The following is a 71,679-nucleotide window of genomic DNA, read 5'->3' as shown; positions in this document are numbered from 1 at the left end:
GTCCAGCCTGAATGGATTGTCTATTGGAGATTCACTGCCTGACAACATTACGAGTCCCCTGCGAGGTTAGGACTGCTTCCCCGCCACTGAACCTGTCACGCACACCGCCGGCCAGGCCACATGCCCGGCCGAGCGTTCCATCTTTTGAAAAGGAGAATGGCAGGTGGGGTCATGAGCTGGGGGCAACAATGACAATCCATCTTGAAAACTTCCGATCAGTTTCACTCTCCGGACCTCATTCTCCGCGGTCATCCGTTGCACTCGGAAGTCGGAACCCATCGATAAGTTCGTATCTTGCCTGTCACGGTGCCACTGCCACCTAGTCATCCTTTGTGGATCGCCAAGAACCACCGCACCACCACCACCGCCCACCGGCCGTCCAATCGTCCATCCATCCCGTCAGACGACGGACGGTGAGTCGGCGATGCGGTTTTTCTGCGGCGTCGCGTCACGGACTCGCCGTCGGCAGAGCGGCCTGCAACGGCAAGGCACGGAGCTGAACAACAGCGATCGCCAAGGGACTCTAGTGCTCTGCTTAATGAACGTTAAGTTCCGCTGCAATGATTCAGACTTTCAGAGGGGCACGGCAATTAACGGCGACAGCGTCCGCGGCACCAATCATGGGAGCAGCCGAGCAGGGCATTTCGAAATGGAAAGACAGTGAAGTGGTCGCCGAAGGCCCGGGCAGCGCGCATCCCCTCCGCAGGTGCGCGCGGTTGGTGCTGTACTGCTGCGCCCGTCACCACAAACGCTCCGCGAATCCTTTGCCCGTCACCGGAGGGCGGAGGCGCAAGCCTGCCGGGGGTTGCCTTTCTCTGCTCGGGATGCCTTTCGCTGATGCCTTCCACGAATCCTTTGCAGCTTGCCAGGTGCACCAACTTGTGGGGGGCGTGCGTCAATGGTTGATTTTGATTATTTTTTTTCAGTGGCACCTCCTGGCTTGCAAATACCATTCGAGTGAGTAGCCTGTGATTTGTGAAAGGAACGGAACTACGGGAGACAGGTCCTCCGGCCACTGGCCAACCCAGCGCCCTGCGGCCTTCAGGCTTCAGAAATCCGGAACGGCGTCGTGCGTGGTGTGGGCGCGTGGTGGTGTCGAGACTGGATCACTGGAGGAGAGGCGGCCGGTGTGTCCGTGACGTGAGGAGTGGGCTCGCGTGGCACACTCCCACAAAGCAAGAAGGCTGGTAATTGTTGGCAGGCCGCTAAGGGGTCTAGAGCCGAGCTACAGCCTACGACGGGTCATGGGCTCATGGCCGCGTCGCGTGCCGCGGCTGGCAGGCCGCCGGTTGAGCGGGCCATGCAGTACTTGGCCCAAGGATCGGGTATGGCCACGATCTGGTAGTATTCTGGTGCTGCTCACAAGTCCGGAGGCTTTTTTTTATTTTTAACCCTTTTATTTATTTATTTTTAAAAATAACCTCACCCGGACTTTATTTGCGCGGCGTAACCCTTTTGGCCGCGCCAGACCGCCTGGCGCGGCAGGAACACTCTGCCGCGCCGCATGCACTGGCGCGGCGGTCCTTGCCACGCTGGCGCGGCGAGTCGCGGCGCCAGGTGGGCGCTGACGTGGGCGGGCGTTCGCCGCGCCAGCCCGCCTGGCGCGGCAGGGCCAGCACTAATTCCGCGCGCCGGCTCCCTTCCTCCTCCCTCCCTCCTTTCTTCCTCCTCCAAACACCCGAGCCCGAGCTCCTTGCGCCGCCCCCACCGCCCCACCCTTAAATCCACCCAAAATCCGGCGTTTTCGGTGGGGGAAAGTAGTGGAAATCGATCCCTGCTTCGTGTGGAAGGTATTCCCCTACTTATTCTCGTATTTTACCATTGCATTTGGTAGATCGGAGGATGTTTAGGTGACTTAGGGTTAGGTTAGTGATTTGAATTTTGAATGAAATGCAATGGTGTTTTGTGTTAGATGATACGTAGTTCATACGCAATTAAGTCTCTGCCCGCGATATTGACGTGTAGAACTTGTCGATTTAGGTATATATTCATTGAATCGTATAGTGCAATGTATATGTGTATTTTTTATTTGCAATTTGTCCAATATATGTAATGTGTGTAGTTGATATGTCGAATATGTGCAATGTGTAGTGTATATGACATGGTGAAATGTTTGTATTTTGTAGATGGATCGTTTAGTTCGATTTTTTGATGGTGGTGTTGTGAAACAAAATGGGGAGTTAGAGAATATGAATGAGTCAATTGAATTCTTCGATGGTCCTCCAAGTTTTAGTGATTTAGTTGACCGTGTAATGAGGAAGTATGGATGTAGAGTGGACGAGATCAGTTTGAGAGGTCGTTTTGATTGTGGGAAAGCTAGAGCTCATTATGTTCTCATGAAGTTAGCATCCGATGCGAATTGGAAGCACTATAAGGATATTGTGCATGAAGCTAATGTTGCATGTTTGGAGGTTATAGTCGAAATTGTTCATATGCCTGGCCCAAATGTTGTCATGAGGGAGGAAGTGGCGGTAGTGAACCATAATGGTACCTAGGAGTCAGAAATGTTGCATCACGTGTTAGGTGAAACAGAACATGATTTTGACTTGGCTATTGCCAATGATGATTTTCCCAATAACAATTTTGAGAGGGATGAAGCAAATATAGATGTTGATAATGTCTCTATGAGTTTCGAAGATTGTGAATTGGAGGAAGATGGGGTAGTAGGTGTGGAGGTAGAGGAGGAATCACTATTTGAGAGTGGTGGGCATGAATATGAGAACGTTGGGGTAGAAAATGAAGAGGATGGACCGCAATTTGACACCGCAACCGTGCATGATGTAGAAGGCATTCGTCGTATGGACGATTGTTTTTCTTACACCCAGTATGAGTTGCGGTTGTTAAAAGAACGTGATGTCGAACTGCCATCCGTTCCCAATGATAAGGACATAAGTATGGTTCACAAAGCAATATGTGAATCTAGTATGGTGAATGCCGAAGGGACGTCCATTGGTGAGAGTCCAGTGATTAAGAAGGGGATGAAGTTCAATAGTCTTGAGGAGCTGAAGTTTTTCTTGGCTGACTACGCGGTGAGGTTACATAGACCTTTTAGCGTAGTTCACTCTGACAAGAACTTAAGATACAATGTGATGTGCAAGCAAGGATGCCATTGGCGTGTATGGTCTCGGTTAATATCAAGCACCGGACAATGGAGAATTTCAAATGTTGTGCAACCGCATACTTGTCGGTCGTCACAGCCGAAGCGAGAGCATGTATAGTGCACAGCAAAGTACCTTGGACGGTGTATCCTAGGCATTATCCGTAAAGACAGCGAGACATCGGTGCCATCACTCGTGGAGTCCATCTTCATCTTTAGTGGGTACCGTGTGAAGTATTCGAAGGCTTGGCGGGCGAAGCAACACGCTGTTGCCCTGCTTTGGGGCGACTGGAAGGAGTCGTACGGCATGGTTCCTAGGGTACTCTCAGCTATAACCTACTACAATCCCGGAGTTAAATGGTGCATCGACTCATGTGGCATGATGCTTCCTGACAATGGAGTTTTGAAGCATATATTGCAAAGGGTATTTTGGTGCTTCCCTCAATGTAGTGAGGTATTTCAACATTGCCGTCCTGTGATACTTGTGGACGGTACATTCTTGACTAGCAAGTACAAGGGTACATTAATGATGGCAGTTGCTGTAGATCCAGAACAACAGCTTGTGCCTCTTGCTTTTGCCTTGGCCGAGAGTGAGAATAATGAGAGTTTGTCATGGTTTATGAAACTTGTTCGGGTACATGTTCTTGGACCTTCACGGATAGTGTGTATGATATCAGATAGGCATCATGGGCTCCTAAATTGTGCGAAGGACCACATTGATGGTTTTCCACCGCTTGTGCATAGGTGGTGCACGAGGCACTTTGCTGCCAATATGTCGCGTCGGCAGAAGAGCAATCGTGTGATTGGAAAATTGAAATTATTATGCAAGGTTCATACAGAGAGAGAATTTTGTGAGAAGTTAGAAGATCTAGTGAAGGACTTGAACGACGACGCAAAAGAATGGTTGAAGGGTGAAATGGAGGACAAGGATAAATGGGCGCAGGCTTTCGATGAGGGAGGGATGCGTTGGGGTATTATGACCACGAACTACTCGGAATCACTCAACGGAGTTTTCAAAGGCATCCGAAGTAGGTCCGTCGCTGGAATTATTGAATACACATTCGAAAAATGCAACGCCTACTTTGTGAACCGATGGCGAAAGGCACGTGAAATGTTGGATCAAGGCTATAGAATTGGGCAAGTTGCAGATGATTATTTATCAGAGGCTAAGCTTAGATCCGTGCACCACTTAGGAGAACCGTACGGGCCAGAAATGATGGTGTATTCTATAAGAAGTTACGGTACGACTAACATTGGGGTGAGAGTCATGGAGGCCGACACTACAGAGTGGATCTGAACGAAGTTTCTTGCACCTGCAATGTTCCTCAATTGTTGCACCTTCCATGTTCACACTTCATTACAGCTTGCAAGGCAAGAGGTCTTAACTATGAAAGCCCCTTGTACATGTCACCGTTGTACTCTAGGGAGCACACCATCAAAATATGGGAATCAAGCTTTCAACCTTAACTTGATCCGTCACAATGGCCGACATATGAAGGGGTAGGGTACGTGCCTAACCCCAGTTTAATGAGAAATAAAGTAGGAAGGAGGCAGAAGAAGCGTTTCACAGGCGACATGGACGTGTCGGAAGGGAGGCTTTCTGCAGATTATGATACTGGTGATTTTGATATTGATAAGTCGGAAAATCGTTGCTCCAAGTGCCACAAGATCATTAGGAATTGCACGTGCCGCAGTAGAAAATCTAAAGGCACTAAATCTGGAGCGAGCAGTAATAGGCCGCGTACTTCGAACAATTGGGTATGCGCGTTGCTTGTATTTTGCATGGCTATTATTTTATCTTTTTTATAGTAGTACATTATCATAGTTACCGTACTTATCATATAATGAAGCTTTTTACTAATGATCTTTTTTGTTGTTTCTTTAGGATGGCGGCGCCGGGGTACCCTCTTCTTGAGGCTGCTTACGACTTGCAGCACCGTGCCCACTACCTCGTGGACCTAAATGAGGTATAACATGTTGGGTTACGAGGTAGGCTACACTAGCGCAAATCAAAATTTCTACCGCGTAAAACCAGGAAGAACTGCCGTATAAGGATCACAGGATTACCACTCGACGCACTACTGGTGCGGAAGATGTAGATATGCGTCGATGCAGTGAAGACAAACACGTAGTCGTACGTAGTCGATCAACGTAGTCGTACGTAGTCGATCACGTCAACGTCCAGCAGCTCCTCAGCAGCTCGTCCACGTGCAGCAAGACCGCCTCCCGTGCCGCGGCTCGTCGGCGGCTCGTCGGCGGCTCGTCGGCGCCTCGTCCAAGTGCTGCAGGCGCAACACCTCCAAGGTATCCACACGTGCAAGGTTCCTAACGGGCCTCTGGGTCCGAGGCCCATTAGTACTTCTAAACCTAATTCAACTCGGATCAGATCCGAATTGGGCTTCCAGCCCCTTAAGTGTGTGACCCTATAGGTTCGGATACGTATAGACATGGCCCGAGTACTCCTACTCGGCCCAATAGTCGGTAGCGGCCTCTAGCAAGACGTGCCAACTCCTATACGCACACGAAGATCATATCAGACGAACCATCACAACATAATATACATGCTATTCCCTTTGCCTCACGATATTTGGTCTAGCTTCAAGCCGACCGCTCTTTCTCGATCCTGTGATTCGGAATCCCTTTGTAGGTAAACTCTTAACCGTACGTAGCATGGCCATGCATTTTCGGATCCGATCACTCGAGGGGCCCAGAGATATCACTCTCAATCAGAGAGGGGCAAATCCCATCTTGATTGACCATGTCTCATAGCATGCTTCTTGACAAACCCGAAAGCTACCTTTATAACTACCCTGTTACGGCGTAGCGTTTGATAGCCCCTAAGTAGGTCGATCCACATCTTGAATACATGCGACAATCTCAGGTCTAAGGACAAAGTGTATATGTTGTTTAAAGAGAGAACTACTTCTTGTGTTGGGTCAGTCCTAGCACATGTCTCCACATGTGTTTACACTATTAGTTCAACATCTCCATGTCCATGACTTGTGAAACATAGTCATCAACTAATACATGTGCTAGTCTAATATTCATGTGTGTCCTCACATGAACTCCGACTAGGGACAATTTTAGAATAACCATACAAGTAAAGAGTTTCACATACAATTCACATAATTGCAAATCAATTCAAGTAGCCTTTAATGGATATTCAATGAACACAATATACAAATTATGGATACAAATGGAATATCATCATCTCTATGATTGCCTCTAGGGCATACAGTATCGTGATGGTTCTCCCCATTTTAGGTCAGGTTTGGGAAAACATAGTCGTTTACAGTTGGGGCTCAACGGCTCTTGCCTGGCTGTACAGACAGCTATGTGAGGCTTGCAGGCGCACAGCGAGGGATTCCAATGTTGGAGGGTGCACTTATATGCTCCAGATTTGGATTTGGGAGCGAATGCCCGTGGGTCGACCTTCCCGCCTCCGTGTCGATGTAAGTTACAACGGCTAATTCCTTTTTCTACTTTAATGTTCGAAAAACTATTGTATCATGTGACCAATTGGACTTGCAATTTCAGCCATGGCATCGAGACGATGCTCGTCCCACGTTCTATCATGTGTGGAAGCATGTGTGGCCCGTTCGTGGCAATCCGGATAGGCGCTACAGGGCCTACACCAATGAGTTTGATGTTCTCACGCAGCACTAGGTAATTTGCTCACCATAGTTTTTTAAGCTAACTTCCGTATAATGATAGATGAAATAAGTATTGCGTGAAAATTTTTGAAGGTGGAATGGAAACCATACGACCGTGAGCAGCTTAGCCATATCGTATTTTCACCGACGTGCTACAGAGACAGAGAGCTGTGGAGGTGCACGACCCCACTGATATTGTACTACGTGGTAGAGTTTCATATGCCGCATAGGGTGATGCGGCAGTTTGGGAGGATGCAACCGTGCCCTCCTTTGGAATTATCGACTTCACAGCAGCTGCACAGGTACGCAGGAATAAATAACTATTGGAGGCTATTCAATTAATGCACTTAACATGTTATACTAATACTTCACTAATTTCTGATGCAGAATCGACCGCAGAAAGCGGTACAAGGAGAATGATTGGAGGTTGAAGCATGCTCAGTACCTCCTCCTGTGGCAGAACAAGCAAGGATGCAATCCTGAAGGTGGACCGTACTGGCGACCAAACAATGAGTACATACGATGGTACTGTACTTCGACGAGAACTAAAGTGAAACCATCTTGGACTAATGTGCCCATTGAGGATGCACCGTCTGAGGATGACGCTGACATAGCTGACGCGTACGACACGGTTACACGCTATGGGACACAGCCTGAGCGTGCACCTCTCCACGACTACATGGTAAGATTTTGGTTTGTAATTATAGTATCGTAACATTGATCACTCATGGAATGAAAACTCCTGCGTACAGGGACAGCAGCTTGCAAGGCTCTCAAACGAGGCGGGCGTGATTATGGAGCACGCCGTCGGGGAAGGTGATGGTCTGCTTCGTCAGTTTGCAGAGGTAGAAGCCCAAACTAATTTCCACTTATACTCGTACTACCTTTGTAACCATCAATAACATAGTCGTGAATATATGCTGCTTACATGTGGCAGAGGGTTCGGAAAAGCTGCAGGCGAATGGCCATGAGGATGAACTGCATGACGTCCTCAGATGTGCACCACGGGGGCAATGGCCAGGGTACTTCTTCGGGATCACGTCGGATTCCATTGGCAACTACCCCCAGGGCTGCAACACCGTCCACTGCTGCAGGTCCTAGCAGGAGATCATGAGGCAAGGAACCCGCATCCCCTCAGGAAAGCGAGGACTCTGAAGGTGAGCAGTTTGAGGATGACGACCCTACATATGGTGAGGAACTGGAGATTTCTCACGATGCTCCACCTGTGACTCAGACGCAGGGAGAGTCCAGCCAGGTATATTCACAAGTTTCTCCAAATTCAATTATAGATTTTAATGTTCACTCCCGAAGTGTCATACAAATTTTATGCTTTGTGCCCAATTATTCCATAGGAACCTGCACCTCGTACCCGGTTGTCACGCCGGCGTCGTCGTTCCCGGGACCACATCGACGTTGGCAGCGCCAATGTGCTGCCCACGCATCCAAGGAGGGAGCGTCGCCCAAGAGATCCTTTTAGCCCTCCGGATGAGCGGCGGTCACGACACTGAACCTAGCATGTCTCAAGACATTTGGAACCGTCACGTGTGTAAAAGACTAAGTTGGTTGTTAGGTTTATTCATGTCACGTTTGTAAAAGACTAAGTTGGTTGTTAGGTTTTTTTCTATCCGTACAATGTTATATGTTTGCTCCATGATATACTTGTGTTTCGTGTATTTTTTCGTAAATGTTCAGAACAAAAATACGTTTCGGATTGTGCAGCGCGCTCCTGACGCCCCAACCCCCTAGGCCGAAACCTACTGAAAGTTTACTAAAATTGGCGTGGCAGCGCACCGCGCCTGGCGCGGCAAGGCCCTCCCCCGGCCGGAACCTACTGAAAACGTGTCGCGGTTGGCGCGGTAGCTCAGTCCTGCCGCGCCAGGCAGCCTGGCGCGGCAAGGCCTTCACCTCACCCGGGCCGGAAACCTACTGAAAACTTATTGCCGTTGGCGCGGCAGCTAACTCCTGCCGCGCCAGGCCGCCTGGCGCGGCAAGGCCACCCACCGGCCGGAAGCTACTGAAAGTGTATTGCAGTTGGCGCGGCAGAGCTCTCCTGACGCGCCAGGAGGAGTGGCGCGCCAAGGGCCACCCTAAAAATTTGTCTTGATTTGCGCGGCAAACCGTGTCCATCTAGAGTCTACCAGCGCCGTCCCATCACCCGCTCTACCAGCGCTATGCCTTCCTCCTCCTCCACCGCCCACTCCTCCTCGTCCTCCATCCAAATCATCAATCCCATCGAAGCTACTACTATTTCTTTCACACTCTAGCGCTGACTACTAGCTCGGAGAGGAAACTTTGATGCGTTTGGACATAGTTTTCTCATAAAAGAACATAGTTTTCACAGCTACAGAGAAACATGATCCAGCTACATCAACACGTTCATCTAGTCCGAGTCACCTTCATATAGTAACTCGTCATCATCATCATCATCATCATCATCATCATCATCATCTCCGGCAACAACAACTCCCTTGCCTTTCTTATCGACATTAACCTTACCAACAGGTAAATCGACAACAAGAGCCTTCATCGTCTCCATCTGTGCCTCTTCCGCTTTTTATTGTAACTCTTCCATTTCAATCCTTCTCTTTCTTGCCCTAACTTGCTGCAAATATTCTTCCCATGAACCCTTAGGGTATTTCACATTCGGATCAACCACATAACCTAAGCGATCTCTTTCCTCCCTCAACCTTTGTTTCTCCAACTCCCTCTCCTCCTGCAACTTCCTCCTATTTTCTCTCTTCTCATTTTCAGCTAGAGGTCGTGGATACTTGGATCTATTTTGCCTCCAATACTTAATAATAGTTTCCCTTGCATAAAGTCCTTCAGGTTCCACTCCAGTCTCATGCACCATATCTTGATATATTTTCCCCCAAAGCAAGTCGTCGTCAGGAATAGGCACATCATACTCCTTCCTAATCTTTTCTTTAATTTCTTGTTGTTTCCTTGACTTCCATGGTTCCGATGTATTTCCCAACTTTAATAACAAATCATATCGACCACAAAAATCTTCCCAATCACATGTCCTTTCCTCCTGCAACAACAATTCAATATTCTTACAAATTTGAAACAACTTCCAACCTTCATAACACATAAGAGACGAGTAGTTACTAACCCAATAATCGCCATGTGCATTTCCACAGAACGAACCATATCCAAGTTCAGAAGGCACCACACCTTCTGTTGTCAATATACCACACTTGCATCTATCACTAGGAGAGGACACACATGGCCACGGTGCCTTTCCACTTTCAAACTCCCGCACTTGCTCCTCTGTTGGCCACATTGCCATTGGACCGTATATATACTCATTGAAATCACACAACGGCCACCCATCCTGCAAAAAAACCGTGACGTGAACTACTCATATGTAAAGTAACTACAAAACGCTGCTCCAACTTCCAAGCAATAACATCAAGTAAAAGTATGAATAATATACTGCAAAATTATAACTGCTAGCTAAACGACATACTAATATTCTCGTAATATACTTACATGAGTCTTTAGGGAGCATCGAAAGAATGGAGTAAACTTAGGTGGATCCCCTAAGTTAGGACGCATAAGCTTAGCAGGAACACCACACTTGCACATGGGAGGATCCCTCACACGCCTACAAGCAGCCTCCTGCTTCTCCTCCTCGGTCATCCTAGGTGGGTTTGGTGGAGGAGGAACCCAACGCCTAAACTGCTGGTATGGTTTAAGCTCTGTGCTATGATATGGGAATAGGCGGATCCTAGGATCATATTTGTCGGGTCCATCGATCCACTGAAAGAAATCACAAGGTGCAGCAGGCATTGGATCAAAAGTCCATTTGCATACATAGAAGGCTCTTCCGGCTGTCTTTGGATGCCTTGATTGTTTCACCTCTGCTTGCGCGCCACATCTACAAAGAGGTACCGGAAGGGCAGGAGGTACGGGACCAGCACCATTGGACTCGCCCACATAACGCACATACCACCTACGCCGTTTGTATTCACAACCAAACGACGTCATCTCACCTGGACATCAAGTGCAACAAATTTAATACACAAATAAACTTTACACACGTAATCCATACGAGCTATATACATCATTTTGATAAAATGTAAACACTTGATCTACAAAATACAAACACTGAAACATATCAACTATAGCAACTATATTAAGGAACAAAAATATGAGACTAATTAATTGAAGATATAAAAAAAATACATGTCATGTAAACCACACAATTGGATGAATATATACCTAAATCGAAGCATTCAACAAGTTCTACACGTCAATATCGCGGGCAGAGACTTAATTGCGTATGAACTACGTATCATCTAACACAAAACACCATTGCATTTCATTCAAAATTCAAATCACTAACCTAACCCTAAGTCACCTAAACATCCTCCGATCTACCAAATGCAACGGTAAAACACGAGAAAAAGTAGGGGAATACCTTCCATACGAAGCAGGGATCAATTTTCACTACTTTTCCCCACCCAAATCGTCGGATTTTGGGTGGATTTGGGGGTGGGGCGGTGGGGGCCGGTGCTACAAGGTGATGGTGTGTCTGGAGGAGGAAGAAAGGAGGGAGGGAGGAGGAAGGGAGCCGGCGCGCGGAATTAGTGCTGGCCCTGCCGCGCCAGGCGGGCTGGCGCGGCGAACGCCCGCCCACGTCTGCGGCCATCTGGCGCCGCGACTCGCCGCGCCAGCGTGGCAGGGGCCGTCGCGCCAGTGCATGCGGCGCGGCAGAGTGTTCCTGCCGCGCCAGGCGGTCTGGCGCGGCCAAAAGGTTTACGCCGCGCAAATAAAGCCCGGGTGAGGTTATTTTTAAAAATAAATAAAAAAGGGGTTAAAAATAAAAAAAAAAGGCCACAAGTCCGCCAGTGTGTTGCCGTAAACAACTAAAAACATCAGTAAAACTTCGACGATGAGTTCATTTCATCTCAAGGGGGACCTACTGAGCTGCTGTGGACCTGCGGCGGCGACTGGATGCTTGATACTTCCAAGGTTTGCACTTCAGCTTGGCTTGGTCGAGTGCAATGTCATCCGATTGCTACGGACACCCAACATCGCGCCTCCCTCAGGCCATGCCCATCCCAAACCTCCTTGTCTCTTCGGTGACCTGATGGAGCCATCCAATCCAACTGCAGTAAACATTCGACGGCGCCGAACATCTGTGCCGGCTGTCCATGTACAGAAACAGGGAGACGGGCAACAACAACTCAACAAGCACTGGAGCTCAAAGAAGTATGCTGCTTCCTACATAGAACGATGATCTTAGCTGGAAATTTCACGTTCCGGAACAGAGCATTGCCACTTCAACGACGTGGCTGAGGATCGCGGATACACAATTCGTGACCGGCGATAATAGAGCACATGCATGTCAATCACAATCCACGAACGAGCAGACCCGACACTAGAAGTCTAGAACGGCATTGACAGAGTGTTTGTGTCCCGGGACTAGATACCTAATTTCCCGGATCATTACCTACACGCCCTCTCATCTCAATGATCTTATCACGCCTGTTGCAAACAAGTTGCCCGCTCACAACTTTCCGGCGGTTTTGTTTCGAAAATATATGGCCCAAGTATGACGGTTACCTCCAAACTGTCGAGGAGGTATGGCAATGCTCATGGCCAGAAGCTGATGCTTTTCGCATCCTGGACTACAAACTCCGTAACACCGCGGTGGCGCTCAAATGCTGGAGCGCCAAGAACGTAGGATCCATTCGTCTCCAGCAAGCCATTGCGCAGGAGATAGTTTACAAACTGGATCACGCGGAGGATCACGACCCCTGGTGCCACATGAACAAAACCTGTGCAACAAGATGAAGATGAAATGCCTTGGACTTGCATCTATGTTGAGAACGGTCCTGAGGCAGCGGTCGCGGGTTACCTACCTTGCAGAAGGTGATGCAAACACAAAATTTTTCCATATGCTGGCATGCAACAGAAGCAAAAAGAACTTCATTCACGCGCTATCTGTTGATGATTTGGAGGTGATTCATGAGGAAACCAAAGCAAATATGATCTTCCAGCATTACAATGCTCTACTCGGGACCCGTCCTCACCATTGATCACTTTGGACTTCTAGAGGCTGAACCTCCTGACAGTGGACATGAATTTGACTGATTATTGTTTCACTGAAGAAGAAGTGTGGGAAGCAATACAGGAACTTCCAATAGACAAGGTGCCGGGTCCTGATGGCTTCACTGGCTTGTTTTATAAAACGGCCTGGTCTATCATCAAACATGATGTTATGCGTGGATTTCAGGCTTTATGGTCTTTGGATGGTCGCAGCTTGCATCATATTAACCAGGCATACATGGTTCTTTTACATAAGAAGCCAGACGCTCAGCACATTGCGGACTACCGGCCAATAAGTCTCATACACAGTTTCTCAAAACTTTTCACAAAGGTCTTAGCTAACAGGTTGGTGCTCAAATTGAAGGAACTGGTGAGGCAGAATCAAAGTGCATTTATCAAAGGTTGTCTTTTACATGACAACTTTCGGTAGAGCTTCAGGTCTCCAAACTAACATGGACAAATGTGCTATATCCCCAATCCAATGTGACCTACAGGAAACAATCACCTTGCTCACTTGCTTCCCTGGTCGCCTGCAGGCCTTCCCTTGCAAATACTTGGGGATCCCAGTACCCATAGGTAAACTGACAAGGAATGACCTACTGCCTTTGGTTGACAAGATTAATAAGGGCTTGCCAACATGGAAAGCTGGATTCCTAAGCAAAGCCGGTCGAGCTGTCCTGGTGAAAGTAAAGATGTCTGCAATTCCTATTCACACAGCAATTGCAACATCGATATCACCGTGGGTCATTAAAAACATAGATAAACGCAGACATGCGTTCCTCTAGAGAGATACGGGGATGGTGTCAGGTGGACATTGTCTGTTGGCATGGCCCAAGGTATGTAGACGGCTTTGGTTGAAACGAACAGGTACATCACACCCATGGTTCTCGTTACCTGAAAAAGTTGAATCACCAATAGCACAACTCTTCTATTACTCAACGTCAATCCAGATTGGTGATGGCAAGCAAACGCTGTTTTGGACAGACAGGTGGATCCAGGGATGTTCTATAGCAGAGATCAAATGCTCGCATGTGATCCGCCCTGATTGCAAAATGACAAGGTACGCATAGTACCCTCGTGCGTCCTCTCGGATACACTCGCAATAATGAAGGCACAAAGGACAAACGCACAGTACTCTTGTGCGTCCTCTTGGGTATGTTTGCAATAATGTAGAGAAAAAGGATGACTATTTCCTCTATGAGGCTATGAGAAGTAAGCTCCCACAAACTACTCATAAGCCAAGATCACAAGTCAAGTCAACGATAAAATGCTCAACAAAGTACTAATAACCATCGTGGCTGCAACAGTCGGAAACTACAGTACAATATTTTAGTTCCTCAAAAACAGCATTGTTCAAAGATACAAAGTTTCAGGAACAGTTACAACTATTATGAACCCAGAGAACTACTGCATATTGATAAATTTGGCTACTTCCATGGCTATGGGATCCAAATCCTCCAAGTATTGCTGATAAGTTTCGTCCAAGCAATCCGCAGCAACACCCTCCGCCACTGGAGATAGGTTAGCCTTTGCATAGAAAGACTTCACGAATCCCAGCAGCTGCTTGGACACCAACTTGGCCATACCCTGGACTAGACTATTAATCTTTGCTGGCGCATCCCTAACCCTATCCAGCAGGGGACGAGGCTCTACCCATTCCTTGGGGGGATCCACCATGTCAGCCAGAAGTCGTGCCGCTTGAGACCACTCCTGGAGAGTAGTCATGGCCCCAACTAGGCCAACATCACCGTCTCGGTGCATTTTGGATTCCTTCTCCAGATCGCGCTCTGTTTTCTCCAGCCGAGTTTTGAGCTCTTCATGCTCCTCTATCGGCCTAGAGAAGGCATTCTGCCAGTCAATGATTGTGTTCTTCAACACAATCTCCTGACTTTTCAACTCTACAAAACAAGTAATAGATAGTTAGAGGACAGACCACATACAACAGACAACTCAAAGACTGCATGCACTAGTACTCACCTTCAATTTCAATTTTATGATGTAAGGACTTGTTGCGCGCAACGATGCGGTTCTTCTCACCTTCAAACTCCCACCACTCTACCTGGAATGATGCAACGACTTTATCATATTGCTCCAAAAACTGAGCAATCCACCGACGCTCCTCGCTAATTTCCTTCTCCAGAAGCCCAATACGACGTGCAGCCTCGCTTTGCTCCCATAGAAGTTGGACATTTTGGCGAGACTTCTCAAACAGATCCTGAGCATAGAAACATCAGTACTCCTAATGGAAAACTAGTCACTCAAATCAAGCAAGAAGGTTACAAGAGCTGAACTCACCTTAGTATACGCCGCAACACGCTAGTTCATCTCCAAGATGGAGGATATGGCCTGCGGCTCCAACAGGGGGCTCTCAAAAGCCTTGGTCTCCCTCCACGGCAACGTATGCTCAGCCGCCGATCTAGTCTTTGCGCTGGGTACCAAGCCTAGTTCCCGACTAAACGACGGCCCCGCCTCCGAAGATATCCCTCTGCCGCAACAGATCCAAGGGCGCACGCAGGGTCAAGCTCGGGGGCTTCAGTATCCGCCGAGTTGAGAGGAACGACACCCAAGACATCCGTCGCAAATGGTTCTTCAACTAATATGGCCTCAGGCAGCAGTCCGGGGGTAGTAGACTGGGGAGCTGCTGGCGCTGTGTCCTGGAGACAACCAATCACGTCCCGTACCAACGTGGCCGTCAATGACGTAGCGTCTTCTTCGACCACCGGAGCTAAGATCTCCTCCGATACGATGACAGGCGTGGGGGTTGGGTTCGCAGTTGAGTGGTCTGCATCACCAATTGCTGGGCCTGTGCGTGTTGCACCAAGATCAACACTAGAAGATGACCTAAACACAAACAAAGCATCAGAAACAGAGAGCAACTAATCGATACAAATTCAATGCTCAATTTACAGTGACATGGTACTCACCTAGTTGACCGACGAGGCACCAGAGGAGTTGTATTCACCAAGCGCATTGGCAAGGTACAAGGAATTGGCACACTCGGAGCTCTAGGGTTGTCACCAATACCCGCAGCAATTACTTGGGCAGCGACAGCCATGCAATTGCCACTGGCGCCCACGCATTCTCCACCGCCGGAAACTTCAGACAGAGCAGCATCAGACACAGCCTCCGACGTTTTGACTACTCCACTCATATCCGTCTCCATCGAACCAGCTACACCGCCGGCATTCACTGTTGCCTCCAAAGTCACGCTTGGAGTAGTTAACTCCGGAGCCATGGTCATATCACCGGAGACCGTGCCCGCCGCATCAGTCCACTTGACGACAGCTGTTTCTACAACTTTGCCGGCATCGTTGGTAGCCACCTCTGTGGCATCAACATCATCATCATCAGCTGCCCCTATGGTCTCAACTACTTCACTAGTAGTTTGCAGAAGAAAGAACTCAAAGAGAAGTGGTCAAAACTACAATAAAACAAGTATAACAGTACTCACACCTCAAGGCCTTGCCCGTCTGCAAAAGTTATTACCGGTGGGGGGCATCATGAATGCAAAGATCGCGTCTAGTGCACCTCTTGGGCACAACAGTTCACTGCTTCTTTGGCGATGGCGCCAAATCAACATTTACATCGTCACCGGAATGGCGTCTCGGCGCAACAGAAGTTGACTTGTCCTGTTTCGAGACGCATGGCTGTAGTAAAAAGAAACTCTCACTGTCAGAATCAGAGCTGTCAACAGGATCGGTCTCTTCATCCTCCCCCTCCTCCCCTTCCTCTTCTGAGGAAACCCAAGGCAATTGCAGCGAATACATTGGCATTGCGTTCTTTGCGACATCCGCACCGGGAGGAGGAGGAGGCAAATAATACATGAGTACATCTGCCTGCACAAGAAGAAACAAGTCAGAAAACAACAAGATCAAAACAATACAAGTACTCGAAGCAGAACACTAACAAACACTTACTTCATTTGGCTTGTTCCTACTGTCAAACTCTTCAACCGCCCCAGGTTCGCCCTCAAGTTCTTTGAACATCCAGCGCAGTCGGGCTCCGACCTCCTTATCAGAGATATCATCAGGCGACATCCGCGAGGGATCATCAAGCCCAGAGTACCTGTATGCAGGAGTCTGTTGAAACTGCAATGGCTGTAGTCATCTTTTCAGAAAGCTAGCAGCTATGACTACCCCTGTCAAACCCTGCTTCTTCAATTCAGCAATCTTGTTCAACAGATCAGGTATTTGAATACTTTTAGCAGTGGTTTGTTCATCAAGCCATCGACTGTTGTACTTTGGACGATGTCCAGTAATCTTTGGCAGAGGGGGCCTATGATTTTCAATATAAAACTATTTCTCCTTCCAACTACCATGAGATTTCACAAGCTCATACTCCAAATACAGATCCAAGTACTGCTCACGGATCTGGAAGCCAGCACCTCCAATAACCTGCATATTCTCCCGACTGGGCTCCGGCTTCGGACGAAAGATCTTGCAGAAAAGACCAAAATGATTCACACACGTAAACAAAGATGGAGATATGCAAGATGCTATTGGGATTGAGATGGATGAGTTGCAATGAATAGTACTCCAAGACGCCCCGGAAGAAGTTAGAAGTCGGAATAGCAAGCCCACGCTCCACAAACCGAGCAAATATTACCGTCTCATTGGGATGCACTTCAAACATCCAAGCATTGCCATAAGAGGACCTCCAGCCCACGACCACCTGCTCCTGTAGCAGCTTTGCATCCACCAGCTCTTGGATCTTCGCATCCTTCATGATGGATCGCTTCCATGCCATCGCCTGATTGGGCGGCGCAGTCTGGTTGGTCTCTCCACACTTCGATGCCGATAGTTTGGGTTCATTCCCTTTCCTGGAAGTTCCCCTCTGGGAACGCTCCTTGGGTGCCTTCTTGGCATCCTCCTTGGACCCCTTCTTCGAACCTTCAAGCTTCCTCCCCATCCTGATTGTTGCCTTGGACTTCACTCGCATGCATTCGGGGGCTTAGAGGAGGCGTCGCAAATGACTAAGCGGATCAAGATAGGATCGCGGTGGTGCTGGGAGCTAGGGTTTCTCAACCAAATGACAGGTGCAAATGGCAGAGTAAAAGGCAGGGGTAACTCCCCAGTAACTTTTATAACCGCGACGGAGTCTCCGGGGTAACGACTCGATATTTTCGCTAATCAGCGGCAATTACGGCCTTATCCATGCAAGACAGGTATTTTCCAAAATAGCAGAAGATGAAAGGTCACAGTAACATATCAGAGGACCCTAATACCTCCCAAAATCAATCAGGTAACGGTTCAGAGGCTGCGTGCACCGTGCTCGTCGGATAAAATTTCTTTTCTTTCAAAGATCAAGACAAAGATGGAACAAAGCTAGATTGACCCTCAGACTGATTCTTCGATTCAACCTGAGGCTCAGGGGCTACTCCATATGGAGTGCAATTTTCATTGCACTTCCAGATAAGGATTTCAAGACAAACTACTCAAAACTACGTTGGATGAGGCTAGAGTACCTTCTAGCCACATGGCAGCGCTCAAGTACTTGAAGAACTCAGCTCCGACAGAAGCACTCAAAAAATACCAAGAACTAGTTGAGCAACATCTATGAGTACTCAGGGCTGTTGCATTTGACTACAAAGTACTCGGAGGCTTGTTGGCCATATACCTATGGGCCCACTAGAAGACTTGTATGGACCCACATCAGGAGACGTACACCGAATCGTATCAAGACATGGAGATTGCGGTACAGGGTGACATAGTCTACATGGACTCCAAGGGACTAGTCGAAGATATGGAAACTACTCCTTCGAGTTAGAGTGACTCTCTAGTCGAATCCGATTAGTACTCCCGTATGACAACTACCCTGTAACCCTGTTCCCCCAGTATATAAGGGTGGGCAGGGACCCCCTCAAGACAAGTTCAATCGAATACAAGCAAACAACAAATAGGACGTAGGGTATTACACGATCTAGCGGCCCGAACCTGTCTAAATCGTGTGCCTACGTACACCATCGAGCTCCTGATTTTGGCGACACCCACCAACCAAAAACTCTACCTCGGGTACTCCCTAGGTAGGTTTCCGGGTTAAAACACCGACAGGTAGGGACCCCCTCAGACAAGTTCAATCCAATATTAGCAAAACGACATACAGGACGTAGGGTATTACGTGATCTAGCAGCCTGAACCTGTCTAAGTCGCGTGCCCACGTACATCATCGAGCTCCTGATTTCGGCGACACCCACCAACCAAAACTCTACCTCGGGTACTCCCTTGGTAGGTTGCCGGGTATAAAACACCGACACTAACCATTCTCATACAAGGCTCGAAGCAGCCTGGCATCGATATAGATGTTTTCCTTGAGCCATTGATGGAAGATATGCAGAAGCTTTGGGAAGATGGGGTTCGGATGTGGGATGAGTACAAACACGAGCACTTCACACTAAGGGTCATTATCTTTGTTATCATCAATGATTATCCCACCCTATTTGCCCTGACCTAAAAGGTAAGATAGCATGCGTAGCTTGCCTGGATGGAACATCATATGTGTACCTTAAAGGGATCTACGAAGACAATGTTCATGCGGCATAGGCGCTTCTTATTGAAGACGCACAAATACCGCAGGATGAAGGACTTTTTTGATGGCACCAATGAGAATGACTTTGCTTCAAAAACCGGCTACTGGTAAAATAGTATTTGAAATGTACGAGAAGGTCAAGTTTAAACTCGGTAAGAAGTCATTAGGTGGTGCTGATAATTCGAAAAGGGGAAGGAAGCAAACTGAAACTACAGACGTCGCAGACCGGCAGACGTGCCGTTTAAGAAGATGTCTATTTTCTTTAAGTATTTGCCATACTAGCGAGAGCTGACGGTGCGTCATGCCATTGTTCAAAATTAAGAAAGTGACGTCTCCAGATTTAAAACGCACAAGTGGAGAAAAATCAGACGGGTGGCAAAAAAAAATGAAACTAATGGAAGTGTTGATGCAGAAACACGCCAAACATCGAGCACGCAATGTAGAAAACAGATCAGTGTGGTTTGCTGCAATGCTGCAAATATTAACCAATGAGACTTCTTAGTTGGATGGTTTGGTCTTTTCTATATTGTAGCATCCGATCCGTGATTGTGCCTGGTGTCATTGACTTTGCAACCCATGATTTGGTGTGATGACTACTTACTTTTTTGTAATTGATCAAGGTTAAGCTGGGTCTACGTACTCTGCATTACAAAAAATGAAACGTCAGCATAGCAACATTATCATAGATCAGCATCTATTCTTGGTTGGACAACTGATGATTTTTTTTACACCTTTTCACATGGCCACGTCAGCATCACAAAACTATCCCAAGCATGGACGTTCCGATATTCGAGCTGCTTTTACTGAAGTCTGAACAGGCTGTTTAGTTGGCACAGGCTGTCCACCTGCTTGCCTAGTCCAAAAGTATGAAATGAACAGGCTGGCTGTTCGAATTAATTAGGAACGATGACCTTGCGCTCGCTGTTGTTCAAGATCTAATATCGTTCTCAGAATAAATAAACTGAGGCGAGCATGCCTCAGCCTCGCTATACAGCATATAAGCGAGGTTTGCTAAGTTGCGGTCTGCCTCATCAGCTCTTGACGGGAACAAAGCAAAGGTTTGCTAGGTTTGCTAAGTTTAGGCCGCGTTCTCTTCTCCTCGAGCACACCAAAGCAAGCATGGGGGATGTGGTGCTGCGGGGGGCGTTGCTGGTGGTTGCCGCGCGAGCGGTTCTGAAAGAATCCCTCCGGCTGCCCGGCGCCCGCATGGTCAGGCGGCAAGCGAGCTGGACCAAGGACGCAAACAAGGAAGACATACCGGAGCTGGTGCTGAACCGCTTGCTGGCGGCGGAGGTTTTCCTGCAGATGCTCGCGTCGGGGTTGGGGACGGTCGCTCTCGTCTGGGCTACAGTGGTGCTGCTCGGCGGATTCTCCACCATGCTCGTGAGATTGGATTTCTGGCTCACCACAGCTATCGTCGTTGTAGAAACCGCCAGGTAACGTGCTCGCACATATGCCATGCTATTCTCTTTTTTTTTTCCTTCCCTGGACCTAGTGTTTTTCTTGATTTTGGAACAAATTTTCTTTTGGAGGATTTCGATCGGATATTGCGCATGACTTTATGCCTGCCATATTACGCTCGTTTTTAGTGAACATCTATACATTATATTCTGCGAAACCAGATTACAAGATTTAAGGAGAAAATCCCTTGCACATAAAAACTACAGAAGATGTTCTTGGTGAACTTTTTACTTTTCCCCACAAAACAAATTTTCCAAATTAAATGAACTAGTCCATCAACCCTTGTTCTCACACAGGCTAATATTTTTAAAAAACTATTATATTTGAAAATTATTTAGAAATTAGACCCTATCTAATAATAAAAACTATTTACCTTACTACTCTCTCATTTATTTAATACTCTAACACAATACTCATATAGATGTGTACTTATTTTTATCCAGTTGTGATTGATTTTTAATTAGTAATTACTCTATACATTTTTCCAACCACATTTACATTTTTTTCATTGTGTATCGCACCTTCATACATTGTGTTTAACATAAAATTAATATTTTCCATCGCTTCCTCACATACATGTAAAAAATTATCTACATGGTGACACCATCATGTGTATATACATTAACTTAGTATTTCTATATTAAAAATAACATAAATAGGAAATTTAGAATTATATAGTTGTTTACTTTTTAGGAAATTTCTGTATGATGAACATGATGATAATTAGATTATGGTTTACGTGTTTACTTTAACTTATTTTTAATAACGATATACGTGAGTAACTTAGATACAAATCCAGAATGGTATTTAAGTTAACTTTTGTAATGATATGCATGGGTAAATTAGATAATTATGGGGTTACTTTATATTACTTTTTATAATTGCATAGTTAGGTTATTTTCATAATGATAGTGCCGGGTAACATTGTAGAAAACATAACAGATCAATGACTATGATTATTAGAGTTTACATGATTGGTATTCCATGCTTCTGATTATTTTAAAAAAAAATAGGATTTATCTTTTTTCTAGCATGTATCGTGAGAATTAATGCGGCCACGTTGCTAAAAAAAATGTTACAGTTACCTCTTATTTATTAATATTATAACACAATACTTATATATACATATATTTCATCCTATTGTAATATATTTTAGTTAGTAATTACTCTATGATGTTTTCATTCACATTTATAATCTTTAACTTTTCACTTTTCCATCGCAGTATGTGCTTGAATATATTTAATGAACCCTAAGTTTGAGCTATAATTTTAACGTAAAAATCTATATTTTCATCACGTCCTCTGTGTATTTATAAATGGTAACACATATCATACGTAGATAGCTTAATTATTATATTATATACTACTCCCTCTGTTCTTTTTTATATGCCACATTAGGTTTGCCCCAAGTCAAACTTTTCCATTTTTGGCCAAATTTATAGAAAATTATAACAACATATATAATATTAAATTTCTTTCATTGAATCCACTATGTAATATATTTTGATAGTGCATATATTTGGAAGTATAGATGTTTTATGTTTTTATATAAACTTGGTTAAATTTGGAAAAATTTGACTTAGGACAAACCTAATGTGACATGTAAAAAAGACGCAAGGGAGTAATATTGTAAGAAATAGATAATTTAGAATCATATGTTGATGCAGATTGATGCATGTTTTTAATGAAGATGACTTGGATTTAAATTTAAAGTTACCTTATCTTATTTTTAATAATGGAATATGTGGGTAATATAGATGCAAATTTAAGGGGTTGCTTTAAGTTATTTTTTAAATATTAGTGGCGGACAATTTAGTTACAAATTTTGGGGGGTTATTTGAAATTATTTTTTATAATGACATAAGTGGGTAATTTAGATAAAGATTAGGGTGTTTTTGTAGTTTAATTTATATAATGGCATAGGTGGGTAATTTAGATATAGATTTTGGAGGTTACTTTAGGCTACTTTCATAATGGCATAGGTAGATAATTTTTTAAAAACATAATAGATCCAATGACCATAATGATTTGAGTCTACCGATTGATGATCAATTGTTTTGCTTTTTTGAGAATTTCTAGAATTTCTTTTTTTTTCTAGAGTAGATAGTTTCACCTGGAAGCTTCAAAATAAGCCTCCAATTAGTAATAGTAAGATTCTCTAGAGTGTCCACCTAGGAGATCCTAATCCCATGCATGGTTCATTAAATACCAATGCAACCATGCACAAAACACGAGCTTAACTAAAGGTCCGTTGGCAGAATCGTCGGCTACAACTCGGCGCCCGAGGCCAAATTCTTCGTCGATGTTCTGGCGGCAGCTTTCTCTGGAAGGAACATTTTGCAGATCGGAAGTGCGACTGGTCTTGTAGGACTAATCACTATGGGGCCAGCACTGATTGCTCTTGCTCCAATTTTCACAGCATCTGCCTGCATGACGCTGTCAATTTGGCGTCTGTTAAGCATCGGTAGGCATGGTTACGGTGGCTCCAGTACTGAATCCAGCAATGCCAATCTAAAGCCAGCGCTCATCTTGTTCTACGCCCTGGTGCTCAGTCAAGGTGTGTTGTTCCTGATGTGGTTCGTAGTTGCTATGAGTCGTTCAGCACAAGCTAAAAAATTGCGTCAGTACTTCAAGAACGAAGAGACGATAACTAACAGATTTATTGCTAGCACACTCGACACCTGCGTCGAGAAGGGCGTAGTTAACACCTTGAATAGGACTGTAATCACTTTTGCGGAAGAATTGCTGCAATCTGAACAAAGTGGTGACCACGGTGTTGCAGTCTCAGTGCTACACGTTGTTGTGATCGAAAGGAAAGAACGCAGAGCTGGAGCAATTGAGCAGATTTGTTCTTCTGAACAGTTGGTAGGCATGCTGTTTCGGTTGCTAAGCTCGAAAAGCTCCCTCGATCTCGATACCAGGACACTTGCAGCAAAAATCGTAAAGAAGCTATCAAACAAACTGTATCTAGCTAACATACCTGGAGCAGCCAACGTGTTATCATCTATGCTTGATGCGTGCTTCATGGAAACAAGAGCGCAGACAAGCCACACAACTGGACAAACTCTAGTCAGCATCAAAAGTGATAATGGAGAAATTATTGTTCATGGCCTTCAGATTCTTTGCAAGCTTGCTGATGACCCAGGGAACTGCACAGAGATAAATAACACCAAGGATCTTGTGTCCAAGATAATAGCGTCACTCACTCATGGGCTGCATAAAGCCATTGCCAGTGAATCTGCAACAGTTGAGGTTGTGATAGCATCCTTAGGTTTGTTAGTCAAGCTTACCAGCAGGACAGGTGAAAGCAGTACAGAATTACGCCGTACAATATTGGATGATAGCAGAACAGTCGGCAACATTCTTTGGATCTTGAGCAACAGTAGCCACACAGACGTGAAGATACTAGCAGTGAAAATTCTCACGACGCTTACTTTGGGTCGATTGTCGATAAAGAGAAAAAGGCTTATCTTGGGTCAGGTAGGGAGCCCAGACCTTCAGCAGCTGGTCACAATGTTGAGTGATGATGGAAACTCCAAGGAGAACAGAGCTGTGACAGCACAATTGTTAGCACAACTGTGTGCAAATTCCAGAACAGATCATGACAGGAACCGCCTCAGACCAATCTCCAGTGCATTGTCCACGGTAAGTACATAGTACCATTTTAATTTCTTGATAGATTTTTTGCACTTCAGTACCTGGGTTCAATATGAAAGATTCAGATTCACCTTTCCCATATTCCCATGTGGTATTTCTTTTATTGTTAATATCTGTAATCGAGAAATGTTAATCACTGGATTAGTCCCAACATGTTGCCCCAGTACAGTATTCAGTTTAACCTTCTGTTTTCCAGTTTAGTCCAGAGCAGAATCAACCTGACCAGAGGTAACAACATTCACGTCTCATGCTCACTGAGACAAGGCTGAATAAATTGAAATGTCTATTTTGTGAGAAATATAGATGCATGCGAATGAAATGATCTGAAACATAGCATGTATCTGTATCATAATTTTCAGTAGTATTTCATAACGTAGTTGCTTTGATAAGTCGAAACATTTTTCTGTTACCCAGTATTTATAAAAGTTATTAATTCTTTCTTTGTTGTTGGTGTATAGGTTCTGAAAACTATAAGCAATACTCCATGTACAAGATATGATGTCGACACTTGGAGATATGATGTCGACACTTGGAGTTATGATGTCGACACTTGGAGATTTCTTGGGTGCTTCTTAGGCCTCACCATGCAGATTTGTGTCAATCTTGGCGTTGGTGCAGATGCTTTTGCTACTGCGGTCAAGGGGATTCCAGACCTTGTCTTGGTAAATAGGCTGAAGGACATCGTTGATACTTGTATGGAAAGATTGTCTAGAAATAGTTGTATGGACGGCGAGAATGACATTGCCTTAATGATCATGAAGGCCGCTGCCAAGTTGGCTACGTGGATGATGAAGATGAACCACCATTACATCACGCATTTTTGCCAGGTGAACATTCTTGAGAAACTGGAGGACGCCACGAACGCCATGGCAAAACTGGACGAGTACATGATCTTAACCGGAGGTTGTCCTGACGGGTCTGGACGCCACGAGAAGCTGTCATCACTTGTGAAAGGCGTCAAGGATTTAGTCTCGCAGCAGCAGGCTTGTGCGCATATACGTCAGATTGTCTGAAGGCCGGGCTATTGAATGTACTCTGTTTGCCATGCATGTTCTGTTATCCCTGTATTTTGGTTCGAAAGGAAACCAGATAAAGAACTAGTTTACTGTGCGGCATCTGAGATTGAGAACCAGGCGCAGACACGGCCGGCGGTACGAGGAGCAGCGGAGGCCGGAGGCTGCGCGAGAGGTGGAGGCGGTGGACCAGCGGCCGCGGCGAACGGGCAAAGAAGGGGGTAATCCAGGAAATAGCACCGGTCTCCGACGGTGTTCACGAAACAACAATCTTTCTCATTTTCTCTCTGATTACCAAAGAATTGATGTTTGTTACAGGGAGGCTAGGAGGCCAAGAGTATTTACTTACCTAGAATTTAGGAGTGGCATCATAACTTTATGTAATTCTTTCCTTTTTGTTGTTTCTGTAAAACTTATTTTCTATTTATAATATATAACTAGTAAGAGCAACTTCAAGTGTTCCTAAAATGAGGTATTAGAAGATATGCTAAAAAATTTCCCAAAAAATATATCAGGCCACAGCAGAACGCAAAAAACTATTCCCCAATATTTGCTACGTCATCGTAATTGGACCTACCTCCAGAACAGAGCCCCCTCTACCTCCAGAACAGAGCTCCATCGCTCCTTCAAGCAGAGCTCGCCGCCGGCCAAATCCCTCCCGCCTCTATTCGATTCCTCGCACCATCAGCTTCCTAAGGCAGGCGTGGTAGGTCCCAAGCTCCATTGCTCCTTCAAGCACCAGCTCGCCGCTGGTCGCTCCATCACTCCTTTAAGATGCTAGGCGGGTGCGGTCGGTCCCAAGCTCCTCGGACCGCAAATTTGGCTCCTCGGCGTCATCAGTGGCAGCCTCTGGCTCCCCAGATGTGCAGCGTCCGTCATTGTCCAGCGCTGGCCGGTCACGAACCATGGGCTCATCCATCCATGGCAGCAGGCACAGCTATTCCCTGGGGGACTGACGACATGCGCGAGGGGCGAGCGGCGGTAGGCGCGGGGCGAGTGCCGCGGGGTGACCGGCGCGGCTGGAGCGGGGTGAGCAGGTGGCGGGGTGAGCGGCGCGGGGCAAGTGGCGTGGGGTGACTGGCGGGAGGCACGGGGCGGCCGGCGCAGGGCGAGCGGTGGTGGCCGGCGCGCTGCGGGCGGTGCGTGCGCGCAGCAAAAAAAACGAGCGCGGGACGCGCGCGAGAACGGAGCTCGAGGGGATTGGGGAAGATCGCGCATCGCGAAAATATGCGGGGCGGAGGGTATCTTTTCACGTCACCAATCTTTTAGGGGAGTTTTGGGTAAACTGTTGGAGTTCATTTTTTCTCTTTTTTTCCCTAAAGAAGGTATTGAGGGTAAGATTAGCAGCCTTTTGGAATTGCTTTAAGGGGTCACCCCCTCCTGTTTAATAAAAAACAAATAGAAAAACAAGACCAAATAATCTTCAAAAATCATGAAAATTTGAACGATAGCTTCCAATCGTGTCAGCTTGAGCAACATCTAAGAATAATTAATGAAAAGTCAATCAAATAGCCTCCAAGATTCATTAAATTTTAACTATAGTTTTTTTTTCTAATCATGACGAGTGTTTTCCCAAAAGTTCTCCTAAAGAATAACAAGACTTTCACCACAAATTTCAAGAATTTGGTAAACAACCCAAGAGAAGGGTGATTTGGGCAAAATTCAAATTCTAAAGTGCTTGTGCATGGATTGTTTTTAGGACACATGTCCTAGCATTAAGTTGCCCCAGGAATCTCATCCAAAAACACAGCCAAACTCGAGATAAAAAGTCACTCAAAAATATATAGGTTCGAAATCTCCCTCCCCCGTAAAAAAAGAATTGAAACTTTTCAAATATAGAGAGGAGCACGACACTTGAGCATGAAATTGATCGTTGTATCACTTGAAGATGTATTTATTACAATTTACAAGTCACAACTAAGCTAATCAAAGCACTGAATGGAAAAATTCAAATACAATAGTCTCTCATCTTTCCTTGTATTTAACCCTAAGAAAGCCATCTCTACCACACAAATGAAAGTCAGACCCTTAACGCAACAGGTGCCCCAAAGGACATTGCACGCATGTATATAGGTGTTTGATCAAAGACGTAAACGTCCTTACACAAATCACTCAACCCGACCACCCCCTTGGGTTAAAAGCATAAAACCATTAAACAATTTTGTTACTTTGGGGGCGCCTGGTTGCTGGCCACAGCCCGCCACGCTACAACCTGTGACAGTCTGAATAGGTGCCACAGCTTGTGGCACGGCCAGCTGTGGCTGCCGACCAAACAGGTCCTTTATCCGATGGACACCACCTTTTCACGATATTGCTTCGTCTGAACGCAAGTTTTATGAGAACACAACATGTTGACAGACTCGTCGTTGCCCGGTTTTGAAGCTCAAACCAACAAACCCAGTGATGGCCAATTTGGAGATTCCAAAATGACAAACCCGTACCCGCCGAGTCCCAATTTTGAGGTCTCAGGTGCAAACCCTCCGACGAGTCATTTTGAGGTTTAAGTGCAAACCGCTGGCAGCCATACCGAATCCATAGTTCTGCACATCATAAGCCAAGAGATATTTTCTCCAGCACCTTCTGATTAGCCAAAGCATAATCATACATACACACATATGCAACATGTTATGCACCACGGAAATTAAAAGCTCCAAACACCTCAACACAATTGCTAATCATGTAGCATACATGGAGTTGACCAAAGTACAACAACAAATTACGAGAACTTAGACTACTGCATCCCTCATACGGGAAGCCTGCGCACCCATGTTTTGTGGGTGCGCGGTGACGTGGACGTGATGTATGTAACTAGAAATGGATAAGTAGACGACATAGATAACGTACGGTTTGTATATGGCAACCACAAATTACCAGAACTTGGACTAGTGCATCCCTCAGACGGGAAGCCTTGCGGCCTCCTCCTCCTGGTCCAGCGCAATGACGTCGTAGAGGAGGTAAGCCGCCGCCGCAGTCCCGAGCCAGACGGCGACGGCGGTCCACCAAGACAAGCCGGCGGTGAAGTTGTAGAAGAAGGAGGAGGAGAGGAAGGCGGCCAGCGCGACGGCCGCGTTCCTGAGGCGGCGGCGGAGCCCCGGGCGCAGCGCGTGGAGCCTGTGGAAGTAGAGCGCGGCGTAGAAGAGCGCGGCCGCGAGGTACATGGCCATCCACAGGGCATCGAGCCGGCCATCGTGGAGGATGACCATGGCGAACAACAGGTGGACGAACGCCACTGCTACTGCTGACAGCGACATGGTCGAATCCATCACAGAGGTTGAGGCAGCTACTCGAACGAGATTGATCGACTTCGACTACTCAAATCACAGAGGTAGCTAGAGTCAGTTCGGGTCCTTTTTGGAAAGTGCCGCGCTCGTTTTATAGGCCGTTAAGGCAGGGCTCGCGAACGATTTTGGGCAACAGGTGCCCAAAACTTGTGGATACAGTTTGGATGTAGGTGTCATTTTCCCCCCCGATCGGATGTCCCTTTTCTCGTTCCGCGGATTGGGAGTAGGTGGGAGGGGTGCAAAAATAGCTCTGGTTGACTCTAGGATTGAATTTGTGCCCAAAAATTAAACACTGATGTAGACAACTGTTGGAGCAATATTTTTTTTATACTAGTACCTAAAATCGAATTTTAGGAATATATTTTGGGTACTTTTGGAGACGCTCTGATGACTTTAATAGAACAATGAGGCAACTGATGGATGGAAAAAGTAGACGGGACAGTTTGGATATATCAACAAGTGCGCACGCATTTTTCATCAGCGCCATTGCCCATCCATGGTGTCTCGAGGTAGCTGATGGATGGGCTGACGGGGGGCCGGAAGGTGGCCGGGGATGGCTAGTCATCATCGTTACAATCGAGGGGACACTATCAACAACCTTGCTCTCGGGAGTGTCGATGATCCCACGACAGTAAAAGAATAGCAAGGTGATGCAAATCTAATATCTTACGGGGGGAAAATACACAGCACCAACTTAATTTTGATTACTTGAAGATCTCCACGCACATATATATTATATATAGAACACCAAAAAGTAGAGGAGGTCAAACACAAACGGACAAAGGATAGGCAGCAAAGACACAAACTGCACTCGATGCGGGGCAGGGTGGGTGACGTCACGACAGTCGGAACGATGGAGGGATGTTTGGATATTAGGTGCTAAACTTTAGCATGTTCGGATGCTAATTAGTAGGACTAAATATGAGCTAATTATGAAACTAATTGCAGAACCCTATGCTAATTCGCGAGACGAATCTATTAAGCCTAATTAATCCATCATTAGCAAATGGTTATTGTAGCACCACATTGTCAAATCTAATTAGGCTTAATAGATTCGTCTCGCGAATTAGACTCCATCTGTGCAATTAATTTTGTAATTAGTCTATGTTTAATACTCCTAATTAGCATCTAAACATCCAATGTGACATGTGCTAAACTTTAGCAGGGAGTATCCAAACAGGACCTGAGTTTGCACTTCACCACGGGACGGCCGACGGGAATGGGAGCCTTTAAAGCATTCTTCCCAACAACAAGACCAAGTCCCAAAATCAACCCACACATCTTTCTTCTAGAATTGTCAGATCCACAAAGCCAAGGGAGATGTTATTGGACCTAGGAACAACACTAGAAAGCTCTTGATACCTAGCGGAAGCAAACACGGAGAGAGTAAAAGAAGAACCACAAGCTTTAGAGAAAAACCGGAACCACTGGAGCTAAAACTGTAGCTTCCTCTTTTCATCAGACAGCCTACAGGAGCTCCAAGGAAAATAGCAAAACTCGATCAAATGAAATTCAAAAATTACGATATTTGAAACCTTGACTTTCCAAGACCATCAAGAGCCTATTCCCAAGAGATCTTCCCAAAATAAGAAAGTTGCAAAAACCAAAACTTCTTATTTTCCCTACGCAGGTCAAGATCCAAAGAAAAGGTAAACTCGATTAAATGATGTCCAAACTTCACGAAATTTTAGCCAGAGGTTTGCCCAGAAGCGGTGAGTCTTCCTCCAAAAGGTCTCCTCGAAAAGATCAAGACTTCATCTTGGATTTTATGATTTCGGTCAAAAGGGGAATTTCAGGGAAATCCAAATCCATACCAACTTAGTGAGGGATTTGAGGGAGAATCAGGTTGCTCACAAGGATCCCAGCAACAAAAATCCCCAACAGATCTCACGGGATTTGAAGCCAAACGCGAAGAACAAGAAATCCCCAAAAATACCTCCAAAAATACCAAAAAAGATAAATTTCAGATTCAAAGAGGATAGAATAAGTGAGCACGAAATTGATCTTTGGATTGCACTCCTACCCTACTCAAGCTTTGGATGGCAAAAAGATCAAATCAAAAATCCTCTCATCTCTCTCCCTCTCTCTCACCCAAAGGCTCTCACCAACAAAATGAGAAGCCCACTACCAAAGAGCCCAAAAGATGTGTAGCTGCCCCAACAGCCCTCTTCACATATATATAGGCATCTGAAAATGACCAGAATACCCTTACATGAAGCATACATCTCAAATACCCCACAGGGTAAAACTGTCCAACTTTTTATTGGTACATCGGATGGACCCGGCGCCTTCACGACATCGCTTCGCCTCGACGCAAGCTTCGCGATGGTGCCACGCATCCTCTGACTCAACGTCGTCTGACCGTACCGAAGTCGCCCCCCTCTCATATGCCCCACAAGGCGTGACTCACCGATGTCGACGCGTGTCCAGCCTCCGCCAAGCCTTCGACACCTCCAAGTCTTTCGCTCTCGATCCTAGGCCGCCTACTCGACTCGCCTTCGTCCCGCTTGACTCGACTAACGCCGTTTCCATCCCGTTCATGTACTCTTGCTCTTCCGTGCACCATGTGGATCGCTCATGACTCTGCCCGAACTCCTCGGGTCCCTCGGTCCAAGCCTACTCGTGTCCACCCTTTACAGCCTTATTTTATCGACATGAACCTTTCGCTTGACCTGACTTCATGCCGCCGACCGCCATGTTACATCCTACACCTGCACATCACAAGTCAAGGGACACAACACACAAGATATATTTTACACACACCATAACACAACACAACACACACAGCACAACACCTCCGATTAGCCGTTAGCATAATCAAGCACATACGACATATAGACTCAACCGATAAAAGTCTCAAATCATCCGATCAATCACTCATCATAAATAGACCAAGATATATGTTAAAAAATAGAGGAGGTCAAACACAAACGGACAAAGGATAGGCAGCAAAGATACAAACTGCACTCGACGCGGAGCAAGATGGAGTGACGTCACGGTCAAACACAAACGGACAAAGGATATGCAGCAAAGAATTAGATTATTCAGTTTTTTAAGTACGTTACTATTTTGAAAGCCGTTTGGTATGCACACGGGATTCATTCGCCGCCACCTTTTACCACAAGACGAAGTGTTTAACCTAAAAAACAGCTGGGTACTGGCGCATGCAGGAAGTTTGCTGGAAAGCGGTAACCAAGCAAGTCAGCTCCACTCGATCTTTTGCGTTTCCTAATGGCCCCATCAGGGATCGATCAGGTCATTTCTGCCCATCAGGACAGCTACTAATTAGCGCATAATACTTTTTCTTGTTAGCAAAACCCGCGTTCCTGTCCTGTCACGTAGAACGAAACAACTTTTCCTAGACCCGGTCAGTGCGTGTACCAGCCGTCAAATAGAAGCAAGTTGTTGATAGAGTATTATACTATTAGATACTATTTACTTACTCCGTCCTAGATCGTTTTGGATTTTCTAGGCGTATAATTTTTGCTATGCACCTAAATATAGTGTATGTCTAGATGTATAATAATAATAATAATAATAATAATATCTATGAACGACGTACAGTTTGAAAAGGAGGAAGTACCATTTAATATTAAAGAGTCTTCCACGGGTTAATTTAAAAGGAAAGTATCTTTTATGCAAGTCGATGTGTTGTGTAGGTGAAATGTATAAAAGTTACGTGCAAGGTGAGAAGTACGGTATTTGAATCGTACGTACCGTATATATTTCACATGAAAATTTGAGTGACTTTGTAACTTGCGTGTGTGCAGAGCCTTCCCTGAATTTAAAATAATTTATTTTGACGAGTTGGTACATTGATGGGGTTTTGGAAAGCGATTTCCAGTAGTAATAACCTCTTGCGGCTTTAATTTGTGATCGAACAGCACCCTCTCAGGAAGAAGATGACGATGTTCCAGTTTCCGACTCGTCCGGGGATCGGAATCTTGGACCCAAACCAAGTGAAGACGGCACTGTTCCAGCGTCATCAGGCGAGCCCTCAGTATGGGTGCGTGATGCTGGAGGAGGAGGAGGCCATGGCAGCAATGGAAAGGTAATTGCATGCTGTGGGTCTCATCTATATGATTCTGGAAAGCATGCATGCATGTGCAAGAATTGACTAACACGGATGTAAAACAAAGAGACGACAATGTAAGCTCTAACTTTTATCTCTTGGCTTTAATTCCTCAACTCTGGGTGTACATGTGCTGTAGTGCAGTATAATGTTCAAACTGCGTGCAGAAAGTAATTAATCAATAAGCACGCTAAGAACCAAGAAACCTTATTACTCCCATCCTCCGTCCTAAATTACTATTCGTTTTGGCACATATTATTGGCACATAATTTTTAATATGTCTAGATACATGGTAAAAAATATGTATATATAAAAGTTAAAACGAATTGTAATTTGGGACGGAGAGAGCAGCAGCTAGTGTGCTTAAAAAACAAATATATGAGAATTCGATTCACAACCAGAAATGATGAGGCCATAATACAACTTGGGCGGCGGCAGCGGTCGTCAGATTGGAAGCCTCACTTGGAGCTGCACCTGCACGTCGGCCGCCAGCTCCTCCCCGTCGTCGAAGTCGAACATGACGACGTCGTAGAACAAGGACGCCGCTCCCGCGAGGCCGATCGAGCCAGACGGCGGCGGCGGTCCACCACGACATGCCGGCGGCGAAGTTGTAAAGGCCGAGAGGAACGCGGAGGTCGCGGAGGCGGAGGGTGGCGTAGAAGAGCAGGAGGGCGACGTACAGGAGCCATCCACCGGGGCTGGGGCCCGCTGTGGAGTAGGAGCGTGGCAAACAGCAGGTGGATGAACAGCACCGACAGCAGCATTGTCGATCGAGTAATCCATATATGGCATGAAGGGGGGAGCGAGGAGGATGCTGATGGCTTGAAGAAGAACGAAGTTGCTGTTGTTATGGGTGTCGGTGCTACGATGGAGAGGGCAGTGGGTGCTTTTATAGAGCTCCGGAGTGGAGCTACGTACGTGAACCGACGATGACACACAGTATATGTGTAGTAGTTTGTAAAACTGTACATTATTCACACGGCGGTTGTGTTGGGCACTGCACGTACGTCTAGAATATATGCTCGCCCGTCACGAGGTCAGAGATCGATGGTGATCGTCGACGACGCTCGTTTGCTTGAATGCGAGAGGGGTCGTCAAAGATCGATGCAGGCATAAGCATGGAGCCAGTTCTGCACATGCATGGTGCCTCCTGCACAAGCAAGAGTGTTGAGAACAAGACTTTGCTCTGGTCATCAGTAGGATCGTGACATTCTTGTATGCAAGACTTAGGTTTGTGATATGCTCCTGTTAGTTTGCAGGTGAATGCCAACGGCCAAGCTTGGAAGAGAGGAGGGGAAAATGTTCAAGCGTTCGGCTGTTGGGCCTGCACTTTCGGCCCATGGAACAGATTTTTTTCGCTTAAAGAGGAGAAAAATCTGTGATGTAGTAGCCCGCGTTCCCCTCGCCGAAAATACTACTGCTTGTCCTGAAGCTGCTCAATAAAGCTGGTAGAATTGCACGACGTACTGTGTTGTCATGTTCTTTTTTGTGTGTGTGTGTTGTGACGTAGCTAGTCTGGTTAAAATCTTGTGTGCTGTTAATGTATACTCAAACTCAGTTGCAAAGGTGAATTTAATTGCACGAGCAGAAGCTCTTCTGCTCATGTTATGTTCATCGTATTTCCAATTCCACCTGCTTGTATGACAAACAACAGGTGTAGAGTGGAGTTGCCTCCTACGAGACCACACTTGGTATTATCCACTATATTTTATAAAACTTTAAGACCTTGAGCACGTTATGCACCTTTCACTCAGGCCTACTTTTTGGATAGGGGACTAGAGGTACAATTCTTGGAAATTTGGAGCAAACTTGTACTAAACCTTACACATACCTTCCTTCTCTAAACACCTGAAGTAATAATTCCATCTATAATTTTAATATTTACATTACTCCGACTGAGGAGCACACGTATGGTCGTGCATCACAATTTTATACACGTACATTTTAACAAGAAATTGACATATGAATTGAATTCTTCAAACCCTTGCCTGCAATGGCTTTATAATAGCTCAAACAGGGACTTGCTCCAGTCAGGGTCCTTGAGGTTCTGCGGAAAGCAGTTGAGCACATAGCTCAAGATAGGCTTCGACAATGTCTCTTTCCTTCACTCCTTAGGCCACAAAACCTGAAGAAGATGATGACCCGTATATCTCGTTCGCCTGAACCACAGGGACGTACACAACGTCCGTCAATGAGCTGTGGCTGCGACCGTAGAAGATGTACACGAACACCCCCATCACCAGCCACACCCCCACTCGCATCCATGTGCCGCCACTGAAGTAAGGCAAGGGTGAATCAACAAGTTCAGACATGTGAAACCATGTATCGATTCTGAACATGTAGTTGACAAGTTGGAAAGGATCAGACACTCACCCAAGGTTGATCAACAAGTATGTGTTTATCAGAATACACATCACTGGCAGCAACGGAACGAATGGGCAGATGAATCCTGCAGCAGCAGCAGCAGCAAGATATGTAAAGGCCAAGTAAATTTACAAATATGATCTCTAGCCAGAGAGTGGCCAAGTGTGCTGTGACAAAGTACCTCCAGAATGGCCAAAGGAGTGTCTCCCATCATCTTGGTCGATCCAGCAGAGCACGCCCAGACCAGTTAGGAGGAGTAGGCCACCAAAAGCGCAAACGAAGCATCTCACCAGGCTGACATGGGCATATGTTAGATTGTTGAGTGTTTTGCTTGTATGCAGGATAGTTTACTGTGGGAGTTAGCATAATAAGCTGAGTAGTTGGTACTTACAAGGGCAAGAATGTAGCCGAGGCTGAAGTTGTGAGGACCAGAACTCCTATGCAGACAGCTGCAATGCTGCAAGCAGCGATCTTGCGCCGCTTTGTCTCATCCAGCTTGCCTAAAAATCACCAGGCAGGTTTATTAGCTACCTTAACTGAAATAGAAATTTAGAGCATATTAAGTCAGACATGCAGTTTCCCATACATACTTGCGTACAGCTGCTTCTCAATAAGGGGGTCCTTAACTGATTCTACTACAACAACATCGCTAATTTCAGATGCCTCTTGTTCATGATCCTCATCTCCAAGAGTATCCCTCAGCTTTTCCTCATCATTTCCTTGGCTCAAACGGAATGATGAATGCAGGGAAGATGGCAGAGGTACCTCATCTGGAGGAACATACCTGAGAATCAAGATGGACACAGCAACTATAGTGAATGCGAGGAGCGTGCCTACACTGACCTGCAACCAAAAACAAACCCTTTTAGCTTCAAGCTACATTCTTTACTAATGCCTACACAGGCACATGCATACATTACTATGATCTCTGCCATGTTCTCCCCATTCTCTGGGGCGAAGGTTCATTCACTAAATTAACCTCAGATGAAGTACATATATAAGCCCGAATAACATGTTTTAGTGATTTGTAAATCCATACCATTCCAGCCAGTTGAGAGACATCCATGAAGAAAGCGAGAGAAGCTGCACAGATGCCAGTCACAATTGTGCTTTTGACTGGAACTTGTGTCGTCTTGTGGACATCAGAGAAGAATGATGGTAACAGGCCATCTCGTGCCATGGCCATCAATATTCTTGGCTGTGAGGGAAGTAACATGTGGAAGTATAAATATCCATAGCAGCATAAAACGAAGTTGTCATACATATGCTGGTTGAGAGAACAAATAAAGCAGAACTGATAATCTATATCCAGATCATATGCCAATATTCTTCAGATGTTGTCTAGAAAGGGTGCAGATTGCAGAATACGAAGGTAATATACAGTTAATCATTTAAAGCAGGTCTTATACAGTTGGCTCATTTTCCATTGACCAGAATTGCAGAAAAAAAAATGAATGATTCATTGACTAAGATATGTCAGTACCTGTGGCAATATAGATCCCATCAAGGTTGAACAGAGGGCAAGAACGGCACCAGTTGTTACAAGGTACCTATAACAATACAAGCACAGGAACAGTCTCAGTGGGATGCACAGTTGCACACCAGATCATCCATGGTGAAAAAGGAAGCAGTCCTTACATTGCCCAGTGCATTCCATGTCTCTCGAAGGCTGATGAGATAGGGGTATCTGGGTCCATAGCAAAGTATGGTACCAGACCAACAATAACAACTGAAACCAGCATGTACAAGGAACAGCAAATCGACAATGCTGTTCCGATTCCCAGTGGCAGATCTCTTTGCGGATTTTTCACCTGTCAGAAATTAACATAAGGTAATTAGATTTTTTCATTTTTTTTTGGATGAAAGAATTAGATTATTCATTGTTACAGTATATATGTCATGTATGCGTGTGTATGTTGGGCCTGAGCCCAGGCATTTAGCGCTGGCCTGCCCGGGTTGGTTGGAGGGATATGAGGAGATCTTGATTGGTCCTGTTTCTATAAACCTCAAGATCTCCTCCCCCCTATATATATGTACACCTATCCCTCTATCAATCCAATCTACTATTCCACGCAATCTCATTGCTTTCATTCATTTGATGCCAATGATCCAGTAAATAAGAAGTGCCAAATCAATCAGGGAAACATGACGTCTCCTAACCTCCTCAGCAGTGCTGGCAACTGAATCGAAGCCTATGTAGGCAAAGAAGACAGTTGCTGACCCAGCAAGCATTCCATTCGCTCCATAAGGGAAAAATCTGAAATCAATGTAGTATAACTGTGTAAGTGCCCTACCTGCGGGCTTGAGAAAAAAAAAGAAACCAAAGTATCAGGATTTTTAGCATTACCCGCCAGCAACCTTGTAGCCAACCCATCCTGTTTGAAAGCCGATGTAACTACCGGCTATAATAACAAATAGCATCACAAAGCAATTCAGGACTGTCACAACTCCTTGCACAAATGAACTCTGGATAAAAAAACCACAGAGGAAAGATCAGAGATCATATTGTTGGAGACGGAGTTGATAGCTATTGCTGAATCAGAGAATGTAGCAACCTCTTTGATCCCCACGCATAGCAGACCAGTTACAAGGAATACCAGGAATGCAGCACAAGGATCAACAACAACATCAAGCCATGGGATCTCATGGCGTGCTAAGATCCATGGCAGACTATCAGATCCTCCGAAAAATAGGGCCTGAAAACAAGGGTTAATACTTTTACTGTTTGTAAAGATAGATATGGAAATTCAACCATTGATCAATGTGCCATGTGAACAAGTCAGATGCAGGGGAAGTCCCACTTACTAAATTGGGAGATATGCCACGGGCAACAGCTGATCCACCAATTGTATATTCCAGTATCAGAGCCCAACCAATCAACCATGCAACTCTGGGTAATGAAAAATTGAAGAATGTGAGCACAGAACAGCAACTCAACAGCACAAGACATGCTCGAAATGAACAATGTTAACTCCATCATATCAGTAAATTACCCTTCGCCAACGCAGATGTATGAATAATGGTAGGCACTTCCTGCAGACGGGCAACGGCTAGCAAGCTCTGCATAACAGAACGCTGAAAGTGCAGCGGCTATTCCAGCTATCAGAAATGAAAGAGTCAATGCTGGCCCAGAATGCTCCCGAGCAACTGTCCCAACAAGAACATACACCCCAGCTCCAATCGTTGAACCGACACCTGAGGCATAACAGGATAACACAGGCACCATGATCAACACTTCCATTAATGAGATACTACAATTAGTAATAAAGACAGATGATCTTTTTGGCCTAAAATAGTTAGTCCAGCAAACGAGCCATCCCCGCATAGGTCTACAAAATTGCGGAAAACACTTAGCGGATATCAAAATCATGTTAACATTTCTACAACTTGCGGCTTGCGCTGCTTTATGAGCTAGATGATTTACATGATTAGCATAAGTGATGCACCATGGGCATTTACATAATCGGGATAAAAATGTCAGGAACAGTAAGAGCCCAAGAGGCCAAATGGGAAACCACCCACCACTGACCCAACAACTACCAAGTCGAACAGGTACACCAAGAACTAGAAAAAGCAGTATCCATTTCAGAATTCAGATTCCTTTCAACCCTTGCTCATGAGTAAGAATCAATGAAACATGAACTGAAAACTTTCTAAGTGTAATCTCAGAGTAACATAAATCTAGCTCTAGTTCAGTACGAACAGCTCTCGAATTCAGCAACTCATAGCTATATAACCTGCGTCGTTCACTCTGATTAAAAAAAACTAATTCACAAAAACACAACAGGTTCTAATGCAGAGAAGCACCAGGATCCAAGCACAAAAGACGCAGCAGAGCAAAGCTCGCGTCTTTCCAGATTCCGACAAAATCCCAGCAAAGATCCACTAAAAATAAACCAAACAAAGCTCAAAGGAAGAACTGAAGAAGCAAGAGCTCGAAGAGAGGCCTCTACCGATGGTGACGAGCTGGATAACGGAGAGCTCCTTGCGGAGCTGGTGGCTGCTGCCGCCGGGGCGCGCCCGCTCGGAGTCCACCTGCTTCCGGCGCATCAGCGCCCGGACCCCGCCGCCCATCCCGCCGGCCGCCCCCTCGAACCCCGTCGGCCCGCGCGCGGCCCCGCGAGGCACCAGCGACAAAGGCGCGCCTTTTACCGCGCCGTTCGCCGGCGGGAGCTCGGGGGGGATGGAGCTAGCTGCTCCTCGCGCGGGCTGCAGGCCTCTGCAGCTCCCCGCCGGCCGCCGCCTCTCCTCTCTCCCCTTGCTTGTTGAGCTCGAGCAGAGGAGATTCTTTGGACAGGATTGGGGGAAGACGGAAGAGTCCTCGCTGCTGCTGTTCTTGGATGGCGTGCCGATGGTGCTTGTGTCTTTATACGGTGCGCGGAGGATCAAGCCGGACTAGTAAATTCCAAAGCTTTGATTGGCAAGCAACGCGTACACTGCGAAGGATGGAAGGAGAATCTACGGCAGCTTGTGTACATGGTTAGGATGGTAATCAGGTCTCTTAATCAACTCTTAGCTCTGACTAGTGTCTCTATAAAATATAAATGCGAGTACGATGGCAGCTGATCGTCAATTTGTATTTCTGATTAGTGGAGTAAGCCAAGTTCATGAGCGTTGTCGATTTGAATTTTTTAGTATAAGGTATACTTATAGTAGTATATATTTGTGATTCTCAAATTTTTTGTAATTGTTTTTGTCACTACGAGTCTACTACGACATCCAGGTCCCAGCACGTTTGGTTTGATTCTGCCTAGCTAGCTGGGAGGCTCCAAGGTAAATGATTTCACCATGGCACTCTATGTAAAAAAGAAAGGAAAAACGAATGATGTCATGTGAAACAATTTTGTAGAGTTTGACAAGTCATTGCATTACAAATTTGCAACTGCAAAGTACACGTGTGCTGGTAGTGACGTGGCCAGAATCTACGCTGATAACCCAATACGCTTTCTTTCTCTGCCTGCTTTCTCCTTGCATTGACCTTTTTAAGACACACACCCCCGATAGAAATGCCGTGTTGGCATCTTATCTTTACCCCAAAAAAAAAAATACAGTCTATGAAAGGTTTCCAAGTACGGCAAGAAAAGATATTTCAGGGAGAGGTTGGTTGGAGCCCATAAACAGATTTTTCCAGTAAATGAATAGTGCCAAAAAAAAACGTCCAGTTTGGTCGCCCAACTGGGGTTCGTGTGGCACGTGGAAGTTGCCGACAGGGACCCGTGCAAGTTCGTACCCAAAATTTTTTCATATAAAAACTGTGTAAAGTGCGCGCGTACGGAGAGGTATACATGTACGTACGCATTTTACATCCTGAATTTGTAAGAGCAGATTTTATTTTACCTGTTCAAATGTTCAGGATTTTTGAAATCGTCGGTTCAATGGTTATATACAAAGCACGAATTAAATTTTCCATTTGGGTGGCGTGCAATGCAACCAACTGGATCGTGAGTAGCTGTTACAAGAAATTTAGCCAGGCCAGCATGTTATTTTTCTATCCTTTCATGATCACAGCTCATTGGCCATGGTTCAGCCTAACTATATAATTGGCCTGAAAAGATACAAATTCACTTGAAATTTAAGCAAGGGGGACGAGCCATCAAGATCAAATGTACCGTGGCCAAATGATTCATTCTTATCCAATAGGAGTCTGCTGCATGCAAAACTCTAGAATTAATCATGACATCTACAGCTGATTGCTGATTAACTCATGTCCCTGTCCTCCCCTACTATGCCATAGTTGCTCCAGCTGTTCCCACTTCAGAAAATATTGATTACTCGTATTCGCAATTATTTCCCATACGAACTAACCAATTTCTGCAATGCACACGTCTTCAATTTCCATGGAAAAAAAAAGTCAATCGTTGCAAATAAATTTTGCAGGAATATTTTTCTGAAAACATTTCATGTGGTCAGAAATCAAAATGGACACCTATTATGCGTGTGAGGCTAGCTAGAGCTGACCGAAATTCTCTGCAGTTCCTGAAAAGTGTGCAGTATGCAAACACTTGCCATTTTAAAAATGGCAATAAAACGCGTAATACGGTCAAAGAACGCAAGGAGAGGTAGAGCCGTAGAAGCTTTATCTTATTTACATAACCTTATGGGTCAGACACAATATTATACTAACCATTAGATTGCTTAGCAGCTATGTCAGCAGCTGTGCATCTCACATGGCATGTACCAACAAGATCTCCAAAGAATTGGTGCACAAGGTTAGTTCATCTGTTCAATCAATTATACCCTGTGCCTTGTCTAGCAGTTTATTTGCTCTTTTACATTTTCCTAGCCCTGTTGTTTGTGTAGAGAATAAGAAAAACTCTTCTTCTTATTTTTGGTAAATAAGAAAAACTCTTAGGCAGCTCATTCTTTTCTAAAAAATCAAAATAAAAATACAGCTCAATCTCAAAACTAAGTAATAGCAATCAAATGATAATCTCAAAACTCTTAATAGCATATACAAGGAAGCAACATTTTTAGCTGTTGGCAAACCAAATTTCTCTTCTTCCGACAGCTGCATTCCGGAATCAAAAGGAAATGCAGTTATGCAAGCAATGAAAGAGGAATAATTAACGGTGATTGTATAATATATAATACATTTTCATTAAAAATGATAGTATAAATATATCTGCCTTTATTACTGTGTAGGCAGGCAATCAGCAGAGAGGGACCTTATAAAAAAAAATCAGCAGAGAGGGAAGACGAAAACGACGCCTTGCGTTGAAAAGCAGGGATAGACGTCGACAAGTGTAGCCAAAAGAACATGGAAAGCGAGACATGGACGTACAGCGACCTGGCCGTCCAGAACATGTGAGTTTGAGATCTAGCTTGTTCTTTTGCTTGGGAAAAAAAATGATTGGATTGGAAACAGAAAAGATAACCATGGAAACTTTCTACACCTCAATTAGCAACCATTATCCGTACTCAAATATTTACTGTAGTCACTTATGTCCAGATTTTTATCGGTCTGCTTTGGTTCAGTTTCGTATATGATGATTTAGTTTTCTTTAATTTCGGAACTAGTGTTTGTTGCGCCCCCTGCGCTCGTAGTGTTGCACAATTTGTTCTTTGTTGTATGCGAGACGGTAGAAATGGACAAAAGATCAATGAGAACTTATTAGATAGACATGTTCACGTAATAATATTGTTCAAGATAAGTTACATGACGAGGGTCCCATAGTAGTTTAGTCCGAAGAAGCACATATAGTTTACAACATATAGCTACGGACAGATACAAATATTCTTTTTTTAACGTAACTAAGTGGCAGTCTTCTATGGTTGAAAAGGATAGATTTGATAGCATGGATGGAAACAGTCTTTGAGTGCTATTACAACATACAGACTTGACATGATATAGGAGCTCCAGGGGGCTCTCAGACAGGTATTGACTAGCTTACCGAAAAGCCAACCATAGCCTGAGATCCTGCAGAGAAGAAGAAATTTTTGTAAATAATTCAAGCTGGAAGCAACAGCAGAATCATCAATCTTGTGGCTAAAAATCTTGGCCTTTTTTTTTTGCTCTTCATTTTACTTAGGTTTAGAAATGACTGGGAAAAAGGCAGATATGATTGGACACTACCCTTCATTGGAGATATCTTGGTCTCTAATACCTTCATTAAGGGCAGGCATCCCAAAATTTCTACGGAAAAGAAATGAAGTTCTCAAAATGATATATACTCACAGAAATATACAACCAGCAGATTGATGCGAGTTCCTATCATAGTTTAAGTGAAGAGAAAGAAAACTTAACAACACGAATTGGCAGTTTTAGCATAGTTTGCTTTCAGGGGATAAAATAGCCAATCCTTGGAAAATATGGTCCACTACACAAGTAAATCAAAAGCAATAGCAAACCTGCATATGTAATGCACCGAGGATAAGCATGACAATATAGTACTGGACCAACATTACAATTCAATTTGCTATGGGAAAATATGAAAACGGTCAGTTTTGCTTCAGTTAGGGTGCCTAACCTGAGAGATGGCGTCTCAAATTTGTAACTTTTCATCCCAAATAAAATAATCAAGCATCAAGGTTTTTGTCACATATATCGAATATCTAAAAACTTCCAGAATCTCTTCAAGTATATGCAGCCATTTTTAATAAACTTGAAAATAAATATGCCAAGCACAACTGTTAACATGAAATGGCATTTAAAAGTAAAATGTTCATAAATCAACAAAAAATGTTTGCCTAAGGAAAAGAAAGGTATTCTTGGCTGGATTTTTCATTGTTAAAGCTCATTTTCAGAGGTATTCTTCCAGCACCCAAGTCATAAAGGGACAAGAAGACGCCCTCAACCAAAGGAAGACGATCATATACTTTTGCATTATATTTTCAGTCCACAGAGATTTACTTCTATAATAACATCTTAAAGGCCTAACTAATGTAAAACTATATATTTCAACTTCTAAAAATAGATATCAAATAGAAAATCTTGTATCAAAATTAAATTCAAAAGTCAAGCTGTACCTTAATGGATACTTGGACTTCTTCAATGCCTCCAAAGTTCATTGTAACAAATTCGGTGTTAGAATCTGCAAAGAATGCCACTCCCAACTTGTTAGGAGGGAAACGCGACATGAATTAGGCATCTTACTCCAATTCTGAAAAAGTGAAACCCCAAGCCAAAAGAATAAGAAGGATATGGAGATCGAGGTGCAAACCAATGAAATTCAGTAATAACATTGGCAGTGGACTTTTAGAAAGGTAATCTGTCAACATCATGCTTGCGATGATCTTTGGTAGTGTTGTGATGGCATGAATATAACCAGGTACCCTAAGATCCCAACAGCTAGGTAAAACAGAGTGAGGTTCATAGTCAAATATTGCAAACCACAACAGTAAAGTAACCAATCTTGTAGGCTGTAGCTACACAAAAGACCCTGACTTTTATGTTCTTCCTTTTAGATTAGCTTTAGGAATGACTGAAAACAGCTAGATATTATGACAATATGATGGAACATCACCTTTCTTTTGAGCTAAAATTCTGTTCTTTAGTACCTTAAGATGTTGGTCAGTTAATCCAAAAATTTCTAGGGAAAAAAAAAAGATATGAGAAGAAAATTTATTTGCAGGAAAAATACACTGTAGTTCTTTTCAGTTGCAATTAAGATGTGCTCTTCCTTACCTTGAGGTTTAAATCCCAGACACCGTTTCTGTATATAAAAGCTCACAGCAATACCTCGAGCCACACATTATATACACAACTAATTTACAAGTAAACAAGGAACTGAAGAGATTCGAACACCAAAAAAAGACAGTTTACCCTTTCTTGTTGCTACAGATTTAGTTCCTGCAATGAAGCAAGGAACAGTAGTGATATTGATGAGTAAATGTTGGCAGAAGTAAACCTATGAAATATATGATTTACAGAAGTTAACCATAAAAATAAACCCGAAACCAAACAATTTATGACATTGTCAAATTAAGAACTAATCCCTATCTATGAGGTAGAATATTGGCACTTTCTATCGTCACTGAATTGCTGGTTTTTCTTTCCCCAGTAACACTCTGCACTGAGATTAACTGCACTTAAAGCCAGAGCCCTGCTATGAGACACTAAAAAAACTGCATATGGGATAACCAGCATTTTTATTTTGCCAAGCAGTAAAAACTGGTTAACAAGGCACAAGCACATTCTAAATTACTAAGTATCATCATCCTCTGTTCTTTCATTCAAGTAAATCGAACAAACATATGATTCCAAACCCATCAGTTTCTAAACAGAATTCTATAACAAAGGGATGCTCACTTTTGGATCGAAGATGCATACCTTGCCGAGCACATACTATCCAGAATAGAAAATAGACGTGCTGATGCTCCTGTAGTAGAAAGCAATGTATCAAAGCAAACTAAAAGGAAATCAAATTATGGATCACAATTCATAAATATTGATATCATGGCATAACTTTTATTGCTTTGCTGATGAAAACAGTGATGTCTTGGTATTATCCACTGATAAAGCAGAATAATGCAAAGCCATCTATTTAGAATATATACTGTACAATGATGAGGACCAAACATTGTAAACTAAATAGAGCACATCCCGTACAGTGATAATCTACGTAGAGCAAAGGTAGAATGTAGCAATGGAAATATATATCTGCAAATCCTAACCTCACAAAGTTATAGGATTATGGCATAGAACACAACAATGAGCACTAAATAAGAGCCAAGGCAGCTAATAATATAATCTCACCAAGATGCCGTAACCAAATATTCGTAGTGACTCCGAATATTGAGAGCGGAGCAAAAATCACAGGTAAACCAAACCAGCTAACCAATATTGTGTATAATTAGACAAGGGGTGACAAAAAGCAATGTGGAACATGGAGATGCAGTAGCAGGTCAAAATGAACAGATGATGGAACGCAGTGCTACTCACCAATGATGAAATCTCTGTGAATACCACCAGGACCTCTCCTGCGAACATGTCACTGCAATGCAAAGATTCAAATGAAACAAATCGGTTAGTGAAGAATAACAGAAGGAAGAGTGGATTGCATCAATAAATCCTGGCAGCCAAAATCTCCAAACCAGAATAGAAGAAGAAAGCCCAAATCTTGCCAATAAGACCAGAATAGAAGAAGAAGAAATCAATTGTGAGGGAAAAAGGGCCCTAAATCAATTCACCTTGGTGGTGACGAAATTGGCAGGAGAGAAAATCTCCAAACCAGTGGGGGGAAACAATCGCCAATACCAAAACCCTAACCACCATTGAGTGGAGGGCGCTACAAATTCAACAAGGTGCCTCAAGATCGATCTGTTCAGATGGGAAAGAGAACATCACCGGAAACGTGGAATCACAAACTGGAGGGGTAGAAAATCAGGGCCGAAACTCGAGCGGCGCGAGATGGCAGGGGACCTGCGTGTGGACAACAGCCACGGAGATGAGACGTACTTGGGCAATGGCCGTGCAGAGGAGGGGCGATTTTTTTTTTCCTTCGGGAAGGAGGCGGAGGCGTCGGCGCTCAGCGCTGCTGGAGGCTGGAGCCTCGATGTTTGACGAGGGGCGATGGGAGGAGGCGGAGAGGCCGCACTGCGGGCGCGGTTTCTCGGTTGCTTCCCCGTGATAGGTTCTGCAAAATCTGCGTGCAGGCATCCCACGAGTATTCAAATTCGAAATTAAAAAGCTATAAATCTTAAACTAATTATTTAAATTAAATTTTGATTGGATCGTTAAATTTTGATTGCATCGTTACATTTTTTATAACAAGATGTTTAAAATAAGATCCTACTTGACTATGTTTAAAGAATTTTAAAAAATACTTTTTAGATACGGATTAATTAGTTATAACTACTGCGAACAAATGTTTGAACACCACAAATAAATAACTATTTTCTGTGAACAAAAAACTTAAACATGACGAACAAAAAATGTATAATGCGAAAAAAGATTGAGCATCACGAACATTGGATCAATAAGCTGTTATACACATGCAACAGTGTCAGCTCACGAGAGAGAATTGCTTCCATGTGATTGATGATATCATCCCACATGCAAAGAAAGATTTCACACTAAAAAAAACTATAAATCTTAAACGAAACATCCAAATTAAATTCCGATTGCACCATCAGATTTTTGAAAATAAAACCTCCAAAACAAGACCCCACTTAATTATATTTGAACGAATTTTATTTATCACTGTTTTTAATCATTTTCAAAAAAATCTGAGGCATGAACAAATTATACGAATTCAAAGAACAATCTAAAGACATTGAATTTATCTTCTGAATAATTTCATCATGGGAAAAGTCGACCATATGTTTATTAATATAAATACAAAAGATTGATTATATGAATTATGAAATAAACCATCTAAAGAAAGAATATATACATAAGAATTAGATCAATCGAAAAGAAAGGGAAAAGAAAATAATCTAGAAAAATAATTAAAAGGGAAAACATTAAACAGAAAGAAATAGAAAAATGAACAAACACAAAGAAAGAAAAGGCCAACTCAGCCTTAGCAAGTAGCCTTAGTCAAGGAAATAAAGGAAATAAAGATATGCGAGAGAATTAGAAGGAATTAATGAAAAGGAAAGAAAAAGAAAAATAGAAGATCAAATAACTAAGATATAAAGAATAAAGTATATGCATACGAATTAAAATAGAATATATATATATATAAAAGGTTCAGAAATAAAAAATCAAAACAAATGAACGTGGAAAGAAAAAAACTAACCCTAGCATGCATGCGTTGCAGGTGAGGACACAGGGCTACCAAATCTGTATTGAGCCGCCTGACCCTCTTGATGGCCCATATAAATGCTTTAGGTCATAAGATATTTTTCATCGCATATGTGATATATAGTCCCCACCCGCGCTGCTGCTGGTTGTAGTTTCCCGAGATCGTGACGGGGTAGGAGCGGAAGCTAAAGAATGTACACCGTAGAAATCCAACGGTGAAAAAAATTTGGGAAGTGCTAGCCGGGGTGGAAGGGCGCGACGCCGTCGAGGTGGGGAGGAGGACGCCGGCGTGGGGCGCGGGTGGGGGACGAGGCCGCCGGAGTGGAGGAGGAGGATACCGGGGTGGAAGGTTGAACAAGAAAGAAAAGGGATGGGGAAGAAAAAGAACCGTGAAAATGGATAGGAAGCGGAGGGGAGCGGAACGACGTCCGACGCGTCCGGACGCTCGGACGGTAGCGTAACCTATCGATCAAGACGTCTTCTAGTATTATAGGTCTTCATAGTGCATCCATCCCCTTCATCAAGGAGTAGAAACTGATTATTTGAATGATAGGAACTGCTGCCATCAAATAGTAGAAACTGACACACCTTATTGCTGTTTAAAATGGCAGTTTCAATCACATTGAAGCGCCATTAGGCTCAGCAGTTAAGCAGCAAATAAATCATCAGGCGATGTAATATTCTGACGGTTATGGTTACTGATTGAAACAAAAGTAAATGCACTGCTTGTTAGCAATAGCAAGACATAGAATAGCTTTACATGTAACCAAACAAGGAAAGAATAGCCAACATGTATTGGATTTTTAGTGCAGAATAACCAAAATAAGGGTGTTGTTACTGCAGAAATATTGGAATTTTCATCAATGGCGAAGCAAATTTGTACAAATCTGAAATATTGGAATGGATGGTTATCCTCTCTGCGTGGCCTGGCTGAGCAGCAGGAGGCAGCGAGCTGCCGGCGGCCCGGTACCGGCGCACGGACGCAGTGAACGCCGCGACGACCGTGGCACGCGCCGCGTCGGCGGTGGCAGCCTGCCTCTCCAGCGCGGCGACGAGCTCCTCCTCGCCGGGCCTCGCCGCGAACTCCGCCGCGCCGCGCCGGAGCCCGCCGGCGAGCGCGGCCATGCTCTCCTCCATCCGCACGGCGTCGTCCTCAACCTGTTGTGCCAGGGCCAGAACGTCGGCATCCGGGGCCTCGCCGCGCGCCAGCGACGCGTCCGTCTCGCCGGCGATGTAGCCCAGGAACGCCGCCATGGCGGGGTCCACGGCGTGCTCCGCCGCCGCCACCCTCCGCAACTCCTTCTCCCTTATCCGGCGCGTGGTGGCGGCGAACCCCTCGGCGTCGGCGCGCTGCGCGGCCGTGGTCACGGCCTGCCGCCGCAGCGCCGCGACGAAGGCCTCGTCCTCCGGCCCCGGACGCCGCGAGAGCAGCGACAGGGCTCGCTGGATGTCCGCCGCTTCCCTCGCCAGCATCTCCGCCGCCTGCAGGGCCATGGGCTCGGCGCTCTCGACCCAGTCCCAGGACTCGGGGTTGAGGTACTCGGCGTCCTCCAGCAGCGCCGCCTTGGACCGTAGGGCCCTGAAATCGTCCGACAGGCCTTGGTTGTCGTCGTTCTCCACCAGATCCCTCAGATTCGCGAGCATCTCCTCCTCGTCGTAGAGGCACTGCGCCGCCGGGATCTCCGCCATGGGATCTCCTATCTGCCGCTGGTTGCGTTCTCTTGGCGATCAATTCAATATATAGACGTGAGGGTGTCGATCTAATCTAATCGGAGTCGGTTGCGTTCGCGTATCGCGCTGACGACGACCCTGCTGCCCTCGGAACCGCGTGGGGAGTCACGGCCCAATAAATTTCTGATAGCCCACCAACGCTAGCAGGCCCACTATAGGGTAATGATCGTGCGTTTTTTACTCGTCGTGGGGCAGGTGTTTGGAAGTTCGTGTCACATAAAATATTCGGAGACTAATTAGGAGGATTAAATATAAGTTAATTATAAAATTAATTGCATATATGGAGGCTAAAAGGCAAGACGAATCTATTAAGCCTAATTAATTCATAAGTAGCGTTACTGTAGCAGTACACCATCAAATCATGAAATAATTAGGTTTAAGATTCGTCTCGCCGATTAGCCCTCATCTGTGTAATGAGTTTTGTAAATAGTCTATATTTAATACTCCTAATTAGTATCCAAATATTTCATGTGATAGGGATTAAAATTTAGACACGGATCCAAACACCCCTCGTACGTTTTTTTTTCTTCCGTGTATTTTTTTACCGCTTGCTTGGTTCTTTTTTTATCGTCCTTTTTCATAATATTTTGTTCCGTGAGTTTGCATAATATTTTCCAGGTGCACATGTCTTGTAGAAAATATATCAACTCAATAAAAATTAAAAATTGTTAATAAAAAATTATCTGAATATAGTCAAGTGAGATCTTGTTTTGAAGGTTTTATTGTAACAAACTCATTTGTGTAATTGAAATATAATTTTGATGTTCGGTGTGAGATTTATGATTTTTTAAATTCCAAACTCTTTTGCATGTGAGATGACATCATCAGTACATAGCTATTATTAGTAGTCTAAAATATATATAGTTGCAGTCTATTATTAGCACGTCGATGCGCACTTGGACCATTAGCGCAAGGAGGTCACAAAATTTTTCTATTTTTTAAAAAATATTTGAACTTAATAAAAATATATATATTTAAAAATATATATATTACCCCAAAGGTTGTCCTTGACCAACAAATCCGCACCTTCAAATCCGGTGCACGCCGAACTCAAAGGTTGACGAGGCGCAACAGCAAGAGATTCAGCGCAATGAGTGGGAAGGCGAGCGTGTAACAGCGTAACCTATCAACCAGGACGTCTTCTAGTATTATAGGTCTTCATAGTGCATCCATCCCCTTCATCAAGCAGTAGAAACTGATCATTTGAATGACAGAAAATTAAATAGTAGAAACTGACGCACCTTATTGCTGTTTAAAATGGCAGTTTCAATCACATTGAAGCGCCGTTAGGCTCAGCAGTTAAGCAGCAAATAAATCATCAGGCGATGTAATATTCTGACGGTTATGGTTACTGATTGAAACAAAAGTAAATGCACTGCTTGTTAGCAATTGCAAGACATAGAATAGCTTTACATGTAACCAAACAAGGAAAGAATAGCCAACATGTATTGGATTTTTAGTGCAGAATAACCAAAATAAGGGTGTTGTTACTGCAGAAATATTGGAATTTTCATCAATGGCGAAGCAAATTTGTACAAATCTGAAATATTGGAATGGATGGTTATCCTCTCTGCGTGGCCTGGCTGAGCAGCAGGAGGCAGCGAGCTGCCGGCGGCCCGGTACCGGCGCACGGACGCAGTGAACGCCGCGACGACCGTGGCACGCGCCGCGTCGGCGGTGGCAGCCTGCCTCTCCAGCGCGGCGACGAGCTCCTCCTCGCCGGGCCTCGCCGCGAACTCCGCCGCGCCGCGCCGGAGCCCGCCGGCGAGCGCGGCCATGCTCTCCTCCATACACACGGCGTCGTCCTCAACCTGTTGTGCCAGGGCCAGCACGTCGGCATCCGGGGCCTCGCCGCGCGCCAGCGACGCGTCCGTCTCGCCGGCGATGTAGCCCAGGAACGCCGCTATGGCGGGGCCCACGGCGTGCTCCGCCGCCGCCAGCCTCCGCAGCTCCTTCTCCCTTATCCGGCGCGTGGTGGCGGCGAACCCCTCGGCGTCGGCGCGCTGCGCGGCCGTGGTCACGGCCTGCCGCCGCAGCGCCGCGACGAAGGCCTCGTCCTCCGGCCCCGGACGCCGCGAGAGCAGCGACAGGGCTCGCTGGATGTCCGCCGCTTCCCTCGCCAGCATCTCCGCCGCCTGCAGGGCCATGGGCTCGGCGCTCTCGACCCAGTCCCAGGACTCGGGGTTGAGGTAGCCGGGGTCCTCCAGCAGCGCCGCCTTGGACCGTAGGGCCCTGAAATCGTCCGACAGGCCTTGGTTGTCGTCGTTCTCCACCAGATCCCTCAGATCCGCGAGCATCTCCTCCTCGTCGTAGAGGCACTGCGCCGCCGGGATCTCCGCCATGGTATCTCCTATCTGCCGCTGGTTGCGTTCTCTTGGCGATCAATTCAATATATAGACGTGAGGGTGTCGATCTAATAAAAGTGCAGTTGTATTGGATCAATTGAAGATGTGTGAATTGTTCACCGCCGCCACACCCGCTTTGGAAGATGTTTTGCTGGCGCGCACTCCATGAGCGACACCGAAGAAGAATTCCAGAGGAGAGAGGATCACAGGTTTTCGCCAAGACTAGGGTCAAATTCCAAGTGCTCGTGAAACACACACACACACACATGCACATGCATATCCATTATTCTAAACCATGTCATAATACACTATTTTCTTAAAAAAATCTATACAAATGTCATAATTTCCATTCTAGCACTCCGGGGCCCAGGGGCTCTCTTCCAAGGTTGTGACTACATAGGATAGGGGTGATTTCAATGGGTGGCAGGACATGCTTCCTTTGCGACATTGGGCCTTGGGTACGCCCCTGCCGGGGCCCTAGCTATGAATCAAGCGGCTCTCAATGAATTGTTTAATTCAGTCTAGTACTCTAGTGTGTGGAATGCTTTGACACCTAAATCGAATTACATAAACTAGATATGATTATCTAAAGTGTTAGTTGGCTTTGCAATTGCTGGTGGTTGCTACACGGCTGCATGCAAAGCTCTGAAACACTGCCTCCTCCTGACCGAGAAGTTGCAGCCAAGCAGTCAAGCACCATGGCCGAAGGCAAGCTAGGCAGGTTCCAGCAGCACTGGGCTACAGACTACGGAGAGGCATGCAGGTGCTCATATTCACTGCTTTAATTTTCTGGCCTTCGCAGCTGGCAATCAAGAAGATGAGTACAGCATCAAGATGGCAAACACGCATGTATGATGTATATCAGTGTACTCTCTCCGTCACGAAAAGAATACAATTCTGACTATGTATTTAGACAAGTATTTGTTTAGGTACGTAACTAGAATTGCATTCTTTTTGCAAAAAGAGAAAGTATGTGATATCATAGCAAAATCTTTAGCTCATTCAGAATAGAGGATGAAATGAACAACAAAAACTTGTCTTCCTCACAAAATTTAGAAACATATATAAAAATAAAAAACTGCAAATACCTTATTACCTGACCAACCATTTGGAGATATGTTCAAGAGAAATCAGTAATATACAAAACAGAAACCTCGAACAATGGAAGCGACATATAGCACTACTGGAGAACCGACCTTTAGTACCGGTCAGTAACCCCTCTTACTACCGGGCGCCTGACCGGTATCGCTTAATACCAGCCAAAATGTCCGGTACTAAAGGGGGTTTTAGTACCGGTCGGTATTACCGACGTATACTAAACGTCTTTATGTCCAAAAAATAAAGAAAAAAATCGACGAACAACCAGGACGCCCCCGCACACGCGCATCATCACAAGTCACGCGAATTTCACGCATAATATGTGCATGCGCGGTCCGTGGGATTCAAACCTACACAACACATGTGATGGAGTTAGATATGCTTTCCTTTTCAAGTAACCTATGGAGAGACCTTTAGTATCGGGCAATAACACCGTCCGATACTAAATGTCACCATTTAGTACTGAGCGGTGTTATTGCCTGGTCCTAAATGGTACCCCACGAGGTACTAATGTTATTACCCGGCAATAAAACGTCTCCATGAGCCGAAAATTTCTACCCGGTACTAATTTCTCACGTTAGTATCGGACGAAAAGCCGTCCGGTACTAACGTTAAGGACGAATGCTCATATTTCTAGTAGCGTAGAACAATAGCACGGAAGGTCAGGGTTAATCTTCAGTCACAAGCTTTTATTACCTCCACAAGAATGGAGTCACCCTCAACCTTACCGGGTTCATCTGACATCGAGCTCCCTTCAATCAAACAAATCAAAGCCCGGGGTGACTTCAAGTTTGTTAACGTCGTTTCCTTAGCTCGATCGTGCTGTATATTATAATATTGCTTGTTAATGACGTTTCCTTAGCTTGTTGTATCTTATAATGTTAGCATATCCATCGCCTGTGTGTCAAAGATGAACACAACATCAAAGATGGAAAACACACACATGCATATGCGTGGGCGTGTGTCAGACACTTCTCCAGTGATCTTGCATCTTTTGTTGTATGTCGTAGCATGTCGCTCGGAGAAAACCACCGTACTTAATCGATGCTGAATAATGTGGGCCGCCATGGACCATATGTCTCTGTAATAATGTTCGTTGGTTAAACTTAATCTGCTGTACTAATAATAACAGCTATCTTTAGTTTGGTTTGCAAATTGATTGTGCTTCCTGGTTCTTATAGGCACTTAAAGGTTTAAATTCCATCCTCATTTGGTGGTTTGCATAGTTGGAGAGGATACCTTGTTATTCTATTGCAAGGCTTGCATTGTGTCTTCTCTCACCAACAAAATTAAGGTCCGTTGTGGCCGTCTTCTATGGATTCTACTGCATAGCATACAAATACAACTGTAGATATACTGTGAAGAACATGAACACTGCATCAAGATGTGTGTGTGTGTGTGTGTGTGTGTGTGTGTGTGTGTGTGTGTGTGTGTGTGTGTGTGTGTGTGTCAAACACACATGCATCAGTAATGTGGTAGCAAAATCTGCTCGGGGGATTATTCGTAGCCCAACAATGTCAATGTCATGCATTCTGAATAGAGGATAAAATGAATGGCAAAAGGTTATCTTCCTGCCAAAAGTCGAAGCCAAAAAGTTAGAAACATATAGTAACTGAAAGCTGCAATCACGTCAGTACATCACCAACCATTTGGAGATCTGCTCGAGAGAAATCAGCATAAACACAACTAGAAACCTAGAACACATGGAAGCGATATATAGAACAATCCGGTAGGAGGTCGGGGTTAACATTCAGTTACGAGCTTTCATCTCCATAAGAACAGAGCCAAAATAAAGGCTTCCCATGGATACCGTACGGTTACTCAGGACCAAATAAAAAACCATCCATTTATCCTTGTTTGTATCACGGCTTTGTTCTTGATATTGGTCTAAGCCGTTTAAATTACTTTCCGATGTTGCACTTGTGCCAACAAAGGAATCTGCAATACACAACTTTTTTATGTGGCAAAATGTTCGATACACTTGGGCAAATCAAAAGTGTCCTATCCACATTCAGTAAGAGCATGCATGCATGCAGTTCAGTTATTGATCACACAAGCCGAAAAATATTAGCTCCTAGTATTTATGCAATTCGTTTTGTTGAATTCCAGAGTCCTAGCTGAGTGAAGTCAGCTAGCACTACTAGAAACGGAAATATCCCCGTGCGGCGAGGCATTTCTTTGACGGGTACATGCAAAACCTATGGGAAATTCCTCTTCACTGTCGGGTCCGAAGTTTTCCTCCATTCCGCTTCATTCTGCTCGTCTGCGCCCCTCCCTCCCTTTTCTGTGCGCACACTCTCTCTCTCTCTGGCCTTATCTGTTATCTCTTCCTCCAACCTAGCACCTCCCGCTCCCAAATCCAGAATCTCTCTCGCATGGCACACAGCACTCAGCAGCCACCTCGGCATGGGGGGCATAGCGTCTCGACGACGCGGGATGGCGAGCGCCTTACGCGGGGGCGAGGGAGCCTCGTACTCGCCATCAGCCATGGCATCAACACCACACCGCCTTCACGCTAGGCGCTGGCGCCATGGCCGTCCCTGCACCAAGCTCCTTCCGCTGGCACGTTAAAAAAAATGTGTTCCGTGGGGAGACTGACATTGTCGAGCTATCTCTGACGGTATTTGCCTGTCGGTTTCCCATCGGAACACATTTTCTGACGGTTTCCTATATTTCCTTGACGGTTTTTGGTACGTAGGAAAATTCCCGTTTCCATTAGTGTAAGGTTGAGAGTCTATATAACATATAGAGGGACGAACATAGAAGGGGAACTAGTTTGATTGATTCTTGCTTTACTTCGATACTCTGCATGCCCCATTATATAGAGAACCCTAACAGCTCATCTAACAAATCAATTTAATCAACTAATATTATCCCTAAGACCCCCAACAACTCAACTGATTAATCCTATCTCTTGGTGCACGTGGGATGGCCAATGGCCTATCCAGGCCCATAATCCTATCTCAACTGATTAAGCCATGATGATATTTGATGGGCAAGCAAAAGGAGGCAAGTTAGTAATAATTTAGACCTAGATTGAGGCACAGGTAACTATTCAAACAATAATATTTGGCGTGAAATAAAAGGAAAGTGCTATGGGACTGCATACACATTGCTATAATAATCTATACACATTGCTATAAACGTTGCCTATAAACCTTCTAGCCCCCAAAAGAGGCCTCAGTAGCATAAACAGAACACTCACAGGCAATATACATATATTATGTAGTTAAACTAGTTATCATGATATAGTTCATGAATGGCAATTACAAGCAGGTACATAACAACCTAGTAAGATAATTTTTGTGATGGAGGCAAAACATTTCACCTAAATAGAATAAGTATCAACAATCTGCAAATGAGATACACATAATGGAAAAAATAAACATGATACAATTCTAGATTACCTTAGAAGTTAATATTACACCAGTGTTTGCAGTCATTCGACAAATCCTGAGCAGAAATTTGCATGCCAGCCCCAACACAGGCTACCCTTGTAGGTCTAACATTCAGACCAAATATTGTTGATCTGCAATAACAAAAAACATAGTATCAGGAGAAAGAGCAATTTTCAGAATGCTTGGGTTTTTACACCAAATAGTTTTCGCATGACAAAACAAGGTACTAGAATCAACCAAAATGAAGTGTCCCTCTGCCCAGTCCATCAATTTAAAGGCGTATTTTGTAGGGGAAAATTCTTATGAAGTAGATTTTGACCTTAATTTCCCTTACTATATATATTCAATTGCTGCAAAATTAATATCATCTTATTATCACTTTGGATGCAAACCTATTGATGCAACTTCTATACAAGAAATATACCTATAATTTGACTGATTGTTCATCAAAATCTATGAAGTTTGACTTTTCCCCTGTCAGAATATGCCTTACATTGATGGATGGAGGGTATAGTGGACACCTGACACGAAAATGGGGAGAAAATGTCAAGAAGAGAATACTCAAGAATCCTTTATGAGAAGGATAATTTAGGCTTAAAAACGTACAATGGTAAGAGTTGCTATGATAAGAGAAACAAAGGTAGATATGTAGTAGGTAAGAAACATAACAGAATTTACCATTTTAGATAAGATATAATCTGCATATCGGTGAGAAGTGGAATGAAATTAAGAAACGCCTTAGAACAGCATGGCACAGGTCCACAGATCGATCGTGCGATCGTAACTAGCTGAGTCCTGACACCCGAGGACATGCATCAACCGGGTAGGAGTAGATAGAGGTACTGAACGGATACAAATGATGAAACGATCCATCGACAGGGGACACTAGACTGGATTGGTACTAGTTGCAGCTAACTTTCAGATTTTCCTTTTTTTCTCGAACTTCAATCTTTTTCTTTGCTGAAAGATTCTTTGGTTCTTTAGTATATATGGAAGACTATGATAGAAGACATACGGATCATGAAAGATCAGAAGCTATTAAAGTCAGATACAAAAGAAGGCAGGAAATATGGTATTGTAATACAAAATAATCGATGTGAATCTATAGCATCTTAGGGACTCAGTTATATAACTACTGTACAACGGATATTTATGATATCTAAAGAAGCATATATGATTATAGAGACAAGTGGCAAGAGCTGTGTTCCGTGCATTCCATGTAAGAAATCAAGTATTGAAATCATATAGTGGGTCCCATGTGTGGAAAAATTATGGCTTACTGAGGTCCTAAATGCAGAAATAATATATGAGAGCAAAAGGCAGTTACATGTATTATTGTCAGATATTTAATGTGACATGATTACATCCATGTAAGAAGATGGCATCCATCATGCCAAGAATTTTTACTCATTATATTCTAGATCTAGAGTAGCCTGCCAAGCCTGCAAGAAAACAGATATTGGAAATTGGATGGCTTCATTCACCTGGGCACAAGGTCTAATATTTTCAGCAAGAGATCTACACCTACAAACAAATCTGAAATTACTCTTAGATTTTCTCCTATTTTTGTGAACAGAGAAGCATGAAATTACTTTTATTCTTTGCTCATATTATTACTAACTAGTAGAATTCATATGGACTGAAAGCAAACTTAACTGAGAATTACCATCAGTTCATTAGGACCGCTCAGACGACCAGACTGTAAGGATGAAATAACGACATTTGTTTTCCAAGTGGAGTTCAATCAACTTTATAACTCCTGTACAGTACCTTTCATAGTCAATACGTGAAACCAAAGCCTTAGCAGAGGAAGGAACCGATCTGATTACCGGAACCAAGGCAACCAGAACGGGTATCTCCATCGATTTCATGAAGAAGCTTATCATACCATGAACGAAAATAGAAAACAGAAAAGTTTCTCAAACTAGAGTAGGAATTCGATCAATCGCTATCAGTACCAGGAGGCAGATAAATCGCTATGAGAACCTTTTTACCTCAGTAGGAAGCAGTGGATGAAAGCTGGAGGAAGGTTGAAGAGAGAATATCCAGTCGTGTAGGCAAGTGGCGGGTGGCTGTGCTCAAAGCAGTCTGCAAAATCCATTTCAGTAGAGTATATAATGTCGATGGCCTGAGGTGGCTCCATAGCAGGAAATTGTAAATTCTGTCAAAGGAAGTCACTCGCATAAATTGCTTTGGGAAGGCATGAAGAAACTAGTGTATTTAGTAGTCTATTGCTATATCTATCATCACAGAGAGAACCAACCAAAGTGAAGTCTAGCTTAAAGAAACCCTAGTGGTGCAACTACAATAGGGAATATAAGATCAATATTTTACTTTACACATATATGGTTAGCTACTTATATACAGTGCCTATGACAACCAGAAAAGCTGGAAGACAACTATTTAATTTGTTGGTGCTGAAAAAAAAGTACACTGCTGCAGACCACAAGTTTTTGATAACAAATTAAAGCACATTATCTCTCTCTGTTACATACAATTAAACCAGGCGATGATCATGAAAACAATGTCCAGATAAGAAAAAGGCCGATTAACTAGTTATAGTTGAAGTTCAAAACAAAAAATGAGGCTAAGTTTGACCAATTTTTATAATACAAACTAAAATTTGCACAAGAGCCTCATCTTATTAGGCTCCACGCAATTGTCAGTACCACACAGGCTGGCCAGTGTTGTCGGTCTCCATTTGCAACTTACAAGAACAATGATACAGAGGGAAATCACAGTGTTCTCTAAATATCAGGAAGTTACAGCATACAAACTCAGTGACAAAACAGGGCAGAATTAATCAAAATGAAGCTGGAATATATGGTAGGAGAATGTGGAGAAAAAGGTCAATTTCGGTGCGTAACATTTTATGAAATTCCATATGTGTAGCAAGATTTCAAAAGAACCACCAGTAAGTGTTTCATAGCCGTTATTTATTGCACTCCTTGCACTTAGAAAGAACAAACATGTGCTCGGCTGAACTGGAAAGCACATAAGAGAGCGAACAAGAATGTGGTGTAACCAAACATGCATGAATGGACCGTTGTATTTGAGTTAGCACTGCATCTACGTATTATCAGAATATCTCAAAGCAGTAAACAAAACATGGCAATTGATCTTCTATGATAAGGAGGAGCAAAGGTACGTAACGTAGATTTGTATCACATGCATGCTGTTTCGAGTTTCCACTTTGCGCTCTTCATCACAGCTGATATACCATGCTCTTAACTGTAACCGATAGAGTGTAAGAGATGAAAGAATAGGCTGCAGTCACTTGCAGCTAAAGCAGACAGCCCTTTTCATTCTCTCCAACTAGCTTTGCAAGAAAAAAGAACAACAGTGCTTTAGTCATTTTGGACGCAAAGGCAGGCAGGAATGCATATATATGAGAGATGAAAAACAAAGCTGCCAATCGCAGAAATCAGAACTCGGACACGTCCCATTTCGAGAAAATTGCTAACCCTAGCACCGACTGACCCGCCTCTGGAAACTAATCCTTTTGCAAGGGAGGTAATGGTACGACGGGATCTGATCGAAAAATTGAAGGGGCTAACAAGCGACGTTGCTTGTGCTCTCACCTCCGGTGGCGGGGCAGCCGCCGGCGATGAGGATCGGACGACGCCTCCCTGCCGTTCTCCCAATCCCCGCTTCCCGGAGGAAGGGAGGATCTGTACGGGAGCAGTAGTCCGCCGGGAACGAGCTGGATCTGCTCCGATCAGCCTAGGGCACGCCACCGGCGAGCGACGCCGGCCGGTCGGATGCGGCGGCATTTGCTGGTGGGCCGGTCGAATTTCGCTTGGTTAAGGAGCCTAACTGCATTGTGGGCCTCGAATAGCTTGCCGACATTATAGCCCACGACAGCACTTAGCCCAATTTCAACTAGGCCGGAACTTCAACTTAGCCCACGACAGTAATAGGTTGCACATGCTTTTAGGGCTCACATCGACACGTCCCAGAAACAGACAGGCCCAGTTATGAAATTGGACCCACTCCGCCCTCGCCCTCGCCCTCGCCTGATTGATATCTGTTTGGCAATCGCCGACCTCTGGCCGAATCGAAGGAGTCTCTGTGCCCCGGTTGGTGATCGAGGGTAGAGAAGAAGGCGACGAAATGCCAAGGCGGCGGCGGCGGCCGCCGTACGGGAACGCCGACGGGGCTGCGCCTCTACCTTATCTTCGACGACTGCCCGTGGGGTACAGCATCCACGAGCTAGACTTATCACCCGGCTCTCCCTGTCACAAGGCTACCGGCGGGGAGCGGCGGCGCTTGCCCCGTCCATTCATCCGCGTCGACGCCCAGCGCAGGTTCCCCAGTTACTTCGCCACCGTCGGCACCAGGATCGTGGCAACCATAGTAGAGAAACAACTTTTGATCCTTGGATAAAAATTTCGGAATGAATGGGATCCAGGACTAAAGATGCATTAGTCTAAATTTTGTAGTCCCTTGGAACCTTTTAGTCCCAATTAGTAGTTCTAACCGAAATAAAAGTGGAGCTTTGGGGCACGTATTAACCATAGCTGATGCCGTCCCTGTAGTGCCACGGGAGCGTAATCATCCGACGTGTACCGTAGTTATTGAAGAGAGAGAGACGAGCCGTGGCCCGTGCTCCCAGAACTAACTGACGGGTCGGCGCGCGTTGCAGGAATCGTCTTCTCCATACGACGACGCCAGTCGATCCGCTGCGCCGCGCGCGGAGAATCAGAGAGGGCGCCCGCGCCGTGGGTCAGGCTGCCGAGCTGCTCGCGACGCGACGCTTGCCGGGCCCGTGTATGCTCCGCCGCCGCCCATGGTTCATGGAGCCTCAGCCTCCTAATGAAGCGGCCGCTGCACTCTTGCAATGCAACAAGGATTAAAGAAAAAGAAAAGTGGAAAGCAAAAGATCTATAAAAAAGAATCACGAACAGAGCAGCTCATTGATGCTCTAGTTTGCACTCTGCAGCCCGCCAGCCCCTCCCGTCAGAGCATCGTTTCCTCTACGCAATGTTGCTGCTCGCCAGCCGACGCGTTGTGCCTCCCGCTCACTGCCCCCATCTTTGATCTCTTGATTTGAGCAAAAAGGGTTCCATCGAGTGAATGGATTTGGTAGAGGGGGTGAACAGCAACCAATTTTTGTGGTCTGATTATGCAGGGGACATGGCGGATGGAGTATTTGGTTGGTTGCCTTTTATCTCGGGAGAGAGGGGAACGAGAGACTAGAGGTACGTACTCTTTTGACATGCGCAGAGGACATCAAATAAAATTAAAAGTTATGCTATAGTCCTTGAGGTAGGATTTAATTCTCTTCAACGATATACACCATTTGTCCTCAAACAAACAATAAAATAGTATACAAAGATAAAATTTATACTTGATGAGGATAGTTTTATGTGTCCATTGATGTATTAAATACCTTGCAGACAACTCAATAGACAAATCATTGTATGACTTATCTGTTTTACTGTCTATATTATATGTGATATGGTATTGTTCGCAGACAGCAGCTGTCTAAACCGTTGCACGTGCCCTTATTCTCGATTGGAGCCACCAACCGGAATAAATGGATTTAGTCTCGGTTGGAGCCACCAACCGGGACTAAATCCATAACACCAGTCTTTATCTCTCCGATTCCTCTCTCTCTCTCTCTCCCCCTTATCTTCTCCTCTCCCTCAGCACATGCAAATGGCCAACGCTCCTCCCTCTACTCCCTCCTTTCCTAGGCTCCTCCCTCTGCTCCCTCCCTTCCTCCGCACCTCCTCCTCTCCTTCTGCTCCCTTCCTCCCCGCCTCCCCGGCCTCCTCCTCCTAGCTCCCTTCTCGCAAGATGGCCGGCGCAGGCGGGTACGGGCGGAGTTGCCTGGCCCGGCGCACCCGCAGGCGGCCTGGTGCGGCGCAAGCTACTAGGCGAGCTGCCAGATTTGATTCACCTCTGTTTGTGAATAACTAGTTTGTGATTTTTGCTGGTGAATTCATCGTGTGTTGTGAATCAAATCGAACTCATGTGTCGTGACTTGTGAATTAGATCTTGTGTGAATTGATTAGTTGTATACTCTGTTCCTTGTGTGATGGTCATGTAAGATAGCATGTTTCTTGCTTCAATTTGTGAAGGTCAATTGTTTCTTACTCTTGATTTGATTATCTCTGCGGTGGAGTTGGAGCTCGAGGAGATGGTGGTCGAGGCGGAGTTGCAGCTAGCGGTGGCGGCGTGAGCAGGCACAACGGGGGCGGCCCGTAGTTTTTTTTATTTTTTTAGAAGTCTTTTATCCTGGTTGGTAAAGATAAACTTTAGTTCCAAGTAAGATACCCGAGACTAAAAAAGGAACCTTTCGTTTCCGATAATTAGTTTCAGATAATTAGTTTCAGTTAAATTTTTGAGATCTATACGTCTCTCCAACCGGCTCTAAAGCCGGATTTTCTACCGGTGGACGCACAGCAGGAACCAGGTGTCGGTGCCCGACGTCTTCCAGCCCATCGTCAACGTCCGGTCGCGGGGCGTCACGTTCGGCCCCGGCCTTTTGTGCCCGTTCCTCCCCATCTACCTCCCCGTCGGCGACGACGAGGTGTTCGCGCTGGACACGAGCTCCTCCTTCGCCGTGCTCTCCCTGGCGAAGCTCTGGCCCCCGCGGCTGGAGAACCAGTGCCACCGCGACATCAGCGAGTGGTCGTGGCTCACGCTCCCGCCGCCGCCGTTCGATAGGCTGGACGTCACATCCTACGCCGTGCACCCCGATGAGCGGTGGACCATCCTCGTCAGCACCGCCGCGGCCACCTTCGCCTTCGACGCGACGGCGCGTGTGTGGGCACGGCGCGGCGAGTGGGCGCTGCCGTTCGCCGGCCGCGCGCACTTTGTCCACGGCCTGAACGCCATCGTCGGGCTCTCCAAAGACCCGGCCTCCCTCGGCCACCTCTGCTCCTGCAAGGCGGCGGCGACCGGCGACGGCTGGCCTACATGGAAGCTCGGCAGGGAGAAGCTGTTCAGCGAGGACCCAGCTGAGCGCCACGTCGGCGCTACTCTCCTCTACTTGGGAGGAAGCGAGTTTTGCCTTGTGCGGAGCGTCTCCATTGGAGGCGGCAACAACACTGCTGATGAGGAGGAGCTCGAGGAGGAGGGAGACGGCGGCGCTGACGAGGAGAGAGAGGTGCCCCGATGCGGTAGCTTATCTTTATCGTTTGATGACATTCTCTCTTGGCTATGACAACAATGGAGACCTGACGACAGGCGAGACTTTCCGGGTGCAATGCTACAAGGTGCCTGAAGGAACCACGGAGGCGTCCATCCTCGCGGATCCTGTGGCATTTTGGCTGTAAAATAATGTGCTAAAACCATGTCGTGATAATGAAGTTGCTATCTTTACTTTCACTCGGTTGTGGCTCTTTTGCTGTTCTATATGTTTTGATAATGTTTACACTCAACTGCAAACACACATGCAGAGCGGCTTGAAGGAGCAGGTAGCTCATCGTCGCCGGCGGCGAGGTAGATGGGGCCACGATCCTGGTGCCGACGGCGGCCAAGCAACAGGGACACCCCATTAAGCCCAATAAATGTCTAAATCAACATTTTAACACATCATATTCAACAATTTCTAAAAATCGGATCAATATTTAAATATACCACATTCAACATTTTTTAACATAGATCAACTTTTTTGTAAAAAGATATTGCATTCAGCATTTTTATAGCATAGTTCAATATTTGAAAAGAAGGATTCAACATTTTGACGAACAAACATCAACAATTTTTTTTTTGTTCTTCTTCTCCGGCGACGGCGCACGCCCCTAGCAAATCACGGAGGCGCGGGGCACCGCACGACTTGCGGAGGCGGCGGCGAGGAGCAAGGCCGTCGCAGCAACGGCGCGCGAGGCCGGCGGGAGGCGCGTGGAGGCCGGTGCGGGGGCGCCTCGCGGCAGTAGCGCGCGGAGGCTGACGGGGAGGAGCGCGGGCGGGCGCGCCAAGGCCGGCGGGGAAGCGCGCGCGGGAGCGGCGCGGAGCAGACGAAGCGCGGGGGTATCTCGCAAGGTAGGGTTAGAGGGACCCCATCCGACGGATCAAATTACCCGCACGCATCTCATACTTGGGAAGCCACATAACGAAAAAAAATTCTGGAAGCGTTCGACGCCCGCACGGCGCCTGCATGCAGAAGAACGTATTGTGGGCCTTATTTTAGCTTGCGGTTGATTATAGCCCGCGACAGCACTTGCCAGAATTTTTAACTGGGCCCGTCTGTCTATAGAATTTGTGTATATGCTTGGCCCAGGCCGACAAGTCGGCGAAACACAGACTGTACACACTTTGGATAATGCCATCCCAGGCCTGGTTTAGTTCCAAATTGAAAGTGGCAAAGTTTGCATTTTGCCATAAATGCGCAACTGTAGCATTTCGTTTGTATTTGTAAATTATTGTCCAAACATTGACTAATTAGACTCAAAAGATTCGTCTCGCAAAGTACAACAAAACTGTGCAATTAGTTTTTGATTTCGTCTATATTTAGTACTCCATGCATGTACCGCAAGTTTGATGTGATGGGAATCTTCTTTTTGTATAGTGTCAAAGTTGGGATTTTGGGGAACTAAACAGGCCCCAGAGTTGGTAAAGCAGACAGTTTGAAAAGTCCGAGGCTGTCGTCTACTGAAATTTTGGTTGAAAAATCGATCATTTGCTCTCTCTTTTTTGTTTCGCTAATCATCCTAGTGAAAATGATGCCTATACTACATCTAGAACGCATATCTGCAAGAGCGTTCTCCACATGGTCGCAGAACAGTTTGACTTGCATTTACGCCCGCATATAGTTCGTTTATGTGTACAAGATAAATGAATGCCCTTCCACACCTTGTTAGGTGTCATTTCCGTTCAGATGTCAGGACTCAGTTTGTGAGGGGACCTACTGTATGAAAATTTGAACTTTGACAATAGTTCATCACAGGATAAAAACAGTCAAACAGTTGAAAATGATGTCTACATTTTATATTTGTAGAATGTGTTTTCGCTGACTTCTGGCTTGCATTTTAGAATTCACGGTTCAGATTTCAGAATTCACAGCATGGAAAGCTACTTGAAATAAACAGTCAATTCCGAACACTAAAGAGATATAGAAACGAAATTAAATCTGTGGATTATCTATGTATTAACTAAGAACCAAGAACAGGAAACATCCATTTAAAAAGAAGAAAACGAAGCATAGGCCAGGAAAACATCTAACAACAACAACGCCGCGTGCACAGAGGCAAGCAAGCATTCTGTTTCTCGCCAACTGGTGGGAGTCTGTCTGCGAAGGCTCATGGCTTGCTGCTAGTGCTATTCACAAGGTCAGGAACTCAGGATGATCCTGCCATGATCAGTTGGACATCAGTTAGGTACAGTACAGCTACAACCGGAGAGAGCGGGCGTCGGTCACTTGTCAGAGATCGGCGGGCCGCCGTAGTGGACGCTGCACATCTTCAGCTCCCTCGGCATGTCGATCTCCTTTAGCCATGCCAGATGGCCTTGATCTTGCTCCACGCTGGCGAGGTCAGTGGTGCCGTCTGCCGCTGCAAGCAGAAACACAAAACAAGCTTCTGTGAGCCTCAATACAGTTGCGAGAACTCAATACACAGCTGGTAATAATTACACGAAAATAGTGACAGTAACATCCAATGAGCAACTGAATTCAATTTCCAGGTTTGCCTTTATTCAATTAGCACAAACAAGCAGCATTGCAAGATACACGGTATTGCAGTTCATGTGTCTAATGTCTTAAGGGTGAAGCTAGATTAATTTATACAGGAGGTTCCAACTGGCACATGAGCGCGAAACTGTGTGCTTAAACCGCTGATCACGTGCCCAGGTTGCGAGATGGACTGTACCTGAGTTCTTAAACAAAGCCATCTGCATGTTGTTATTTAACTAGCAGAAACCTTTCCCTATCCGGTGGGCTGCTCCATGAGAAACAACTGTTTTTGATAAACTATGATTAACTACATGATTGCAGATCATGCCTAAACCGTCCACAGTTTTGTGATTAAACAAGTACAGAAATATCTAGCATTGTGCATGTTGCCAATACCATAAATCCCTCAACCACCAACTTGGCTTTTGAATATAGTTGATGACGGGACAAGCCTTTCAAGTGCCAATATGGTACATTTGTCGAAATTAAGAGGTAGTAATGAATGCTGAAAGCATTCAGATTTCAGAGGTAAAAAGATGTGGCTACTTACTCGAATGGTGTGTATTTGGAATATCAGTGTAGTATGTGCAATCCCTATCCTCTTCTATGGAGTAAGGGGGGCCAAGAATGTCAAGGATTGCGCAAGGCGCAATGGCGGTAAATCGATGCATGTTTCCTCCTGTCGTCGGATACAGGACTGAGGTGTCACACGGCGCTGTAAAAACACCATCCACCACCAGTTTAGCCAATCTCACTGCAAAGCAAACCTTTAACATTAGAAGCTTTGCACTATATATGGAGGGTGGATGACAGTAAAGATAAAGCAAAACTGATGACAAAATATATAGACTGATCAAAAGCTTACATTGATCATCAGCTGAAGATGAACAGCTGCTCGCTGATGGATCAGAATCAGCATCAACCCAGTCATATGACTTGATATGCATGGATCCGAGGAGCAGCTTGCTGAATACCGTCATTCCAGGGTGATTGTGGAGAGGGATGACCGCGTTCTGCGGCAAAAATAAGATAACCATCTGCCAAGCAAAGCACGGACATCAGTTAGAACAAGTCTTTCAAATGCTGCGGTTCAGCTAAGAACCCTAGACATCGCATATTCGCATGGACAACTTATTGATCAGATTTACACTCAAGAGTTAATTTCCACAGCATGGCATGCTTACCGAAAAATTTGGGCATTTGTATATTGTCGTGTGCGTAATGGTGGGGGTTCCTTGAGCGGCATCTCTAGCCCTGAAGAACTTGAGATCTGGGCTTAGGCCGACATCTTCCGGCTTCATCCTGTCTGCAAACATTATCACCGGCGATTCAAATTCAGTAAATCCATGAACAGGACATAATATACATATGCTGAGGCAGAGACTCTTATGCATGCTTCCTACGACAAGACGGCTCGAATGAAAATTTTGCTAGTCTCCTGCGTTTCACCAAACACGCTAAGCAGCAACAATCAGGACACTGCAGGGTAAAACCAGAAGGAAAAAAATATGTGTGTTCCTGCAAACAATTCCGGTTTAATCTGTTCCTGCTCACACGAACCCGTGTAACTAACGAACTTTCGAGAGTGGGTTATCGCACCATGCTTCAAAATTCAGGAAATTTTGGGGAACCTTTTGACACGCTGAACTGGCTACTACTCATATCTTTGAATCACATACACGAACAGAGGAATGCAGAGCAGCAGAGGTAAGTAGTGGTGTGAGTAGAGATAACGCACCGAGCATGTCGCGGAGCAGTCGGACCTCGTCGGGCCTGGGCACGGTGCCGGGCCCCCTGAAGACGTCGCGGCAGGCCTGGAAGAGGCGCTGCACGGCGGCCGCGTCCGCCTGCACCCGCCGCCTCCTCCCGCGCCGCGCCACCCCGGGCCGCCTCACCCCCGCCGGCTCCGCCGCCACCCGCCGCCGCTTGGCCGTGCGCTCCCCGGCCGCCGTGCCGGCGGGCTTCGCCACCTCCACTCCCCCAGCAACCACCTTCATCGATCAACCACCGTACCAACAGGCCGGTGATATTAATTACCTCGCAGGAAAAAAAAAGCGATCCTTTGGCGCGATAGCGGCGAGGAATCGGAGAAAGGAGAGGCGATAAGGACGCGGTGCGAGGAAGAAGAAGGGAAGCGGCAGTCGTGGGGAAGAAAAAAGGGCCGGCAGCGCGCTGCTATAAGCAGCGACAGCAGCGGCTGGAGGAGGAGGAGGACGGGGCAGAGGAGGTGGTGGTAGCAAAACCGTGGGCTGTGCCATCAGGAAGGCAAGGGGGTCTGGACCGAGGCAGGCAAGCGAGCCCATCGACTCGCTCGATCGGGAGGGGTGGGGAAGAGGCTGTGGGTGTCGCGGCCGCCGATTCGGGTTGGGGGGGGAGGCGGAAAGCGATGCGCGGCGGCAGCAAAACCGACGGCGGCGTGGGAGGGTGGCAGGCGGGATCCGGTCGGTTGGGTACACGGTTTCGTTATCCGCACCGGTGAGGCCGACGCGTGGGCCCGCGCGCCACGGCTGACTTCGGCCTGCTGCTTCTTCCGGACGTCAGGTGACGACGGGATTTATTCGGTGGATTTTGTTTTTTTTTCCAGCTTGGGTAATGAACCGTGACGTCACGTTAATCAGGGTAGTGTCCGCATTCATCCATCCATGCCTAGAGTGGCACGTACGTGGCGATGTTGAGACTCGAGAGGTTGCAATGCAATGCAATGCCAGCTTTTTTTCTTTTCTTTTTCTCCTCCCCCTTGGTTGGAAATTTCCACGTTCTGTCTGCCACTCTCACTACCTCTGAATCTCTGATGAAGTATCGAGGCTTCATGCAGCAGCAGTTCCTGTGTGGTGCAGGCAAAACAAAACGTGGGGGGTCCTTGAGCCAGGTGTCGGCCAGTAACCACACCCCGAGGAGACCGTCTCCACTCTCTAGAAAGAGAAGGACCGTACCACTTGGCTGAGAAAGGAAGAGGCAAAGCATGATCGATCCGCCTGTTTGTTCCCAAACAGTGGGCACGGTATCCGTTCAGGCTTGAGATATTTTCCCGGGCCTGCCGGAAAAGGCAGCATGGGTTTATTGGAGATGCTTGATGCTTTGCAGTCCAACTGTCCAAGCTCCTTCCTAGCAGTACTTCTTTATAATAAAAAAAAAAGAGAAGAAGAGCTCCTTCCCACTGTGCGTGCAGTACTGTGTGTGATGGTGATCCGCAGAAAGGGCTCCTTGAATTGTTAAAGCCGGCCAGGGCGGGCCCCACGGGGCAGCCCCTTGCTCGGCAGGCAAGCAGTGGGCGCTTGGCAAGTGATCCGGCCCGGTTCCCCAAATTCCAACTTTGACAAGAAGATTTCCCATCACATCAAACTTGCGGTACATACATGGAGTACTGAATGTGGATGAAATAAAAAACTAATTGCACAGTTTGGTTGTACTTTACGAGACGAATCTTTTGAGCTTAATTAGTCAATATTTGGATAATAATTCACAAATACAAACGAAACGCTACAGTATGCTACAGTGCTGACACAGTGATTTTGGACAACCAAAATCAGGTAACTAAACAAGGCCCGTGTGCCCCACTTTCCTTGAGTAGAGTACCAACCAACAGGCAAGTGTCGCATGAGAGTGTTTAAGGTCATGTTTAGTTCCCCAAAATCTAACTTTGGCACTATAAAAAAGAAGATTTCCTGTCACATCAAACTTGCGGTACATGCAGAGAGTACTAAATGTAGACGAAATCAAAAACTAATTGCACAGTTTTGTTGTACTTTGCGAGATGAATCTTTTGAACCTAATTAGTCAATGTTTGGACAATAATTCACAAATACAAACGAAACGTTACAGTATGCTACAGTTCTGGCACAATGATTTTGGTTGTCCAAAATCGGACAACTAAACATGACCTAAGATCAACAGCACGAGCCGGAGCACGGAAATGTTTGTTGATGAATCAAGTGGCAAAGAAATGTTTAATATAATAACCGAGTGGTTATTGGAGCTGCAATGGTTAGGCTAGATGTGAGCTACAAGATACATGCATGGCTTAACCATCTTGTGAAATAAGAAAATATGTTATTTTGCATTTTGATACATGTCGCTAATTCCTGGACAAATAAAAATGTTTAGTCCAAATCTTTGCTTGCAGTGCAAGAGTTTGCTGCCAGTGCGTGCAAGCGATGACGACGCAGCACGATACATCTTTTCGTTCCAGGGCAGCAAAAATCGACGAGATTCACTTAAGCGTGTATAGCACCACCACCAGCTGTTCATCCCTTTATTTCCTTGAGGTCACTCGATCGACATGGCAGCTCTCAGCAAATACGAAACTGATGCATCGTGAAAAAGAGGTCATGGTTGATGAATGACACGTGTAGTGAACACTTGTTAGATGACTTGCACCAACAGATGCATATGCTTTTATTACAAGGAACAATAATATTATATATATTATTGTCCCCGTGCAGCTATACACGGCGGTGGTGTGGTCCCCGTGCGGTGGCCACAGCTGACGACGTCGAGCGCGATGGCGGCGACGAACTGCTGAACCGTGCGCGCGCGGCGAGGGAGAGCGACGGCGCCGGCGCTGGTCGGGATGGACAGTATTTCATTTACCGTCCCGGCCTAAGATCATCTGGACCATTATTGGATCCGTACAATGAGGCATCGATGCAACCAGGCGGCTTAATGTGCGAGCAGTTAAGGGTGCGATTGGTTCCTTGTATCAGGCTAGATGCGAGCTCTCCGCGTGCGACCTCCATACGATTGGTTGCCTGCGCTGCTTGCTGGGCCTGGCTCGCGAGATGCAAAAGGACGTCTAGAGCCTGGCTCCCGCGATGCGATCAAATTCTTCATATCTCCAGAGTCAGGCTCTCGGGATGCAGCGGCGATGGCTCCCGCGATGCGATCAAATTCTTCGTATCTCCAGAGTCAGGCTCCCGGGATGCAGCAGCGGATGCATGGATGCAGCGTGCAGGCAAAAAAAACGCAACGAAGCAGGCAACCAATCAACTTCCCACGCGAGTTAGGTTGTATGCAAACATCAACCAATCAAAAGGGAGTTGCATCTGGCGAGGCTGGCCGACGGGAGCTGGGCGGGTGGTGCGAGCTAGGCTCAGCAAAGAAGGAAACCACACCCTAAGTTTCTGGGCCTCGAGGAAGCCCAGTTACAGGAGCCCGCTCTTTCCTGCGGCCCATAGCCATCCAACACGCAACTGAGCTGCAGGGTGCGCGCATGCACCGCTCAGGACTCTGGCCTCGTTCGGCAGCCACCTCCGGTGATCGTCGCCGGCGGCTGACACCAGTTCGAAGGCCAGCCGCCGCCGCTGCCGTCGCGATCCCTAATCATCGTCCGGTTGCAGGCTTCCAGCTCAAGGATCAATCTCGGTTTAGCTCTCCTCTTATATGTAAGTACTTTGAGTAGTAGTTTTGGTGTGACTGAATGTTCTTAGCTAGGATTGCAAAAGCAAAACTTGAATGTTCTTAGCTAGGATTGCAAAAGCAAAACTGATGAGACTCGCACACAAGTAACTGACCTTCCATCTAATTCCTTTTGTCCCGGTTAATATTGAACTCGTGACTAAAGCGCCTTTAGTCCCGGGTAAAAAATGAGGGGCTAAAAGGACACCGCGGGAGGGCCTTTAGTCCCGGTTGAAAAGATCTGGGAGCAATGCTCCCCCCCTTTTTGTCCCGCTTGGAAATTCTAACTGGGACAAAAGACCCCTCCTTTACCAACCGGGACAAAACGTCCCCGCGCACCCTCTCCCCTCTCTCCACATTAAATCCTCACAGGCACAAGGTCCTTAGCCACGCAGGCAGTACAGGCGCACATGCCACTCTCTCCGGCCTCCTCTCCTCCCTCCTTCCTCCTTCCTCCTCCCCTCCTCCTCTTCGGCATGGGTGGCCACCCCCTCCCCCTGCTGCCCCTCCCCTTCCCCCTCTGCTCGCCCCTCACTAGAAGTGAGGAGCAGCAGCGGGGCGAGGGCAGGGTTGGCGCGCGGGGCGGAGCGGGCGGGCACCGGCGGCGCGGGGCGAAGCGAGGTGGAGGGGAGCCGAAGTGGCAGGCGGGGCTCGGAGCGGCGGCGCGGGGCCGGACCGGAGGTCGGAGCGGACTCCAAGCGGCAGAGCGACGTGGAGGTCGGGG

At 45.7% G+C, this 71,679-nt stretch overlaps 3 protein-coding genes and 1 long non-coding RNA gene across 7 annotated transcripts; 1 reads left to right on the top strand and 3 right to left on the bottom strand.

Annotated features, from left to right (window-relative positions):
- Positions 1-20,343: 20,343 nt before the first annotated feature.
- On the top strand, positions 20,344-25,913 carry LOC140220078 (uncharacterized). Its single transcript, XM_034729866.2, has 3 exons — positions 20,344-20,768; positions 23,052-24,438; positions 24,909-25,913. Exons 1-3 carry the CDS (start codon positions 20,452-20,454, stop codon positions 25,461-25,463), a joined length of 2,259 nt encoding a protein of 752 aa, XP_034585757.2. The 5' UTR covers positions 20,344-20,451; the 3' UTR covers positions 25,464-25,913.
- Positions 25,914-34,504: 8,591 nt separating this feature from the next.
- LOC117849921 (cationic amino acid transporter 2, vacuolar) lies at positions 34,505-39,367 on the bottom strand. The gene is made up of 14 exons (XM_034731662.2): positions 39,134-39,367; positions 38,174-38,375; positions 37,986-38,070; positions 37,736-37,876; positions 37,528-37,646; positions 37,341-37,437; positions 36,819-36,991; positions 36,664-36,730; positions 36,220-36,378; positions 35,771-36,023; positions 35,572-35,680; positions 35,362-35,474; positions 35,190-35,265; positions 34,505-35,090 (listed from the first exon to the last, which is right to left on the bottom strand). Exons 1-14 carry the CDS (start codon positions 39,252-39,254, stop codon positions 34,928-34,930), a joined length of 1,878 nt encoding a protein of 625 aa, XP_034587553.1. The 5' UTR covers positions 39,255-39,367; the 3' UTR covers positions 34,505-34,927.
- Positions 39,368-42,266: 2,899 nt separating this feature from the next.
- On the bottom strand, positions 42,267-46,246 carry LOC117846982 (uncharacterized). 4 transcript variants are annotated; one of them, XR_004638510.2, is made up of 5 exons: positions 46,078-46,243; positions 45,562-45,613; positions 43,647-44,998; positions 42,754-42,813; positions 42,267-42,597 (listed from the first exon to the last, which is right to left on the bottom strand). It is a non-coding gene; the product is annotated as an uncharacterized lncRNA (long non-coding RNA). The 4 variants fall into 4 exon arrangements; XR_004638507.2 differs by having other exon boundaries at positions 42,754-44,998; positions 46,078-46,245; XR_004638508.2 differs by having other exon boundaries at positions 42,267-42,813.
- Positions 46,247-65,015: 18,769 nt separating this feature from the next.
- Positions 65,016-67,894, bottom strand: LOC117851052 (plant cysteine oxidase 2). The gene is made up of 5 exons (XM_034732956.2): positions 67,300-67,894; positions 66,746-66,867; positions 66,427-66,598; positions 66,112-66,315; positions 65,016-65,442 (listed from the first exon to the last, which is right to left on the bottom strand). The coding sequence occupies exons 1-5, from the start codon at positions 67,556-67,558 to the stop codon at positions 65,306-65,308; spliced, it is 894 nt and encodes a 297-aa protein (XP_034588847.1). The 5' UTR covers positions 67,559-67,894; the 3' UTR covers positions 65,016-65,305.
- Between the last annotated feature and the right edge of the window lie 3,785 nt (positions 67,895-71,679).

Source organism: Setaria viridis, chromosome 3 (assembly GCF_005286985.2).
Source record: "Setaria viridis chromosome 3, Setaria_viridis_v4.0, whole genome shotgun sequence".
Classification (NCBI taxonomy): domain Eukaryota; kingdom Viridiplantae; phylum Streptophyta; class Magnoliopsida; order Poales; family Poaceae; genus Setaria; species Setaria viridis.
Note: the sequence above shows the minus strand (reverse complement) of the source record. Positions and strands in the feature narration are given on the sequence as shown.

Excerpts from the sequence above, each read along its gene's own strand:
- LOC117851052 (XM_034732956.2), bottom strand. The coding sequence starts at position 67,558 with ATGAAGGTGGTTGCTGGGGGAGTGGAGGTGGCGAAGCCCGCCGGCACG. Across the intron at positions 66,316-66,426 it reads ATCTTCAGCTGATGATCAAT|TGAGATTGGCTAAACTGGTG; the intron begins GTAAGCTTTTGA and ends TTTGCTTTGCAG. Across the intron at positions 65,443-66,111 it reads TCCAAATACACACCATTCGA|CGGCAGACGGCACCACTGAC; the intron begins GTAAGTAGCCAC and ends TTCTGCTTGCAG.
- LOC140220078 (XM_034729866.2), top strand. The coding sequence starts at position 20,452 with ATGGGGGATGTGGTGCTGCGGGGGGCGTTGCTGGTGGTTGCCGCGCGA. Across the intron at positions 20,769-23,051 it reads GTCGTTGTAGAAACCGCCAG|AATCGTCGGCTACAACTCGG; the intron begins GTAACGTGCTCG and ends GTCCGTTGGCAG. Across the intron at positions 24,439-24,908 it reads TCTCCAGTGCATTGTCCACG|GTTCTGAAAACTATAAGCAA; the intron begins GTAAGTACATAG and ends GTTGGTGTATAG.
- LOC117849921 (XM_034731662.2), bottom strand. The coding sequence starts at position 39,254 with ATGGGCGGCGGGGTCCGGGCGCTGATGCGCCGGAAGCAGGTGGACTCC. Across the intron at positions 35,681-35,770 it reads TGAGAAGCAGCTGTACGCAA|GCAAGCTGGATGAGACAAAG; the intron begins GTATGTATGGGA and ends GGTGATTTTTAG. Across the intron at positions 35,266-35,361 it reads CTCCTTTGGCCATTCTGGAG|GATTCATCTGCCCATTCGTT; the intron begins GTACTTTGTCAC and ends CTGCTGCTGCAG.